General features: G+C 35.8%; 2 protein-coding genes across 3 annotated transcripts in view; both read right to left on the reverse strand.

Annotated features, from left to right (window-relative positions):
- Positions 1-9,731: 9,731 nt before the first annotated feature.
- On the reverse strand, positions 9,732-19,523 carry LOC134839458 (uncharacterized). 2 transcript variants are annotated; one of them, XM_063855010.1, is made up of 5 exons: positions 19,287-19,523; positions 19,153-19,209; positions 18,300-18,596; positions 11,984-12,632; positions 9,732-10,258 (listed from the first exon to the last, which is right to left on the reverse strand). In XM_063855010.1, exons 1-5 carry the CDS (start codon positions 19,375-19,377, stop codon positions 9,811-9,813), a joined length of 1,542 nt encoding a protein of 513 aa, XP_063711080.1. In that variant the 5' UTR covers positions 19,378-19,523; the 3' UTR covers positions 9,732-9,810. The 2 variants fall into 2 exon arrangements, with proteins under 2 accessions (XP_063711080.1, XP_063711081.1); XM_063855011.1 differs by lacking the exon at positions 9,732-10,258 and having other exon boundaries at positions 12,597-12,662.
- A 46,712-nt stretch (positions 19,524-66,235) lies between these two features.
- Positions 66,236-68,000, reverse strand: part of LOC134839080 (uncharacterized) — a gene marked incomplete in the record, with an annotated part of 14,760 nt that continues 12,995 nt past the window's right edge. Inside the window, 1 exon segment of the mRNA XM_063854498.1 lies at positions 66,236-66,529. Coding sequence (XP_063710568.1) covers positions 66,410-66,529 — 120 coding nt within the window.

Consider the following 68,000-nt stretch of genomic DNA (forward strand, 5'->3'; position numbering starts at 1 on the left):
ATTTAAAGAGACTTTCTTGAGATGTTAGACTCTCAGGTATATGAGTAATTAAGAAACAAAAACTTGAGTTTTCAAGTGATTGTTTGTGCTGATGTAACTGAAGTCAGTAATATGCGAATAACTTGTAGCAAGAACTAGTTAGTTTCGGTTGAAACTTCCAAATTTATATATATATTTTCTTGCAAAACTGCGGTAAAGGTCATCTTAAAAAACTTGAGGTAGCTTTGCAAAAAAGTACTTTGTTTCAACACAAGACATAAGATTGACCTGAGAAGAAACAAAAAAATTAACTGAGCGCAAGTTTTTGTATCATATTTAACGTCTAACTTTTTTCTAGGTCACTGTAACCGGTACTGATGTTTTCTCGAGCAAATCTATACTTATAATTTGGAGCAGAGGTATAAAAAAAACTTTGAAAAACATATGTTGAAGGACCAGAAACTGATCATTTTGCCACTAAAAAAATCTATTCGAACTGATTTTGGGTGAGTTTGGATGGATTTAGTAGCGTTTAAGTTAAATCGATCCTACAGTTTTCGGGATAAACCTATTTAATTTAATTTGAATCAATTTCATTTCTTAAGGTGTACATTTCTAATCAATTCGGATTGATTTCATTACGAAGCCAATCTGACTGTGCTTTTTATGAATTGTAAGCAGATTCCGCAACAGGCCGAAAACAGGAATTGTTGCGCAACCCGCAATATTCCTATTTTTCTTTGATCTTTTTGCTGTTTTGGATTCCACGGACAAATAGCTAAATCACTGTTTTTCTCAAAATTTCTCCAAAAAAATTGAACTTTGCGGATCCAAATCAAAGTTTGTGGAATTCGCAACAAAATTTGCGGAACCTGGAACAGTTTGTGTAATCCACAACCAAATCTTAATATATGTGTTTAGTAAACTTAAGCTGTCGTGAAATCCGCAACTGTAATGGGAATCTGCAAAATATCAGCGGAATCCGAAAATTGTAAGCGCAATACCCATAAATTAGTGGAATCCAATTACATTTGCGGAATCCGCTTTCATTCGCAGAATCCGGAACAACTACCTTTATTCTCTTGTCGTGGACTCCGCGATAAAACTAATGTGCATACAAAATTTACGCTACAGGCTTTTGACCGTGGAATTGACGGTAATTTTGCAAATGAAATCCCTTTACTTTTTGTGACTCGTTTAAAGACTTGTCTCTGGAATCCAGGAACATACAGACACAAAATTTTGCGCCTATCCAGTGCACAGTCTGGCCTCGTAATCAAAGTGGATTTAAATCAATCCAAAAGAATTTTGTCATTGCGGACTATCATTGGAAAAAGCTTAGAAAATGTTTGATCCATTTATGACGGCTGTTTTCCATATATCCTCCCCCGCATCTCATGAAATTTAAAAATGTTCAAATCGAAAACTTTATAATAAGGCGCATTTGCATGCAACAGAAATGGTTAAAATATATTCATTTCCTGATTGAGATATTTCAATAAAATTGGAGCGTTTTTCCCCCCTACCTCCTATCAGCTGTGATTAAAAGATGGAAATATATTTTGGTCGTCGATCTAAAAAAAATTCTTTTTCTTCCCAAAAAAGCCCAAATCTTAAGTTCCCTTATTAAGTCATACTCGGTTTGTGTGTATTGAAACTTACACCAGAACAGTGAAAATGAGGGACTGAAAAGAGCCAATTGAGAAATTGATACTGTTTTTGATCGAATTTTTATTAATTGGCTCACCTCTCGGTCATCAAATGAGTGTAGACCTAGTGCTTTAAGAAGGCTGTATATACACACTGGGACCAAATAGAGTCAAATCAGAACAATAAACAATGTGTTCTCGTTAGAATTAGTAGTCGGCAATAGAAGGTTCGTGACTCTTCTATTTCGGACTATTTGCAACGTTTAGCCAAAAGTCAAAGTGACTTTGAGTGATTAAATCAATTGCTGATGTTAGAAAACAGGACCGCTTCTACGGTTTTGCCCTCACATTGATCATCCATTGTACACAGTTTTTTCACATAAATCACAGTTGACCAGTAATATTAAGAAGTATTATATGAGAGAAAATTTATTTGTAATTTAGTAAATTTAGTATTGCAACCACATGCCGATATTCATGGGGACAAAATTTTGAAGAATAAAAACAAGAAAAAATGTGTCAGAAAAGAACCATAAAATTCCAGCATTGTACCAAAAAAATGTTTATTAATAATTTTAGTTTGAGTTTTCAACCTTAAGAAAAAAAGGTTTCGGGAGTTTGGTTATAACAAGTTGAAATGTTGTTTTCCAATTTTGATTCTCCAAAACTTTTGGTAAAAAACCAAAAATAACTGTAATCCTCAGGCGCACTAGAATTTCATTGATAATAATAGGTTTTGCTGGATTTTAAAAATTAGAAAGTAATCGAATATTACATTATATAATTTTAGTATTTTAAAAAGAAAAAAACCCATGCTGTCCTGCAAAAGTTCTCTAAAAGTAACATGAGTCAAAGTAGGTAAGATAACTAAAAAGGGGGACAGTCAACTGTACCAAATCCTAAATACACCATAGGAGATGAGAGATAGACAGAACTTTTCTTGGTTTTTGTCTCTAACAGCAGACATGATATTAATTACCATTCTCAAAAAAGGGTCGTTACATATAGTTTGAATTATATAAGACATTAAAGAAAAAAAGCTGAATGATTGGATCTGCTATCCAGTCTATCCATGGCTGAATATGCTTCTCCAACATGGATCTTTACATAAACATTAAAGTTCATTAAACATAAAGGGTAAAAGCTGAATGACTGGATCTACTAGCTAAGATGATTGATTTTGTCATTAAAAACTGTTAAGATTACACTTGTTATTTGGAAATTGTTTCGATCAAAAACCAATGCTTTCTGGAAAATTTTCAATTGCTATCTGAGTAATGTTATGAAGGTTTAGTGGGTCAAGTTTTTGAATCAAACTGTCGGGAAGACGACCGAGCTTATCATTAGCAGGTTGCAAATACATAAAAAATTCAGTCGTTTTCAGTTGAAATCAGGGGCGGATCTAGGATTTTCTCGAGGGGGGGGGGGGGGGGCGGATTTTCAAAAAATTTTCCAAAATTTTGACCTATTTTTTTGTTTTAGGTCGACCAAATTGATTTTTTGAGCTCTCCCAAAGCACTGTTTTGCCCCTATTTCGGCAAAATTTTCTGCGCCGCAGGCAAATTTTTGAAAAAATTAGTAAATATTGGCGCCTTTAGAAAAATTTTAGGGTCGGTCGGCCAAAATGGATTTTTTAAAACGTACCAAAGGGGGGACCCTTTGGGACGGCAGAGTGTCGAATCCCTGAGGGGGGGGGCGTCCGCCGCCCCCCCCCCCCCGTAAATCCGCCCCTGGTTGAAATAGTATTCAAAATCAAAAGTCATGTTGTCATTGATGAAAAGGCAGTTGATGGGCAGCTGGTTCCTTCAGAGTTAGTCGCCAAATATAACTACAGTTTTATAGCGGCTCTTGTGAGTCAGTCTTCTATGATTGGTCTAAAGTGCGGAGAACCCGTCCCCGGATCCGAGGGACGCGAGGAGGGAGGTCTTTGAGTATCCAGACAAGTTTTCCTGGTTGCAAGTTATCGGCGGGCTTCATCCATTTTCGTTGCTGACTGAGTGTAGGCAGATATTATCGAAGAAGGCATTTCAAGAATTGCTGGGTCAAAATTTGTGTGTGTTTCAATGAAGTCGAGTTTGTCGCAGCTGAAACAAACCATTACAGATTCACAATTTTTGCACGCAACACGCACCATCAACATCGAAACTTAATATACTTTCGCCAGCTAAGTAGAAGCAGTCATGAATTCACGTCCTGAAAAACGTGGTAGCTGACCCGACAGATTTGTCTTACCAGGAAAGTATTTCGAAAGTATAACGGTGGTTCAGAATCTGTTGGGTCAGATGAAACATTTGTCAGAGGTTGAAATACACGACTTCTTCTGTTTAGCAGGCGAAAATAGACAAAGTTTCCTCGTTGAGATGGGGCAATTCAATTACTTTGTAGAAGTAATCCTTGAAAACTTTCACCAGTCCTCCCCAAGAGATCCAAAGTGTGTTGAATTTGGGTTCGTTGAGTTTCCATCTCAATCCGAGAAGTTCGTTCTCTTCTTTGAACTGTTCAGTTACTTGAATTTGTTGGAAAAGCTACTGGAGTTCGTTGTTTATTCCAACAAACTACTTCCTGTTGTCCAATAGTTTCTGGCTGAGTTTTCCAGGTCGGACGATAAAGCGTCGGTCAATTTTAAAGACTACAGTCGGCAATGATGAAGTTACAGATTTCAGTGCGTACTGCTCGAGTAACAAGAAAAATGAAGATGAAAACAGAAATTTTGGAAAAAACTTGCGGTCCTTCGTTGCGAAGGGTGCAATGAAGCCAGCTCCTGTTGTGAGGAAAAGACTGGTTTTGAATGGTACTGCCAATCTGAGAAGAAGAAAGCTGACCATTGAAGGCTTAATTGGTTCTTGGCGTAGTGGCCGCATCGTTATAGCGGTCGAAAAGATGTTTTTAACGTTTTTCCATAAATATGCTGCAGTAAGAGGTTAATGGGTTGTTCTTCTGCGTTCAGTATTACCGGGTGGCGGCTGTAATAAATCCGTATTGAGGCTAGCTGTAAGCTGAAACTTGAGGTGGGCCGAGATTGTTTTCCAGTAAATAGAAAATCGGTCGAAGGATGTACTTTTATGTGAGCTGGCCAATCTGATAAAGGTCCTCCAGCCCAGGCCAGTCGTTTTATACAAGGAGAACCTGTTGTAATGTTGCATGCTTTGTATCCACGTGCTCCATCGTCAGGGTTATTTTCGCTAGGTACATATCTCAATCTTGTTGCGACGTCGAGTCCAAGGTTAATTTAGACTGTTGGCAAGGCAGATCCGATGACGGCAACTTACAGCATTGATCTACTGTGAACCCCGTTCGGTCGTGCTTAAGCTGTCTGTACAGTGTTTTGCTGTCAAATTTGATGCCGCGCTGTCTTTTGACCAATTGGGCAAATTTGTCTCCATTTTTCGCGACGTGTCGCTCCACATTTGGTATTGTTAGGCTCTTGAGGCGGCTACTCGTGCTTTTTTGATGATGAAGCTTACCTCCACTCTGTCGTCGGCAAAGGCGATCCAGAAGTAAGCAACTGACGCGAGGGCAAGCTCCGAGGCTTCGTTAAGGACATGAAGTTGTATGTCGAGAACGTTCTTTACTATTCTGAACTATTTCAGTGGTAGGCGACAAGTCGCCCATATCCGATGGCGGTAATTTGCAGAATTGATCCACGGTAAAAGGACCGTGCTCGCATTTTCTGTCCAGTGTGTTGTGCCGTCAACCTTGATGTCGTGCTTTCTTTTGACAAAATGTGAAACCTTGACTATATTTTTTGCGGCTTGTCGCTCCGGCTTTGGCACTGTCATGATTTTGAGGGGGCTACTCGTGTTTTTTTGATGATGAAGTTAACTTCAACTGTGTCGTCGGCAAAGGTGATCATGAAGTAGGCAACTGATGCGAGGGCAAGCTCCGAGGCGTCGTTATAGTCATGAAGTTGTATGTCAAAATTGTTTTTTCCTGATCTGAACTGTTTTCGTGGTAAGCAACTTTGTTGAGCTGATTTCGTTCGTCAATCCATTCGCTGAGATCCGTCATAGATTTTAGGATAGAGTTTTTGTACATTTAGTTCGAGTCCTTGAAGCAATTTAAAGATATTTCTGACGTCGTAACATCAAAGACTCTTGCTTCCGTTCTTGCTTCCATATTTGCGCATTCTTGCTTCCACTTGACTCTTAGAACTCAATAAAGAAAGCTATCGTCTGATGTGAGACTATGTCCTATATCGATCTCATTGACCGTCCATATAAACTGTTTAGAGTTAAATATCCACTTTGTCAAGTTGAAACCTTAAATGCTGAACTTTTCGGTGGGTATTTGACCCATCTGGTGGCTTGGCTATGTCCTATATCAATCTCCTTGACCGTCCATAGAAACTGTTTAGAGTTAAATCTCCACTTTGTCAAGTTGAAACCTTAAAGGCTGAACTTTTTGGTGGGTATTTGACCCATCTGGGGGCTTCGGCAGGCTTTAATACGACTTTGTAGAGGTCGTCCATGCAGATGTTTTTTTTCTCTATTTGGCACCAAACTGGGAAAACTGTCTGCGCTGTTGATGGAAGGTTGTTGAGTAGCGTAGCAGGCAACAGAAGGTGATACTGTTGCAACGAAGATGTGGCAAGTATACCGGTAGATTATAGGCTTTTGTTGGTTGTCATTCCATAGTACGCACAGGTAGCGCTAATCTTGGGGCTTAACAAAGACTTGGAAAAACATAGCCTCGAAGCCTGGTGAAATGGCAATCTGGTCATTGCGAAGTCTCATGAAAATCCTTGTGAGGTTAACGAGTAGGCCCGGTCAAGTGATAAGAGTACTATTGAGAGAAACTCCTTTGAAGATGTTTGAGGCGTTCAGTTCATTGCTTAATTTTCCAGATTTGTTGATAAATGTTACTGTGTGTTGAAGCAAATATCATTTACCTGTCACATTGTCTGGAGGGTAATCTAATTCGATAGTAAATCCTCTTCAAGAACCGTGTTGACGGTTTCCTGGTACTCTGTTTCCATATCGGGGTTTTTCGTGTGATAGTTGGTCTATGAGATTCATTGCTATGAAGTATTGGCACTTTTCCCGCAAGAATCCTTTCATGGTTTCTTGTGTCCAGTCTGATGTTGCTCTGGTTAGCGTTGAGCGTTTGGGCTGTTGGTCTGATTGTTCAGTTGTTGGTTGTTGCTGAGCAGCTCGCTGCAGGCTTCAGCGTAGCTTAGGCTTAGAGTCATATGTTGAAGTTGATGAGTGAAGGTTTTGTTGAAGAATGTAGCGATTCCAAAACTGTCTGAACGATTCTTTTAGAGTGGAGGTCCTGATGGAATCCAAACATTGTGAAGGTGTCAAGCAATGTCTGCAGGAAGTTTGCGAGGTCCATGAAGCTTCTGTTGTGTCATAAAGTCGAGCTTCTACTGCTGTCGAATCTTCGAATGACGGCTGTCACTATTTTGTCGCGTTTTCAAAGTCGTTTCCCAGGAGTTGGACTGCTGAAACTTATATTAAACCGTTGCATCCATGAGAGCTTTTGCACCACCAAAAAAAATCGTTGTAGATGAAACAGCATCTCGGAATGGGACATGATTGTAGTGCCGATTGTGGCGTTGAAATATCCAGTCTAACCATTATTGCGGATTTCCGTCGAGTGGAAAAAGCTGGACATTTGAAACTGATTCACTGAACTGAAAAACCATGAAAAGTTCTGCTGATTGCTGAAATTTTGCTATACCTTTTCTTGATTGTGTTTCACGTTTTGCGGAGCAATGAATTCTGGTAGGTTCTGATATGCTGTCTATTGATATCCATGCTGAGGTGAGAGTTGTTGAGTGTGTGCCGAGTTTTGTGGAAATGTCTCAAATGGGAGGCGCTTGGAGTTGTTGATATGTATGAGTTTTTTAGGTTTGCTTTCTGCTGTCCAGCCAACGCCACGCAGAGAGGCAATTGATGGCCATTGAACGCAATCAACTCCATCTCGAACTGTTTATACAAACGCACACACACACACACACACACACACACACACACACACACACGCACACATACACACACACTCACATAACTCACACACACACGCATACACACACGCACACACGCATACGCACACATATACACACACTCAAACATGTAGAAAGAAATCGGAGAAGATTCGAAAAAGTATCAATATAAATACAAATTATCGATAATTATGTTTATATTGATTATTTTAACATGCCTGGGAGAAAGAGACTCCCACACCGGAATCGTCAACCTAATCGGCACTCACAATAATAAAAGACGACCCGATCTAGTTATCAGTACCCAATTGACGACTAATATCAGCAAGCAACAACATGCCAGATTTTTATGACTATGTCAACTTGATGGAGACTTTTTCGTTGATCTTTTCGTGACTTCAAAATTAAATAAGAGTAATATTTAATAAATCACTGAAGTAATCGTTATAAATAACTCTTCACCTAGACCTCAGAACCCCCCTCCTCGATTTAGAAGGAATCAGCTGCGCCTCTTTCGCCCCTCCCCCTCTTCCACTTTGATAAGAAACTGGAAAAAGACTGGTTTGGTCTGATTTTATAGAGTAACTAGAAGGGGGTGATTTTATTATACTAAATCAGAAAAAAGAACCTCGCGCTTGGGTAGTATGTTTTGTATACATATCAGTCTTCATCCTATAAATGACAAATTTTTTGTTTTAGTTTTAAATTTGGTCTTCGACCAAATCATAAATTTGGTCTTTGACTATTTTAAGCCAATCAACTTTTCAGCTGCTCTGCAGGTAAAAAAAGTGCAAGAAAACCGAATTTTATATTAGTTTTTAGAGAATATTTAATTTTCGCCACAAACCTAGGCATCATTTCAAGCATTACATAATCAAAAGCTCAAAGCTAATTTTGAAGGGAGAGTGCACGCCGAAAAAAACGCATTTTTTTTATCAAACTTTTCGAAAAAGTGCCTGAATAGCCTTTTTTGGCCGGTTTTGTTTTTCAAAAATTTGCCTGCCACGCACAAAGTTTTGTCAAAATAAGGCCTTTATGCTGATTTGGGAGAGCTCAGAAAATCAATTTGGTGGACCTAAAAAAAGGTCGACAAAATTTTTGAATTTTTCTTTGAAAATCCCCCCCCCCTAGATCAGCCCCAAAAAAAATCCTAGATCCGCCCCTGGATGAAAAGCTGAAAATTGTGAGCGTTAAAGTTTCATCCCAAATTGGTCAATTGGCAATCATCAAACCTCATATTTAAAAAAAAGATCGCACATCAAATTTTTTTAAGCTTGAGCTCTTGCTTTAAGTTTGAGGCCTTGTGATACGGTCAAAGGGCAAAGAGATAAGAAATTTCAGCCAGTAGTTTGAGCTAACGCATGTTTGTGGCTTTGTTTCAGCAGCAAGAGATCGCCAGGATATTTTTTGAACCATGAACAACAATATTTTGAATGAAATTTTTTTTTTACAAATTAGATTTAATTAATTCTTTCGTTATATAGAAAAATTAATTTTTGACTTTAAATTATAATTTTACAAAGAAGTACAGTTCTGATATATGTTTTGTCATGGTTTAACAGTTGTGATCCAAAGTTTTTTTTAACCTGACAATCTTTTTGATTGAAATAAAACGGCAAACCTGCAGAAACTGGGAAAGAAAACAACAATTTTAGAACTAGTAGGTTAATTTTTGAATGTTTGTTGACTAACTTCGAAATATATATTGGGTTGAAATTTTGAGAGCATAAAAGAAATATTATACTCTCAACGAAATTTTCCAGGATCTTGTTAATCAAGCCTTCATGTTACAAATCGAGAGAATAATTTTTTATGATCAATTAATGAACTAGTTCAATTTGGGGGTATGATTCTGTGGTACAGTAAGGGAACGAAATCATCAGCATGATTTAAATTTATGTGCAACAACTATCAAATTAACAATTTATTCGCTTAACTTTTGTTATCGAAAGAACTCTATTGAAACTGATTTTTTATGCAGTCAAATTTCATATAGCACTCTCTTCTAGACTTTTTTCTTGCATACGCTGGATGCTGGTTTCACTCTAAATGGAGCTGAAAATCGTGATTATCAAGATTGCTTTTTAAAAGTCCGACAAAGATGTCCGAGTTGGGAAAAACTAACCCCCAAATATCAATCTTTTAAGGAAAACATCTCAGAAATATGATTTTATTAAACTTAAATGATTTGCTATTAATTTTACTTTACAATTGATATATTAAGCTAAGTAAAGTTTATACAAAGGTTTGGTTTGTGTGATTGTAAGTACTATTTTTAATTTTTTCGGCGAATTTTTGTTTCCGTTTCTCTCGTTTCTGCCGAATAATTTTGATCCATTTTACGACTAGAAGCTCCTCATTTAACGGACTTCTCAGATCATCCCACTTGAAATCCCTGAAGAGCGGTTGTTGTTGAATGCTTTGGATCCCGCCTAGTTCTGGACTCCCGAGACGTTTATGTGGATCCGAATTTAGTAACCCAGCCAAGAGTTGCCGAATCTCTTGTGGAGCATGGCGAGGAATATCTGGCGACATAAGTCTACGTCTGATTTCTTTGATAGCAGTTTGGTTGTCAGATTTCAACATTGCTCTGTTGAATGGCTCAAATGGAAGCTTTCCAAAGCAGAATTCGAAAACCATAACTCCGATGGACCAATAGTCTGCACTGTTACCATATGGTACCCTTTTGGGAAATAGTTTAGCATATTTGTTTTATAATCAAACAACTTGCCTTAATTCAATTATGAATGCTATCATAGAGTGCAAAATAGAAACCAGACTGCTCGTATCAGGGCGAAGTCCTGAATGTTCCGACTGCCTTTTGATGTTTATGGAGCAGTAATAACAAAAAATAATAATTAATAAAACGAAAAAAAAATATTGTGAAAATAAACAAAGTACAAAGTGATGAACTTCGCTCCTGGTAACGAATCAATTATTGCAAATAAGCTTCCTTCAACCAACTTGGAACATTTTCTAAGACGGATTAAATCTCCGCTTACGCGTCAATAGCGCGAAATATATCGCGCGTTAATTGTCCCAAATTGGCCAAAATGGCAATCTTTAAAACCCCGCAACTATACGAAAAATGATCACAGGTGATATATCTTTTCAAATTTAAGCATAGAACAACCAATACATTTTGAATGATGTAAAAAACCATCGTCAAAATGGCTAGTTAAAAAGTCGAAATTTGTCTGCAGAAAAAAAACCCACACCGAGCACAAATATTCCGTTACTTTCGTTACGAAAGTCGGAACAATAAATTGCATAGTTTTAATTGTGCTTACTTTTTTTTGCACTAGCTTCCCTTCGAAACTGAGTTGAGGCAAGCTGTTTGCTTATATAAATTCCATATACGATGCAAAGGTATAGCTCCTTGAGGCAAAAAAATGTCGTTAAAAATTGTTCATTTGATTGCCAAAATTAGCCATATGAAAAAACAACCCCATCCATGCATAATCAGTTCATACCTTTACAAAAAAGGGAACAATGAGCATCTTATCTCAGTAAGCACTTAATATAGTGCTGATTTAAATTAACTGAACAACATAGGAAAAATCAAACGCGTTTTTCGCAAATTGGGTAAGATTAGACAACAACTGAAGAATACAAAAACTGCTTTAAATTGCACCAAAATTAGTGTAGTGCAATTCAATTTTCGAAATTTTCAGTAAAAGACGTACCCCAAAAATGCGTCATTTTGGAGCATTTAATTTATCAAGCATTCGGCTGAACTTACCGTGTTAATTAATCAAAAATATACATCAGAAGCCGCCTCTTACAAAATACAGCAAATATATAGAAGAATAGAGTTCTAAATTCAATGTGGAACCATTATGAGTGCAGGTATTATGCCACGCGTAAATATTTTGCGTATTGAATCTATAAAAATGTTAATTGAGCAGCCACGCCATCAGAAGTTTAGTCTATTGCAAAAATACTCGTTTAGCAATCCAAAGATTTCCGGGTTGATACCCATTTGCTGTTAAATTGGTCTGAATAAAAAACCACCCCAGGCATTTATAATCCTCACTTTCTTCAAAAGTCGGACCAAAAACTTGAATGAAAAAAAATCAAAATTCCGATTAAGCTTTATCACTTTTCGACAAACAACAAATTTTATCAGCAACTTAAACGGTAGTCGGGTTAATCAGGGCTTCGCCCCCGTACGAGCAGTCTTGTTTACAGTTCGCGATTGCAATTCTCGAGCTTTCATTGGCTTTTGATATTGATTTTAATTTACTCTGTTGAGATAAATTCAAAGGATTTCTAGTTAGCTTGAAAAACAAAACCATCCCCAAAAAAACTACAAAAAGCAGCAGCTTCGAGAAACTCAAAGGGTGCCATCGTTTTTTGCTATCATTTTTGTAACTGATACAATATTAGGCTAAACTATTGATTATACTTTAGAAACATTTCAGGTGAAACTGCGTAGGGCGGAGTTCCCGCAATCACCCTTGGTTTGATCAAACTCGTCTCGATACATGTACCCAAATCTCCTATAGTCACGTGACCATTCATATCGAGAAAAAAGTTTCCAGCTTTTAAGTCGCGGTGAACGAATCCATTTTGGTGCATGAAGTCTACAATTTGACACGACTCAGCAATCAGAGGCCGAAGAATTTGAACTCTAACCGGCCAATCCGCTATTTGGCTTGAAAGACGTATCAAATCTCTAACAGTTAGGCCGTCTATGAAATCGGTTATAAGATACACAAAATCTTCATCTTCCTGTGATAATGCAAGTCGAAGAATTCCAGGTTTGGGGTGCTTTTGGAAGAATTCAAGTGCGTGTCTTTCGAACTCATTTGAAGTTGTGTTACGTATATTTTCAATTATTTTCACTGCGTATTGATGTTTGCTAATTCTGTCTTCGGTTAGGTGAACTTCACCTTGGCCTCCCATTGCAATAAATCGAATATAACGCAAGTTAAGAGTATCAAAAATTCTGAGATCAACATAACTTCGGTGTAGTTTGGGAGATTTCAGATAAATTCGACTGTCATTTGCTGGTTGTTCTTGCAAGTTCATAAACTTCGGTAGTTTGCTGGTTTCTAAATAGGCTACAGAATCCTAAATGGTTCCTAAACAGACTTTGTTCGTAGTCATTATACTAGTAGCATGATTTTTAATAGTCATTATGATAGCAGTCTAAAAAAAGGTTGATGAGCTTTCTCGCAATGTTCCATCTTTCTTCTTAATTCCTTGTTACTAGCATCGGACCTGCAGCCAATCTTTTGCTTGTTTCCAAAAAAGAATCAAAGACGGAGTTGGCTTTAGTTCGGCAGACGATGTTTTGAATTATACGGACAGAGCGGATTTTAGCGACAGATGCAAAGGCATATTTAGTTTAGAAAAAAGTGGCAATCGATTTCTTGTTAATATCGTGGATTTCAAATTTTCATTGAAGTTTGTCACTGAAGTTTCACTGAAATTTTCACTGAAGTTTATCTTTCTATTTCTGCAAAAAAAACGCGGAAGCAAGGGATGGAAATAAAATTGACGGTGAAGAAGGATCTGGTCTTTTTACTTATTCTGCCTGAAAATTAAAATTTAAACATCTTGAAATGAAACTACTTTGCTTCAATATGATTGGCTAGAGTAAGCCAATTATAATTCAAAACAATTTCAAAATGTTTTGTTCATATTTATATGGGTTCCCCCCTTTTTTTTTTATCTCTAAACAACTTAACGCCATACAATTTCACTCCCTATTTTTTGTTGCCTTAGCAATTTAACATCGCTACATGTTAAAATCATTTCGATAAATTAACAGGGTTTTAATCCAAAATGAAAAGAAAACATCAAAAAAGGACTTCGGTAAACATCAAAAATTGAACGAGAGAAATTTTAGCCATTTAAAGCGAGACAGTTTCGCGCTACTTAATTCGCGTAAGTCTTGAACAGAATTGACTTTGCCAATAATTTCAATGATTCATTCCAAAATGAACCAAAAACAAGCAATAGTTCAATGAATTTCAAAAGCCCGCAAATAATTAGACAACCTTTGGCAAAAACGACCTAATTTTCTAGACAGTTTCAGCCGGTATAGAAATTGAAACAAGACTGCTCATATATCAGGGGAAAGCCCTGAAAGTTCTGACTATCCCTTAATTCATATCGAATAGTTTTTAGGAAAAGAAAATTTTGAAAACTTATAAATTTTGGGCAATACCAAAGTTTCAAATGTTGACTCGTACGAAATTAACAGGACCGATCTGATTAACTAGCCTAAATTCAATTCGGCACATTTTTGTTGAGCGGGATAATTTGCCACGGATAATTAATTTGCATTACGCTATCAGCAATATGAATAAACTCTTCAAAGCGCATAATTAACTCCAGAACATGGTAATTTATGATTATTTCAAACCCCCAAAATTTTCCAAAAAATAATCGAAGTTTAAATTTCTTTTTACATTTGAATTCAGGCAGTCGATATCTTCAATGCGCTATTAGTAAGATTTGTCGTAAACTATAAAATCGATCGGCAAAAATTGACTGCACAAAAAAACCACACCGAGCGTAAATATTCAGTTTTCATCGAAAGTCGGAGAAAAAGCTTTAACCAATTCCAAAAGACTAAAAAATCATTTTTTATAAGACTCATTTTCGAACTTTAACTTTTAAATTGATCGTTTTGTCAGCTTTTTTTGAACTGTTGGCATGTAAACGCAAAGCTATAGGGTTTGCCAGCCACTTGTCTCAACCTAGCTTCTCAGAAGTAAGGGCGGTTGTCGCGGGATTAAATTGCTAAGGCACGAGTCTAGTTTTTGCGATTAGTTACCTTTCGGGGAGTCTGCAAGGACACGTCTTTTTTAAAACGCTGACAAATTTTTAGTTATCATTAAAATTTGAATTTTGTTAAAACGAAAGAATAAACAAAATTGAGACAAAATTTAATATGGTTTAACACAAACTAGATAACGCTCTGAAAAAGTACAAATCAGTTTTGTCTTCCTAAACGGACATAAGCCGTTCGGATCAGTTTGTCTTTAGTTGGGAGGGCAAATTGAGTGGCCAAATCATTTGTAAATGGCAAAACTGCTCGGGCAATTGCAACAGTCGGGGTAAATTTCTCGTGGAGACCTTTAAAATGCTTTGAGACATTTCGGGCATCTAATTTTACCCGCTAAAATGTCATGGTTATGCTCTCCACGCGTTTCGACCAATTCGTTTTTTTTTCTGTAATGGCAGTTGCTTGACATTTGCGTGTTTGATATTTTTCGGTAAACATATTTTTTTGCATGAAACAAAATTCTTCGCCTAAGAAATGGCTTAATTTTAGATGAAACTGTGAATTCGAAATATGACTCAATCATTATTTGGTTACTGTGCTTGCGTTTGTTTTTCGCTTAAGTACAGTATAAATTGACTGTCAGAACAGTATATTTGTGAGAAATTTTACGACAGACTGGTATGAATTGGCACAAACAGGTTTTATAGTATATACAATGGTTTAATCTAATTGAAAACAAATTAAGAACTTGTCGATCAGAGCCTTCAGTAATTTAGGAAGCCTCATTTTAGCATATATAATTAAGATAAACCAGTATTTTTTTTATGGTGCGTGCATTAATTCCAGGATTTACTTTGGTCTGATAAGACTTAAGATAAGGAAGTCATACAGCATTATGTTTAATAGTGAAATGACAAGGTGTTAAAATGTACGTTTTTAAACTGGAAAAAAGGTGTTAAATTGTTGTGGGTTTCAATTGTTTATTAGTGAAAAGACTAGGTGTTAAAAATTACGGTGTTGAATTGTACAGTATTAATTTGTAGGACACCATTTTTATGTTGACTTATAAATACGCCAAGTTAGTTTTGACAAATTATTTGGGAAACTAATCGAGTTTGTTTCAAACAACCTGCAGAGATATACCCAGAAAAAAACACAGAAAAAAACTCCAGAAAAAACTTAAACAATGAATTTTATCTGCACTTAAACAATGAATACTACGAAATTGCAAAATTCAGAAGTTTGGATGAAAAAAAAAAAATCCGGAGCAAATTTCCCCCTAAATAAATATAGGGGGAAATTATTCTTTTGTTTACAAGTAACAATTTTAAGCAAATCATTTCAGCATAGTACTAGCAGACCTTTGGGATAGAAATTGCAATTTAATTTTGGGGACGGAAACGGTTCAATTGGTCTATTAAGTGTGTAGACTGTTCAAATGGGTCAAAAAAACTGATGAATCTTGCAACAAAATTCAGGTTTCAGAAACCAAGCCTATACTGACAAGAAAGAAATTGCAATCTGTTTTACACTGGTAGGTTGCAGAGACCTAATACAAACGATTTAGTTTGATACTAAAATATAGCTTAAAAGTCAATTTTAACCGATTCTTGATCGATTTAGATCCTATTTTGTCCACTTTTTAAGCTATTTTTCTAAGAAGTTTCAGTGGCATTAAAATCAATATAATTCAATTCAAATACTTTTTAAACAATTTTTTTGTCTATTCATTTTATACAGATTGTTTTTTTTACGCAGATATAACCAGATTTTCTGGACTACCAAACAATACAGAAATAATTCAAATAAAAATGACTTTTTTCATGTTGATATTTGGCCTCAATTTAAATATTGAAAATAACTAATATCTAAGTTTTCAGCTCCCAAAAAAGAATTTTTCCGATTTGATTTTTTGTTTATCTGATTTATTTGCCCTAAAAAATGAGCCTCGAGATCTGATAATGAAAAAGACTGACATTTGAAAAAAATTTTGCATCGTTCTCTTTCTCATTAGAGCCCTTAGTTTTGCACAATTTGGGAGGCATTTCCTAAACGCGTTAGTTTGGGTAGAAAAATTCTCCTCAGGTGAATTTTGCTCGCTGTAGCTTGGATGGCAATTTTCTTGAGTGCAAAAATTTTCTCAAGCTTCAAAAAAAAAATAGTTTAACTGATATTGATGATTTTCACTAACTAGCAAAGTTCACTTCAAATCGATTTAAGTCCAATGTTTATGCAATAAAATTGATTTTTTTACCGTTAAAATCTATTTAACCCTTTTTAATGGTCTATCGTAGACCGATTGCCATACAGTATTTTATCTGTATAGAAATCGTTTTAAATCACTTTCAGTCTCAAGTTTGTCAGTGAAGGAGGGAATCACAAAAAAGTGATTAATTTTTAAATACCTCAATTGCCAATAGGTTGCAGCATGGATTTCATATGATATTTTTCATTCAACTTTTGCTCAGTTAAATGGTGGTAATACACAATTCAATTCACTCCTACAAATCGATATTTGTGTAGTGTTGATGGTCACTTTATTTTTCAGTTTTTTGTGCAGTTTCAGAATCAAATGCTGAGATACAGTAAATTAGCAGGATCTACTTAACAATTGCCCCCCTTTTGCCAATTGATTGCAGCATGGATTTCATATGATATTTTTTACTCAAATTTTGCTCAATCAAATGGCGGTAATACACAAGTCAATTCACTCTTACAAATCGATATTTGTGTAGTGTTGATGGTCAATTTATCTTTCATTTTTTTGTACATTTTCAGAATCCAATGTTGAGATACAGTAAATTAGCAGGATCTACTTAACAATTGCCCCCTCCCCCTTTTAAGAAAGGGGAGCAATTACTAGGTAGATTAAAATAACGCATTTTTGACCAATCAGAAAGCAGCAAAATTCTAATTCTCAATAGAAAGCTCAGTGCTAATTTACTGCTTTTATTAATAGGGGTGGCAATTCTTAAGTAGATGCCAAAGGGGGGGGGGGGCAATTTTTAAGTAGATCCAATTAGCAAATATTGAGACTTTTTTTAGTTGATTGAAAAAGGCCCAAGAACATGAACATACAGCTGCAAAAAAATTACACAATCTTGTTATGACGAATCATTCGCGGGCAAGAAGTTTGGCTCAACATTACGAGGCCAAACTGTGCATTTTGTGAATTGTAAGCGGATTCCGCAACAAGGACGCTCCCTTGGTTCTTCTTTTGTTCTTTACTTTCCTTTGATTGTTCTGATAAAATTTTCACACGTTTAAAGACTTGTCACTGAAATCCAGGAACATACAGACACAAAATTATGCGCCTATCCAGTGTCCAGTTTGGCCTCGTAATAAAGGTAGTTTTTCTTGATACCTCCGAAAAGGTAACATGATGGTTTTTTATTTAACTTTGAAGAGTAACGTTTTAACAAAAATCCTCCCAGGCGTGATTCTAATTGCGAAAAATAATTGAGAAAGATTCTTTCAGAGAAGCAATAATTTGAATTTTTCCGGATTTCGGGCAATTTGCCTTGAAAAATGAAATCAATCTCTTTGTTGTAGTTTGTTGTTTGTTGTTCCGACTTTCGAAGAAAACGGAACATCTATGCGCGGTGTGGTTTTTTTTATTATTCAGTCAATTTTCACCGATCGAAATAATAATTATCAACGACAGAATGTATAGGTTTTTAATATTTTTTTCCATAAAAACTATTCGATATGAATTAAGGGACAATCGGAACATTCAGGGCTTTGTCCTGATATACCAGCAGTCTTGTTCTATCTACTGGCTGAAGTGTGAAGTTTAGTTTTTTTTAAGTACATTCCTCCTGCAGATGACGGACAAAAGTGAAGAAAAAAAGTTTTTAAGATTCCTTTTGTGCTAAAAACTTAAGAATTTCAAATTGATATCAAGATCAAATGAGTTTCAATTTGATGCTATTGTTATTTGCATTCGCGATCAAAGTTTTCCATTAAATGTTTTCTCACCCACCTGTCTTGTAGCTCCCCTTGAATGGATGATTGCTTCTCAGCTCTGTTCCATTTGGACATGTAACTACAGTGTGAACAAATATCTCATAGGGGTGATCTGATTTTTTCAACTCAAATTTAACAGAAGTATCCCAGTGCACTTCTGAGTTGACTACTAATTGGTCATCTTCTCCGTCTCGTACTTCTATTTCAAAGTGGTGATAATAAGGTGGAGGGGGGTTGTTGACGGTTATTGTTAGGAGGGCACCATTTCGCTTCCACTGTCCATTGATTGACACATCAGAGGGCGGAAGAGGTACTACAAAAAATTTAGAAACTACAAAAAAGTCTTTAGCAGCAGTAGTTATATCTAAAATGAATGTGAAAATCTAGTTTTTGTTTTCAACATAAAGTACTTTTGCTTATTTTGTTTGTTCACCATCAAAAAGCATATCTTGCTCATTTGCTCAAAAATGCAAAACAAATTACAGTGTAAAGTCCAATTGAACCTAAGATCACACCTGCATTTTTTGGTATAAACAGCTTTTTCAGAGCCTCAAACTCCACCTGAGTTATAAGAAAATTGGGCTATCAATGCCTGTCGGCCAAAAATTGATATCATAAAACAATAGCATAGAAGAACTCTAACGATTTCTTTAGAAAGAGAGGGCATCTCTCTAAAATCGCTACTGCGCGCCGTTATTGGTTTCAAAAGAGATAATCAAAGTTCCTCTCCTCATTTCATGTAGTCAATTATCATAACGCGGCGCTAAAACTATTTTTCAGGGCTGCCGCGACTGATTCGGAAATTAATCTGGAATAAAGTTTCCAACACTTTGAATAGGGCGAAGACAGGCTGGAAATGTATGACTAACCTTCACATAGTTTTGACTGAGTCGGATGGAGCCTGCTAGATATCGCTCGTCCAAAATCTAAATCAAAGCAGGCTCAAAATATGTGATTACCTCGTTCAAAATTGATTTATTTTTCACCATTCATTAGCACAAACCTGTTAGATGAAGCAAACAAAACGATAAAAATAAAAGAACAAGAACAAAACTACGATTAGCTGCAACTAGTTTTCGGTTCAATCTTCTCATACCGGCAGATGAAAATGTTAAAAAAAATTTTTTGAGTCACTCCAATTTAATCAGCTTTTCTTAAATCTACAATCTTCTACTTTTTCTTGAGGTGAAAAGCATCTTTCTGCAGCGTTTTGGTACGGTACCAGACGCTGATGAGCAAGAATTTTCTCATCTAAAAAATAAACAAATTCAAGTCGATCAATTAAGTAGATGAAGTTGATCATAATGTACCAAACAGTATTCCTTTTAGCAGCCTTTGGTACGTTATTAAACATACCAAGCAGTTTTTGGTATAATATCAAACATGTTTTGTACACAAGGAGTTGTGGTATCTGTTTTTCTTTTTCAGACAAATGTTCACTCGCAAAACTGCGTATGCCACCATAAAACAATACCCCCCCCCCATAATTGGTACCACATAATTATCAAGCTCAAAACGTCCGAAATTTGGCAATCGATTTTGCAAATATGTAATCTATAATGTACAGAGGCTTACATCAATGAGTTAACAGCATATAATTCATTACGAGGCCAAACTGTGCACTGGATAGGCGCACAATGTAGTGACTGTAGGTCCCTGGAATCCAGAGACAAGTATTTGAGCCTGTTCCAAAAGGTGAGTGGATTCCAATAACAAAGTTTCCGTGGGTTTTGCGCAAAATACCTTTAATGTAAATTCTGTGGGCGTATTAGCTTTGTTGAGGTTTCCAAAAAAAATGATATTCATAAGGGAGTGAAATTTTTTTTCTACTATTTTGAGATATCCATTTTTTTGTCCACCCTTTGTACTATTTTAAGCCCCCTTTGTACTATTTTGAGATATCCATATTGGTGACGGACACTAAAAACTTTCTAAAGGCACCTTCGGAGCCAATATATACTTACTTTAAGGGAGCGCGCGCCAAAAAAACGCAATTTTTTGGTCAAAATTTACTAAAAAGTGCCTAAAAACGCCTATATTGACCTGATTTTCAAAATTTTGAAAATCCGACCCCCCCTCGAGATAATCCTAGAGCCGCCCCTGATTGATAAAGTACACAAATTGACCTCGTATTGTTGAAATCAGGTCACTGACTGATTATGAGTTAGCAGACGCAACGTATTTTTTAATAATCTGTTTTGTGGCTTTTTTTTTACTTATGAAAATTATCTGATATAAAGACCATTTAAGACAATTGAAAGGCAGTCAGTATATTGAAACCAGATCTAAACTAGTATTTATCATTGGTTATTAATATGATATTTTATCTCTATAAAATTTTGAGTATCAACCAATCATACTCCATCAAACTAACAACCTATTTATTTGTAAATTGTTGAAACTATTTGTAGTTTCAACACCAGAACAATTTGAATTAAACTTAGAATACAGTTGTTCTCATTCTGGAACTAACTCGCGCAAACCGGTGTACACTAGATCTATTGAGACTAGGAGATATAAGAGTAAGATTAAGATCGGTATGAGACTAAGAAGTTGCACGAATCTATCCGGACGAAAATAAGATAGCGTGACGAGCAGACGGTGTATCCTATCTGAAATTACTCTATGAGTACAGTACATAGTATATAACTCATCTGGTGCGACCAAAAGTCTCAAACAGACCTTAACTAACCTAGAGTTAGACAAAAATTAGATTAGAATTAGACAAATAAGACATTTTATAGAAATGTTACATGATAAGAACTTAATAGATATGTCTCTACATTTCATTAGATCAGATCCAATATTCAGAACAATACGAGAACTACCCGGTTTTGGAAGAAGAGGTCGAACAAGAAACGACAAAAGACTAGGAAGAAATCTAATAATCGATTTCATGATAGAACGACAAAAACGAGATCGAACTTTCGTATTTAGAATACTTTGAGCAGTAAGTTTAAATTTTCATTTACTGACATAATATTTGAAGAATAATCTTCAATAACTTTTCATGACGCTAAATCTATTAATTGTACAACAACAACTGATAAAAACAACGCTTGCCGTTTTCCTTAAGTTAGCTGTAAAATTAATAACATCTTGAAAAAATATTTATTAAACATAAAAATACAAAAATTAGTTAGTATGAATTATAAATTGTTAGTATTTTTAAATTATCTCATCATCTCAGCTTTATCACTTAAAACATAACAGCAAATTTCAAAAAACTAGCAATCATCAAAAATAAAACCCTCTAATTTAAAACTATCAAGGCTTATCCTTGCTTTCACTCAAATTAATTTCAGATCATCAAGGCTTTCTTGGATCTTTAAATTAATCTAAATCTAAATTTTCAAATTTCTAATTATTTAAAGTCTCTGATAATTAAGGCCTATCCTTAAATCGAATAGAACAATTTTGTTCTCTCCCTCCCAATTGAATCGGTGTCTAATGACCTCAAACGTCGTTTCACTACCCAACCCTTATCAAAGACCCAGAACTAACAGAAAGTTTTCAACAAACTAACCATTTTAATTAGGATAAACAGTGAAGAACTTCGGTTACTCATCCTTCACTTGATCCCCCTCTTCTTAGTTGACCCAGGCTAAAACACTTAAACTTAGTAAGTCATAAAATAGTATCTAACGAACTACTCGTTTTCTAATCATACTTGAACCTTGTGGATCGATTTACTATTCTCTAACCCTTGATCACAAATCACAACCCCTAAGTAAGATTAGGTAGGTCAATCTTAGCTTAGAATTAGTCACGAGACAAAACAAGTCATTCTTCGGAATCGATATACGCTAAAATACTACCCAAATATACTACCCAAGTTAAGCTAACCACAAAAAATCGAAAGAACTAACAGATTTAGGCATTAAAATTACTAATCCAAATTTTGCACCCATCATACTAAACCTTATGTCATGAGACCATTTAGGAAACAAACAAACAATAATATTACACAATTGTTCAATTAACGATGACAAATTTGACCTCGTAATCACACCACACAGACAATCATTAGGATAAATAAGAACAAAAAGACAAACACTAAGAAAGAAAATAATTAACAAATGAAAACAATTTATTAGGAAAAGTGTTTCAAAACAAAGAAACGCAGTCTCAGAATCAGAAACAACCGCAGTACGAAAACTTCAAACAATTTAAAAGACTCAATAAACAAATTGACGGTCAACTATAATTCACTGATTCAGAAACCACGTCAACAGCATCAGTAAAAGGAAAACGAAAAATAAAAATTTGCTACACAAACAAACCAATACGTTTGTACAATTAGATTCAACAAAATGACACATTGAAAATTACACATTAACAGTAAGACAACACGCAAATGATTCAAACTGAAGATAACCCAGACAATTCAGTACTTCTATTTTTAAAGCCCATTAACTGAACCTCGAGGACAGATAGAATTTTGTCAAATTTTAATTGCAAACTTATTCGAAATGGGAGAAAGTCCGTGCACAAAAGAATTTCCAGATATAAAAATTAAAAAAACTTCTTAACCACTATCTCAAAGGTATATGTAGTCTCACATCACAATATGGAATCTTTTTAAACAAGCAAGAAAAATTTTTTTACCACAAACTACAGATGACGAAACTGTAATAGCAGAACAATCAGATTCTGTTTGGGACCCTGAATGGTCTCATGAATCATTTATTAACATCCCAACATATATATCAAGTCAAGCAATTAACACAATGTCTATTCACAACGACTATGTTAGAGTATATCCACTTACAGTTGACGCAACACCTTTAAATTATATTTCAATCTTCCCTGAAAGAACAGGAAATAATAGCTTAATTTCTACATTTATAAATAATGATAACTTGAATGGAACAAGAAGTCTTACACAACATGATATACAAACGCCATCACATTTTGTAAACGAAGAAATTGTTGAAACATTAACAACAGCAGAAACACAACGAAGAGTTTCACCTATTCAACTAAATTTTACAACTCCAAAATTAAAAAATTCAACATTACAACAAACAATCATACAATCAACAGTAAAAATTTCTGTTGCAAGAAATGTTCACACATGGATTACCAAACGTTTCGACCAGTAACCAAACCATCATACAAACAACAAACATCGCATAGAATTAATTTTCTAGAACATAATTACAATTATGTAAATTGACCAAAAACAACAAAACCTCAGACAAATACTCAAATATTTGCACAAAGTCAAAATATACCATAAACAATTTCAAACATAGCAAATTTTCATAATCAACCACAATCCTCACAAGAAAAAAGTGGAAATTACCCATTTTTTCAACAAAATAAAAAAATTACAAATAAATAATGAACCAAAAAAAGAACCTCATTATTATGCACAAAATTATTTTCCATCAGATGATGAAGAATATTATAACCAAAATCATCAAAGATTTTACTGAAACCAAAGACCTGGTTCTTACAGTATTGAGCAACCAGATATTTTTGAACCATATACACGAAATGAACAAATACGACAACATAGAAAAAACCCAACATCTCACAACAAAAATTTTCATCAACAAAATCCCGTCATCACACAATCATACCAACCAACTCAAATGCAAAACGAAATCCCACTGCCATATTATTTACAACAACACAAAATAACAAAAAGCCAACTAACAAATTTTTCTCAAATGCCACATGCCGCCGAATCACTACAAATGACTATGAATCCATACCTAATGGGTGGATCATCAATAACATCAAATAAACCACTAATGGTATTCACAGGCACAGATCCTCAATGCTCTGTAGAAGATTATCTAAACGCAGTCACAGCAAACCTAATTTAAATATAGGACCTGAACCAAAAAAACACGCGACTTCATCAAAATTGGATACATAGACGAACAGCTTTAATCCAAACTACACTTGACGGCGCAGCCCAAAAATTGTTTTCAGTTTTACCTATTGAAAAAAATCAGATTGGAAAAGATTCGCACAAGAATTCTCAAAAATGTTTCATTCAGAAAGAAACAAACAACATCAAAGAGTTTTATGCAATGAAATTCGTAGACTACAAAATGAAACAATTAAAGAATTAGCAGTTCGATTCGAAACACTAGTTCGAAAAGCATATTCACTCAATACACATGGTTACAAAAACACAAAAATGACAGAAATCCTAATGATGACTCTAACACCTCAATTACAAAAAAAGTAATTAAAAAGAGAAATCACATCCCTCCTCAATCCGAGAACCAGATTTAGAATTTAGAAAATTATTAGATAAACTAGAGCAAGCAGCAATCACTATGAAATTAAAGAAACAGAGAACCTAAAGCTACAATATGTAAACAACATCCAAACAACTACTTCACAGATAAACAATATCAACGACCCTGATACAGAATTACCCAAAAAAATCACTGAAATTTCGAACATCAACGAGAAAAACCCAAATTTTAAAGGCAAACTATCATTCAAAAAATGGTGTAATTTTTGTCGACGAGTCGGACACAGCATTGCTGGATGCAGACAAAAACAAAAAGATAACCAAATTAAACCACAAAAAAAACAGAGAACCTAACAAATCCTTTCATCAATACATGAAAAAAGACCAAAATTTACCCAACAAAAACATTCATAGTAATAATAGTTCAGGAAAACCACTTCCAAATATTTCCAATTACTCTAGACAACAATCATCCTATAATAAAAATTATAGAGGACGATCACCCTACCAAAGAAATTCACGAGTTTTCTCACAAAATAGATATAGTCGATCACATAGTCGAAATAGTCAATATCAAAACAACTATTCAAGATCAAATTCAAACCAACTATCCAGGAATAGAAATTATTCAAACAATCGATCTAGAAACTCTTCATACAATCGATATAGAAATTACTCCAACAATAGGAATGGAAACTATTCAAACGATCGAAATCCTAGATATCAAAATAATCGATCACGCGATTATTCTACCAACAGATCAAAATATAATAGTTACCAAAATAGATCACGCGACAATTCGCAGAACAAAAATTCAAGCTATAACAATAGACAAAGGAACTACTCTCAATCACCACATAGAAATAACACAAGTTATCAAAATTCACTACAAAATTATAGGAGTAGTACACTTAAACATCAAAGACAATTAAATCAAGTACAATCAACTGCAGACACTCAACCAGACCTCCCTGGTATTGAAAACAACGAAAGCCCAGAATTGCAATTAAATCAAATAAATTGCGAATCCACAGACAGCGAAAGTGACAGAGAAAACACAATTTCAATTAATATGATTAACGTTGAAAATGACTATGAACCTATTATATATGAACAACCAATATTTTCTCACATTAATCAAAACCATGACCAATATCTATTGAACTATTATACAAGACCAGTATCAAATAGCACAACAAAAAAAAAGAAAAAATTGTAGAAGAAATAACAGAAGAAAACACCATAGAATGCTTAAGCAAGAACAACATTTATCAAAACATACCTAAAGAACCACAGGTACAAAAGGAAAAATATGGACAATCCCACTTCTTTTAGAAAGTCCAAAGTTCAAACAATTGCAAACACCAGACCTTGAAATAGATTTATTAATAGATTCTGGATCAGAATCAAATAATAAAAATATTCCCACTTGGAATGAAACAAGAATTCTACACCCAAAATTAATACCTTTCAAAACAACAAGCAGACTAGCAACCGCAAAAGGATCAACCTTAACAAATTATTGAAAAATCCAACTTTTCCTTGTTCCCACTCGAACAATGGAACAAAACAAACTCATGAGGAAACCATTTAAATAAACCTTCCACATCACTGATATAAAACATAATATCATTGGAATCCGATTTATCACTAAATATATACCAACAATATTTATCTTAAATAGTAGAATTCATATAAAAGACAAATAAACAAGAATGAAAAACGCAGCTTTGACATTTTTTCAAAGAATAAACAAACAACCACCATTTTTCTCTGAATTTTACACAATATACAATATATTAACGAAAACACCTGAAACAACAATCAAGAAATGTGTATAACTTTTCAATCAAACAAGTTCACCAATATGATGAAGAACAAAATAAGCAACATACATTTATGTCTGACCTTGACTTCAGACCAATTCACAAATTTTTCCGAGTAATAATATCATCTATCAAATACATGAAAAACTCAAACTCCGATATGATTTCTCTACACATCTATAAAAATTCTCCATATAAAAAAAACCTTACCTCTAGGACTCTTAGGTTATTGTGAAACTAACGCAACAATTTCTCCCACAAAAGAAATAGCGTATAAGGAAACAATATTTTACAACTATTAGATACATGTCAATCAACAAATCTTGACGAAGAATTGTCAATTAAAAATTTTTTAACCAATGAAAAACGAAATATCGGTTATTTTACAAAGACCCTTCATTTTAAACCGACACTTCAAATATCAAAACACACGGAAGAACAACAAAAATTTTTAACAATGTTTAATTTTCAGCCCTCTTAGACAACACAAAACGAGTTCGAACAATCATTACGTCGCCAATCCGTGTTATTTGGTTTTTGCGGAATCGGTGCCAAAAAGCTAGAAATCGTGTGTCCCGGATTCCGGAACACATGCATTTTCTTTGATAATTTTAGATTCCGTGGATTCCTAATTCAAACCAGTTTGTATGTGACCAGCTTTTGTCATGGATTCCGGGACAGCTAAAACCACCGATTTTGTGGCCAATCCCGGAATCCATGACAAAAACCATGGAATCCGATACCATATTAAAACGCATTAAAAAACGGTTTTACCATGGATTCCTGGGCTTTTGGCTTCTGCGTGTTCTGGAATTCGGGACTTTACCAAGATGAAAGGGACCAAATTCCATGACAATTTACAACAATTATCAATACACAAAATTAGAAATGTTTAGTGTTTTGCCATGGATTCCATGATTAACACAACTGTTAATGATACCATGATTAACAAAAGAAATCTTTTAGTGACTTAAGTGACTTCTTTCGAAAAGAAAGAGGTTAAAAAACTATTGTATACTCTATACTGTTCAACTGTATCACTCTATACTGTATACTATATACTCTATACTGTATACTGTATATACAGATTTTTCAATTAGTTTAGTTTCACTAGTTTTACATGTATTTGATGTTCATGTTGTAGAACAACAATATCCATTCTTCTAGAACATTTAAAATGTACAGGATTTCGGCATGCATTTTTTCAAAACAGGTAATTGTAACCGTTACCGTAACGTGACAATGGGGACCATTTGTCATTTACAGGATTTCAGCATTCTAGCAAATTTTATAATTAGTTTAGTTTAACTAGTTTCATTTGATGTTCAACATTTGAAGTTCAGAAAAACAGCCTGTGAGTTGAATATGAATACTACTCATGATTATTCAACACTAAAACTTGAGTCTCATAAACTATTCAACACTTAAGCTTGAGTCTCATAATAGGATAAGTTAGTAATTTGTTGTCAGAAAAAGTTTGCACGCGCGTGCGCACAACTCAGTGTCAAGATTCACACTATATTATATAGTAACTATGATAGTTACTTTAAATCACCATTGCATAAATTCAATTCCTCATTGTTTTGAAAAAAGTCCTTCATCGAAAGATTCAACAAAAGTTACTCACAATTGTCAACAATGGAATTATGGAATAAATTTTTAATTTCTGGCGCCGACTCGGACATTAACCGTCATTTTGTTGACTGTAACATTCTGGATGCAATTGCCGAAAAGTTTATCCAAAAAAAGTACGACAAGTTATCAAAGATTCTTGAAGAGATGCTCGCAGGGACGGATAAGTGGATCGTTTCTGATGTTCTTCGTCAGATATCTGTGCGGGGACAATCAAAAAAAGCTACAATTTTAGCAGTAAGTAACTCTTCACAAATTTATCGTTTTCAGTCACCAAACATTCTTTACGTTGATTAATTCAACTTCAATTACGTTCAATTACGTTCATCTTTACGTTCAATTAAAATTCAACTTTCAATAAAATTTATATCCAATTGGGACAACACAACACTGTTTAGGCTCGCGTAATGCAACTCGTAATTCTTCGTGGTTCAAGAGAAATGCCTTGGACCAAGACTCGGAAGGAGCTAGTAAAATGCTCAACTGCAAGCCTTGTAAATCCTTTTTTGGCCTTGTGCAAACCACAGAAGTCGTTCTGTGGATTCAGAACGGACTTGGTTGCATGTATACAACTAGCTGTTTTTCTATTGTTTAAAACAGAAAACATCAACAACGTTAAAGTCGATATTTGGGGTGACGGTTGTGCAATTGGTGGCACAGAAGTTACGAGAATGGCTTTTAGACTACTTTCTGAAGATATTAGCGCCCAATCTGCTACGAGCGTCTTCTGCTTCGCAGGTACTCCTTTTTCTAAAATCATTTTAAAATCATTTCTTCACAAGTTTTTTTCTCAACTTGAGACTAAAATGATTTTTTTAGCTTATCGAGGAAAAGACTCAAGGTTTGCGATGGAGTTGAACTTGGGACCGAGTGTTGTCGGATGTCAAGAGTCAGGGTGGTTATTCCAGCAAACAAATCAGTTGAAAAATTTGGGAGCAAAATTGACGTACAGTGGAGATACCCCGTTTCTCCATCGACTGATACTGGGCTCCGGAAACGACCTGTCTACAGATTACCCTTCTAAGATGGCACTTCATGTAAAAGACGAACGTTTTCTACCTTCCTTCCCTTTGCGACAAAATAACTGGTCGAAGAACGGATGTAAAGATTCCATTTCGCACGAATATTCCTGAAATTTCTCTAGTTTTCCTTAATGACGTGAGATGCATTTGCCCAGATGCCACGCACATGCTCACTCGATGCGTTGAAAGTGACCTGAGAAAAATGGCTCAAAAAATTATCAACGACAAAAGTCCGTTCGAAATGGAGTTTCTTCACCGCTTTGAACAGAATCTGTCAAGTCGTGATGCCAAGAGACGCGTCCTCCAATTTACAAGAACTGCGAAAAATATGCAACAAGTTGGAACTGTTGGAGCGGTATCGTTACCTGGAAGTAGTGCCTTAACTGTTATCGCGGACAAAGAGGAGTTGAAGGTATGCTAAATTACCATTTTAATGTATCCTCATAATTTCATCAAATGTTACAATTTAGGATGCCAAGTTTGGAACAATAACCGACCTATATGATGGAGTGTGGTGCGATGAAATAGTTAACGGTACCTCAGATAAAACCGTCGCAAATTCCATTGATGTCCTCAAAGTATTGCATCCAAATTTGTTCACGAAAGAGGACCCTAAAGCGAAAGGAAAACTTTCTATAACGACTCTGGATGCAAGCGAACTTTTGAGAAAAAGCTTGAACCGTTGTATTACTATCTTGAGAAGTTCTAAGGAGAGTTTTAACGTAATTGATTTCAATTTTTGGGCGGAAACCTACTATCAAACTTGTTTACTATTATTCGCAGAACACGGACTGACGCCATACAAACTATTCCGCAAATTGTTGAAGGAAATTTCGTGGTGTCCCCGTGGAACCACATTTGCGAAGGTCTAGAAAAATCTAACCATCACGCCAGCAAAGATTTTCATACAAGAACAATGCGTGGAGGCGGAAAAATGTGTAATCATGATCCACTTTTTCTTGAAAGTTTTTTCTCTTTTTGCAAGCTCCTTCAACGTACTAAAGCAGAAAAAGAAGTGCCTGACATTTTAGCGAATCTTACGAGTATTTTCAACGTGTCATTAGGACAAACTTATCTGGAAATATGCATCGACGCAGTACCGAACCCTCGTATTTCTGTCGGAGAAGTGCGTGGGAAGAATAAGATGTTAACTGGGATGAGATTTTACATACTGGGCTCGTTTGCTGGAACCCCTGCAGTTGATGGAGGAAACAGACACGTGCCTCGTCTAACAGCCCAACTTATGATGGAAAAGTGGATCAAGGAAAATGGGGGTTCTGTTTACCGAAAAGACACAGCAGAGACTCTCTTATATTCACACTCCAAAACCCCGCATTGTTACATAGATTTGAGGGACGAAACCGATCTTTCAATTGGAACTATGACAACGGAAAAAGTTGATGAATTCTACACGACGCTTAGAAAGGGCCAAACAAAAAAGAAAAAGATTCAAAGTGAAAGTGGAACTTCTGATTGTAACAGTGAAAATGGAGAGCGAAGAAACTCGAAAGGAATACGAAAAAAAATCACAGGCAGCTTTAATTTGTGAGCTTTTTGCTGGAGGCGATTTTCAGTTCCTCAAAGCTCAATTTATTTTGATACAATCAAATCTGATTGTGTTCTTGATCCTGAAAACTATATTTTACAGCCAGGATCAAGTTTCAGAAAGATAAGCGTCAATGATGTCCGCCCATTGTTAATGGATCAATGTAGAGGCAAAAAAACTGAAGAAAATGTTTCGGCCATTAGTTCACTGCGAAAATTTAGAAAATCCAAATGCGAAGAATCCGCTTTATAACTTTTTCATTTGTCTTTCAATTTTGTTATTATCTTAATTTCCACTAAAACTGTTTTCAAAAGTTGACAGTGACGTGCAATTTAGTTTTGTCCTTCCTAGTTTTGTCCATCAATAAAGATTAATTACATCATATACATATTAATATATATCATACTATGATAGTATAATAGTTATAGTATCAATATTAGTATATATTAGTAATATTAATATAGTATTATAGTATAATAGTATTAATTTTAATCATATAATATATTATATACTCAGTCCAGTCTACAGTGGACTTCAAGTCCATGTAAGGTACTTCAAGTATGATATATATATAAATTATATATATATAAGTTTATGTAATTGCTACATGATGTACTAGTAGTACAGTGCTACTAGTTGGTAACTGTTAAAAAAGCTTTGTCCCGGATTCCGGGCCAGAAAAAAATTCAGTCCTCGGATTTCGGCACACAACTTTTTTGAGATTACACAAAAAAAGTTATTGCAAAAAAACGGCCTATATCAAAATCAGTAGTTTACAGTAATTTAGCACACTTGTCCAATGCTTTCCCTGTTACCATAGCAATAAATCCGTTTCTCTGAGAAAGTTTCTCTGAAACACGTGGCAGTGCATTGTTATTCACACACACCGTGCAGCGCAGTCGTTTAATTAGTTACATGAGCTTTGAAACGGCAGGATTAGTATATAACTTTCTCGTGTCTTTTCTCGTAACTTTCTTGTCGGCGAAAAGTTATTGATAACATTGTTTCAATTATTTTTCATTTATTCGTTTGTCGCAGCGAAGATTATAATCCCCCTTCAAACTTTCAAAGTTGAAATTAAATTCAACAATTGTTACAAGTTAAATTTCTTATTTTCAGTAAGAAATGCCAAATCGTCAGAGAAGAGAAACTGACAAAACCTGCAATGGTAAGTAATTATAATAATTAAGTGTAAATTAGAATGGTTAAACCATCATGATGATACATGAACTTCAGTTGAACTACAGTTATGATTGGTCTTAAACAAAATACACTTTGTGTTTTTGAGTGAATTTAAAGTTCATTTGATTGATTTTTTGATTGACAAAAACCTCTAGATTGCATTATAAAGAAAAATAAATTATTTAAATACTGAAATATTGACCGTCAAGTGTGACAATCATTGTCATGATACAGCCCGTATAACCGGGTTATACTAAATTACTGAAACCGTTTCGTGACCGTCACGAATCATTCGTGAATGAATTCGTAATTCACGAATTCGTGACGAATCACTGAAATCAACCATATTAGAACAACCGATAATTATAGGAAAATGGCATGCATGTAACCTGGTAATCAACAAAACTTTTATTGGTTTTTCCAGAAGCCAGTACTGTAATTAAATTACATCATGTTATTAATCAATAATCATTCACATATTAGAATTTCGCTTCCATCATCCCATGATATATCAGTGATAAACTATAACTTTTTTAGAATGTCGTAAAGTCTTTCAATCTACCGGCACGCTCAACGGCCACAGAAGACTAAACGTTTGCCGAGCTAAGCAGGTCAAACGGGAGAGCATGCTCCGATGCATGTTTTGCGGTGTGCCCGAATCTTCTTGGTTCGCGGATATCTATGCAGTTGCTGAACATGCATTGAGTCCCTACTGCTGGAACAAAATCAGGAGCAATCGTGTACGAGGAGTCGAAGCAAATTTTCTGGCGCCAACACGAACAAACTTTGATGCAGTCGTGAGAACATGGAAAGGCTGCAAAAAAGCGTTTTCCCTGGCTGATAGACGTCGAAGCAAGCAGTTTGAAGACGAAGAGTTTCGGTTTGTTAAGGTTTTGTTAGCCCTCAGGCCCTGGGTTGCTTTTGGCCAACTGAAAAAAATAATTTTGCAATAAAAAATAACCGTTATTTTAGTGACTGAAAAAAAATAAAATAATAAAATAATCAATTGCAACTTGAATGTTGAACATGATTTTCAACCAATTTTTTTTGTTATGTAAGATTTTGGACTCCAAACTTCAGAAGTCATAGTCAATATAGACAAATTGTGTTTAGACATGGACGCAGTTGACTCCCAGGTGTTTTATTTGCCCAGTCAACTTCAACAAGCCAAAAAAAAATCAACGAGTTCTCCACTGGCAGGAACAGCACAAATGTTGCCAACAACATCCTGTTCAGTGAACCAAGAAAATGCTGAGCTTCCACTGGAAGAGGAAGAAGAACCTTCAACGACTTCTCCACAGGCAGGAACAGCACAAATGTTGCCAACAACATCCTGTTCAGTGAACCAAGAAAATGCTGAACTTCCACTGGAAGAGGAAATAGAACCTTCAACGAGTTCTACGAAAAGTCCGGGAACTGCACAGGAAAAGCTTCCTCTTGAAGAAGAAGAACTGTTTGAAACAGCTGAAGTTGACTCTGAAGTTGGGGATGTCTTTAAGTTCAACTTGAATCTTCTTGATACAGAAGAACAGCAAAGTTCAACTGCAAACAAGGTAACATTGTTAATCATTAATCTCGAAAAATTCACAAATTTTTTCGAGCTTTTGAGAACGATAAAAAAATTGTAGGCCTGTGAAATGTGAAAAAATGAACTCCATTCTTCATTCAAGAAAAATTATTCTCACTAAACGTGCCAAAATCCAGTACTTTTGAACAAATTTTTTCGAGCTTTTGAGAACGATAAAAAAGTTGTAGGCATTGGCCTGTGATAAAAATTGGCAATGTTTTGTCATTTGACACTGAATTCCGGGCCTCATGGCTAAAGGTTTGAACATGAATTCCGAGATCAATTCCTTGCCTAGTTGACAGCATTCGAAAGTGCCATGGATTCCGGAGAGATATTCATTAGGCCCGGAATCCATGGCACTTTCGAATGCTGTCAACTATGCAAAAAGTTGATCTCGGAATTCATGTTCAAACCTTTAGCCATAAGGCCCGGAATTCAGTGTCAAATGACAAAACATTGCCAATTTTTATCACAGGCCAATGCCTACAACTTTTTTATCGTTCTCAAAAGCTCGAAAAAATTTGTTCAAAAGTACTACTTTTGTTGTAGTACATCCTGTAGTACAGGATTTTGGCACGTTTAGTGAAAATAATCATTATTTGTGATAGAAATAGACATATGATATTTCTTGAATGAAGAATGGAGTTAATTTTTTTAAATGAAGTCACAACGCTGGTTCTTTGGGTTTTTTCAAATGGGTTTGACTCACCCGGACAAACTACCCACTTACTTCCTTTTTTCAGCAAGCAAAACAGACTAGAGTGGATTCTAAGGCCGCTTCCATCTGGCCTTCTGTAAAGATAGTCTTGCCGAGAGACTCGCGCATATTGCATTTGAGGCAACTGGAGAGCTTCACGACTATCCAAGATTTACGAAGAGTGTTATCCTGCGTGAGTTTTTTCGTAAAAAATGAAAACTGTTTCACAGAGAAAAAAATTATGTTCACAGGTAAAAATCGCGAAATCGTTGGTAAGGACAGTTGAAGCGCGACATATCGAAAGTGCCCTTCAGGAAGCAGAGTTTTTGAACTCAGAATATGCTGTTTTTGTTCCTGACGCCTTTCGATTCAACGGCATCACGTCAAAAGTGTCACAATCAGTCCTGGACAACCCAAACGTCGTGAAGCTTCTATTGGAAGGTTACAAAAACCATTAACCCTCCGCTCGTACGACTCGAATTTCAGGGTTAGTACTACTAACGCTTTAGTACGCTTTCTTTTCAAAAGATTTGCCAACAAAGGTTGCCAGTATAAAATTTTTATCATGACCGTCATTCATTCATTCACTGAAAGTTGGGGTTGAAATGTCTCTGGATGATTTTCCGAAATTTTTTCAATTCAATTTCTAATTTCTTACTAAGTTATAGTATTGAACCATTCCAGGAACAAACAAGGATAATTGATGGAAAAGAGGTGGATCAGTTGTTCAGAAAAACACCTCCCATGTTTTACAACATTATTGACGCTGATGCCGCACATCAAAAAATCACAAAATTTACACAACCGTCATTGCTATCGAGTACCTCGCTGGGACACATTCATTCAAAAAGTTTGCCCGCAGCATGTCGGCCCAATAAAGAGTCCAACTTTCTTCTCATTTCTCAAGATGGCGCTGTGACAATGTTCCACCAAGATTTTTCCAGCACATCAGTCCTCTATATTCTACTGAAAGGATGTAAGACGTTCTTCTTGATAGCCCCGACGAGCATCAACCAGGATCTCTTCAACCAGTTCCTGCAGCAGTACCGAAGGAAATTTTTCTTCGGTTCCCATGAAGGCTTGAATATGGGAGGGTGCCAAGCTATCACGCTGAAAGCGCGACAAGGTTTAATCAGCGAATATGATTCATATGGTGGAGACGACAGGCGTTTTTGTCGCCTATGGAGTTAACTTCATTTTCAAGAATCATCTTCGTCTGGCCGCTGATACCTTCAAGACAGAACGCGTTCAGAAAACAAAGTTCACTGAATGCTACCCTTCTTTCTCGTTCCTTGCGCTTACTCATATTGTGTCTCGAGTACAGTGAGTCGTTTAACATCTTTGAAAGTTTAACATCATGTTAAAGAGTCAACTGTGAAAATCTGTGGTTGAAGTTTATAATAATGTAACCTCAAAATCAATAACTGGAATAATATGACAAAATCTATTTTTTTTTGAAATTTTTGAATTTGTTTACAGAGATGGATCCGACGCAAATGTCGATGAGCTCGCGGCAATTTTTGACGTGTTTCAAATTCTGAAAAAACACGACTCATCGTTTGCACAACATGTTTCCCTAGTAAAAGACAACGTACGTACAAATTATGCTCAAGTTGAAATATTGAATATTTTTCACACAATTTTATTCATAACGTTTTGGTAAAATTTCTCTTAGTTTCTTACAAAATTAATTTAATATTACTCAGTAATATTACTCATCAAGGCTTGATGTAACTTACATATATATTCAATGTATATCAAGTATATATCAATATATACTATATATAGTATACTATTTTTATAGTATAAAGTTGAATATATTTTTTGATGTTATCCAGTATTGTTTTCGAGGATAAATTACTTGCAACTGGAAACTCTTCGAACCTGGGTAACAACTTCTCTAAAGTTGAACTTTTGGAAAAGCGAATCGAACTCATGATGATGCTGAGGCAACATGATTGTGTCCTAGTCAGTCCAGCCCCAAGTCCAAACAAAAAGTTAAAGGCAAATCCTTCAACCTGACAGCCGTTTATGCCAACCACTGTAAATTGCTCAAAAAAATCTTCTGCTCCCTAGCGACCGCATTTAACGTGTTATTTTTCTCTCGATTATTCGAACATCAAACAATAACATTCGATGTGGAGTCCACTTTCTTCCAAATTCTGTGTAAATACGCCTTTTCAACTCCTTCGCGGCGCGCAGTTATCACTGTGAGTGACCGTCAAAGTGACTTTATGATGATAATTTATAACTTACGTCATTGAATGACGTTATGATGATGATTATGATTATACTGTAATGTTTTTTCAGTACTGCTTGTACTGACACTGTCAAAAAAACATAGCTTAAAGCTCTTACTATGAGCCTCATGAGAAACATTTCTAATTGAAGTGTTTGCAAACAATTTGTTTTCTTTTCATTTAATAGAGAGAAAAAATTGATTGCCAATTTTCGGATTTGAAAAAAGTTACATTGTCAAGGTTTGAAGTTTATGAAACTTTAATTGATCACATTCACGCGAAAACACTGAAACTTTGAACTAGTTGAACTAATAAAAATAATGGGGTTTTGACTGTTCTAAGTGAAAAAAGAGTCCGGTAGTCTTCTTCACTTGCGTAGTGGCCTGTGCACGTTTGAACGTTGCATCGTAAGTTGAAACTTGTGAATTCACGGTGTTCTGTAATCCTTAAATACTTTATAAGTGTATCATGACCATTGTCTTTTTGTGCGGGCAATACATCCCACCTGCTACCCAACACAGAATCCCAAGATTTGTGGCAGCCTCGAATTCCTTCGGATATTGCTGCACTAAACTTGACCACTTCCTTTTGGGATTCTGTCGAAAAACCCATTATTTGTCTTGTTAGTTTGGTCACGGGTCCAAGATTGAAAGTGATGGAGTTTTTGTCCCTAGCCAGTCCAACAGCACGTTTCAAGGCGGAAAACACCGCAAACGATAAATTGATTGGATGTTCAATTGCATTGAAGTCACACGTTTCATGCTGAAATGTTACAAAATTAGTCACGTGCCAAAATCCTGTACTTTTGAATAAAAGTATTTGAGTTTTGGAAAACGATAAAAATTGTAGGCATTAGCCTGTGTTTTCACGTGCCAAAATCCTGTACTTTTGAACAAAAGTATTTCAGTTTTTGAAAACGATAAAAAAAATTGTAGGCATTAGCCTGTGATAAAAATTGGCAATGTTTTGTCATTTGACACTGGATTCCGGGCCTTATGGCTAAAGGTTTGAACATGAATTCCTAGTTCGTTTCTCAATCGTAAGCATTGTAAAATTGCATGGAATCCGGGACGTGACAAATTCGGAATGTTTCAAATGAAAATTGTAGGCCTTAGCTTGTGATAAAAATTGGCAATGTTTTGTCATTTGACACTGGATTCCGGGCCTTATGGCTAAAGGTTTGAACATGAATTTCTAGTTTTATTTCTCAGTCGTAAGCATTGTTAAATTTCATGGAATCGGGGACAAAAAAAATTCGGAATGTTTCATTAAAAAAACTTTACCTTGAGGTAGTCTTCACAAGCTAGCTGAACCAAGAGTGCAGGCATCCTTATAGAAATGTCCTCGTTATTTATGCATGTCAACTGTGCAAAGGCCTTTTTTGTCCTTCCTTCAATTCCAAGCTGTCTACTCTGCAATTTTCCCCTCCATAGAAAGCAGTTGATCCAACCTGAGAAACAAAGAATTGAAATTTTATACAAAATATTTTGATCGGGCGCTGAGACATGTATTCCTAACTTTATGACATCTGAAAAAAACGCGGCACACACTTCCAATGCTTGTAATTATTTTGTTAACAAACCTTGAGGACACCGTTGGAACAAGGGACAAATGTCAAAGGCACTATGTCTTCTGTGGCTTCGAGAAGTGTCAGCATGTCAATTTCTTTTTCGTCTTTTTTAGCTCTTTTTGTAGGATTACGTTGATGATCCTGAACCTCACATGGCTCCAAAACTAAAGTAGCCGTGTCACAAAAAGATGTCTGAAACAATTCACGATTTCAAACAGATTATGAATGAAGTTAAAATATGTTTTTCAATTTCAGCTATTCAAAAAAACTTCTTTTGAAGTTGAACTTCTTTCCGAGTGATGTTTTGAAAGATGTTTTTCAAAGCGAATAAGTACCTCAGATGTAAGCGTATCTTCAAAGAGCCCTTGATTTCGAAGTTGATTGTATTTTACAACCAATATGTTAGCCTCTGGTTCTTCTCGGGGGTTTTCATCGTGCTCCGAGTCCAAAATTCTCAATGTACATTCCCGTTTGAAAGGATCGTTGTACAGTACAACCCCTGTCATCAGAATGCATTTGTCAACGCAATCTGTTTCACAAGCAGCACAGAAAAAAACATCTGTATTGCGAGTTAAGCGTCTTGGGTTGAACAGAAGTGGATCTTTTTTGTTTCTTCTTTTAGCCCTATCTGGCTCTTCAACAACTTTGATTGTCTTTCTTATTTTCCAATGTTTCATCCTCCGATTGTCGCGAAGGTCTTCTGGAATTGTTATCTGTACGGGTGGACCCTTCCATTCAGTCCATTTGACACTCACACCCCAGTTACTAATGAAACCCAGTATTCTAGCGGCTTCCCAAATGTACGTCACTTCATCAAGAACTTGCACTTCTTCTTTTTCCTTGAACAATGATGGAAGCATCTTGTAGGAGCGATTTTATCTAAATGAATAATATTTAGTACAATCATTGTACTCATGATGAGTAATTGTCATGATGAGTATATTTTTTAACAACCAATTTAAACCTTTATGTTTAACCGCATAAAACGACTATTGAAACGATAATTGAAGTTCAATTGGTGTTCAATTGGTACTCAAATTGGTTGTGATAATATGCCATATTATACTATATTATTTTATTGCAGTAATTCAGCAATTAAGAGTCAATTATACACTGTATAATATAATATAGTATAATATGGCATATTATCACAATCAATTTGAGTACCAATTGAACACCAATTGAACTTCAATTATTGAAAAATACTATTATTAGTAAATTGTTAGTAACACCCTCCGAGGGTGATTCATTCGATTCTGCAATCCTTTCTAGTCACTTCTAATTTCATTCCAAGTTTCGTTAACCTGAACTATGGACTCCGAACTTCCTGCTGTGAATACTGCGCAACTTGAAACTCCTGTTTTCCATAGAGATCATAATGAACCTCCATCTAGTCAACAGTCTGTTACTAACAGATGTAGTACATCTCGGAGTTTCGACCAAAATTTTGCACAGCTCCCATCTGTGGAAGTTCCTTTAGGAACCCCCATCCGATCACAGCCCTATGCTGAACCTTGTACAATTATTACAGATGTTAATCATAATGACAATACTTACCACACATTGGAGACTTCGCAGCAAGTGTCTTCTCGAAGTGAAGGGTATTCAAACTTCATTAGCCCAATGCCAGTGGTGTACCCACACTTTGATCCCGCGTTTTTTCATAGAAATCAAATTGCCAGCCAGCCCACTGATCATCATGATGATTACACTGCCAATGGAACAGAACTCAGTCGTTTTTTTTTCTCAACCTTCAGAATCAACTCCTTCAAACCAGCATTCATCAACTTTGTCATGGGAAATACCTCTGTTCACGCCGCAGTCGGCGACTGCCACCAGGCTGGCATTTCAAGTACAGAGCCTCCGACTGAGTCTTCATCTGAGAATATGGCAAAACGAGTTATTCCAGCGAACAATGACTCGCAAACCGAGGTAAGATTCCTTTTGTTTTGAAACAAAAAGCATTTTTGCTGCTCAAACCGTGAAGAGTTGGAAACTTTCAGCTAATGTTTTTTTTCACTTTTGTAGTTCAACTAAAAGTTTTTGTTTCGAGTTTAGATAGCTGCAAAACTTGCACGCGTTCAAGAACAACTTGAAGCTGCTTCGTCCAAAGACGACCAAAATGAACATTGCGAGAGGCAAGAAATCGAAACACTTGTTAAAGAGCACTTGGATGTTTTCCAAGAATCGGGTTTTTTAACCCATAAACAACGTGTTTCGTTATTTCAACTTGTGACAGCCTTCTTATACTGTTATGTCGTACCATCAATGCTAGAAAAAACCATAAGCTGCATGTCTGTTCATGCAGTTGCACAAGCGTTTGTGGCATTGTCAGATGAGGACGATACTTGTATAACGGTTTCAATTGAACCAAGTGAAAGTGAGTCATCTTGAATTTCTTCCGTATAACTTTTTTTCAAAATTGTGAAACTGTTTGCTTAGTGTCTACTGAACGTTCGAATCACATTTTGCCGCGATGGCTCGTACAGGGTTTGAAACTTTATCACACTGAAGTTCGACCACATTTCTTACCTCAGAGTTCCCCGGAAGAAAAGATTTCTTTCACCCGATCTTTCCCTGAGCAACCAATCCAAGTCAAAACAGAACTTTTTTTGTGAACTCCAGTGGAAACACCAAGTTTCGTGTGAATAGAATTGCCGCCACAGTTTCTGACATGGTACGTTTCAACTTTTAACTTATAAGTCTGTGGAAGTTGAACTTCCTAATATGATTTGAACACAACGGCGAATATTCGTTGTAGAAGGATCTGTTTAGGTTTCTGCTCAAATGGAGCCTGCTAAGCGACCCAAGACATTGCTCGATCGTCAAGTGGCAAAATGCATGCCTTTGTCAAAAAATCCTGCATTTCAACTGGTGAAACACAAAATGTAGGAAATTCACAAGGTACTACTTTGATTTTCCAAGAATTTTTTTAATTTAAAAAACGTTTCGACTCGAAAATTTTCGGAAAGTTTCGACTGTTTCAGCTGATTTGTACTTCACAGTTTTTTTATACAGTATCACAATTTATCAATTGGATGTATGAAACAATACGCTCACGCTTTTCCAGATTGTCAATCACACCTACAAAGATGTTGAAAAAGCTGTGCGATGTAGACAAGATCAACAAAGATACATTAGACAGACAATTAGAGCACAAGCTTTTGTGAAACAGTATCCAAACTTTGTTGTATCGGAGACGCGCGTGTCGGGTTTTTTCCAGCGAAACAAATGGGAAACTCATCACGACCTAAAGAAAGTCATGTCCCAAATCGCCATGCTGCAGAAAGAGAAAAGCAAGCGACAACAAAAGCCGCTTTCTGATTCCAGCGGCATTAGTTATAAAGGCACTGGAAACTTTCTTTCATTGGAAGCACAAACGCTTCTGGCCCACAGATGTGATACGCAAGAATGGGTTGGCATTTGTGATGTTGTTTTCCCTACCTTCTTTTTTGATTCAAACGTTATAGTTTAAAGTTTTAAAAAGTCATAAAGTTTTCAACCAGTACAGTTTTTTGAATTCCATTCAAAAATGCCATGTAACAGTGATACATAATATAGAGTAAACTTTAAATGTTGAACATTTTCTGATTCAGGCGTTGTCAGCACACAGGCCTTCCAGAAGGATGATATTATCATGACTACCATGGGGTTGCTGTGACAGATAAAACATATCAAGATTTGATAAGTAACCATTCTAAGCGTTTCATCGATGCTTCTTCAGAAGTGTGTGTTGAGCATCCAACCAACCGCTGTCTTGGTCGACTGGCTAATCACAGCACGCTAAACTCCAAGAAGAATTTGGATGCGAATATGAAGATCATAGAAGTTGTTCTTAATGCCTTCGATGCGCCAAAGCGATTAGCTGTATTCAAAGCCCGAAGAAACATTGAGCCTTTCGAACAGCTACGATACGATTATGGCGATAAAATTGCTCGATACATGTTCAAAATGTGAAGTTCACAAGCTCAGCTTTTTTACCTTAGAAACTTTTCAAGTTGTGTTACACCCATTCAATGGAAGTTCCATATATTTTATGTTCAACATACTGTATGTTACCTTAGAAACTTTTCAAGTTGTGTTACACCCATTCAATGGAAGTTCCATATATTTTATGTTCAACATACTGTATGTTACATACGTGTAGTTACTACTTTTCGCTAAACTCCAAGAAGAATTTGGATGCGAATATGAAGATCATAGAAGTTGTTCTTAATGCCTTCGATGCGCCAAAGCGATTAGCTGTATTCAAAGCCCGAAGAAACATTGAGCCTTTCGAACAGCTACGATATGATTATGGCGATAAAGTTGCTCGATACATGTTCAACATGTGAAGTTCACAAGCTCAGCTTTTTTACCTTAGAAACTTTTCAAGTTGTGTTACACCCATTCAATGGAAGTTCCATATATTTTATGTTCAACATACTGTATGTTACATACGTGTAGTTACTACTAGTAGTAGTTCAAACATTTGCACCCACAACTTTTTTCATCGAAGTACATGTACAGTATTTCGGCACGCTCGAAATTACTAATTACTTAGTAACTAATTAGTTAGTAGTTGCAACTACAAGTAGCCTACTTATAACTAAGTTTGATCAAACAAGTTCAGACACTGGCAGTGTCTTAACCTCAGTAAAGTATTTTGGCACGCTCGAAATTAACTAATTAGTTAGTAGTTGCAACTACAAGTAGTTATAACTAAGTTTGATCAAACGATTGTACCCACAACTTTTTTTTCATCGGAATACAGTATTTTAGCACGTAAGTTAATAGTTGCAGTTATAATAACTTGTAGGACAAACTAAACAAAAAAGATGGAATATAATTGCTTAAGAACTGTAAACTTCTGCCATATAAATTCAAAAATATAAAAGTCTTGGATTCCATGCCTTTTTCTCACTGGATTCCAACGTCTTGGATTCCATGGTTATAGTGTATTGAATTTATCAACTATTTGTTTAGCAACTATTTGTTTAGTGGTTGAGTAAAAATGGCTCGGATTCCGGGACCATGTCCTGGATTCCGAATTCAAGTAATTGTTCGCTATACCATGGATTCCGGGATTTTGCCAATTTTCGGTGGTTTAATTGATTGTCCCGGATTCCGGGATTTTGCGTATATGCCTGTTTGTGCCGCCATGCGAGTATTTGAACGCGGAATCCATGACATGTGCATGTTATATCATTTGAGTTCGGAATCCATGTACACTAATAGTCAAATCTGACTATTGAAATAACACGGATTGGCGACGTAATGATTAGCTGAATTATAATTAAAATACCCAAAAGCTTATGCAACATCAAAATTTGATGTTGGAAAAGAAAATTCACCCTTACATTTACCCCTTAAACCTGACGCAGTTTTCAAAAAACAACGAGCAAGTAAAGTCCCAATTCATTTGCAAGATAAAGTTAACCGAGTACTTGAAATACTAGAACAATATGAAATCATCTCTCCAGTAAATAAAGAGAAGCAAGCAAAAGGTAACACATTCATAAAAAATGTTATCATTTTAGCAAAAGGAGAATCATTAAAAATTGTTCAAGATGCAAGATATCTCAATTCGCTATTTGATGAATCTAAATGTAATTGGCCTATTGAACCAATTCAAGTAATTCTCACAAAAATAAACGGTAAATACTTCACAACAGCAGACAAGAATAGTGCATATAATCAAATGCTACTAGATGAACAATCACGACGATTAACACAACTCTTTATTGGAAATCAACAATACGAATTCAACAGATTATTCTATGGAATTTCCATAGGACCAGCAGCATTTTCAGCATTTATGAGTAAAATTTTCAGACCACTAATACTCAATAAGAATGCAATCGCATGTTTAGACGATGTTTTTATGCAATCACAAACATAAAACGAAATGTTCTTTGTCTTAGAAAAATATCATTAAATTTTACTACAAGAAAACATGAAAGCAGCCCCAGATGAATCACACTTTTTTTTTAAATGAGTAAAATTCCTCGGATATATTATAGAAAGAAACAATATAACTCCGTTAAAATCTCGAACAGATGCAATCCAAAAACTCCAACCACCTTCAAATAAAAAAAAATCAAGAATTTTTTGGAATCTTAAACTTCTTAAGCAAATACGTATACAAAATGCAGTTATACTTAGGACCAATCCATAACATCTTAGACAACAAAATAATTTCGATTGGACAACTGAACACCAAAAATGATTTGAAGAAATAAAAACTCTTCTCACTGAACAATTATCAAACGTTATTCCAGATCCCAATCAACCATTCTATGCCATGTGCGACGCCTTAAACTTTGGCATCGGCGCAGCATTATTACAATCTCACAATGGAACGAAAAAAATGAACCTCATTTCCGCAAACTCTAGGTTATTCAAACAAGCTGAACTTAGACTCTCCACACTTATGAGAGAATGCGCAGCCACAATATATACACTCACAGAATATGAATTGTTGATACTTGGATCATAAACCAATAACCTTTCTTTTTTCACAAAAATCAAAACCAAACAAGATATTTTACAGATTTCAACTAATTTTAATGAAATTTCCAAACTTGCATATAGTTTGGACAGCAGGGAAAAAACCTCGCATTACCCGATACTCTCAGTAGAAATACACCACCTGATTTATTAACACGAAAAACAACAGTAGAAATACCACAGAATATTAAGTTTTTTCTTGCAAAAGACGAAATATCACCATAATTAGAATGCAAACAATTTTGCAATAAAAAACCAAACATTGATCAGGCACAAATAAATAATTTACAACACTTTCCATAATATTTAGATTGCAAAAATAGTTTCTACGAAGTAGACCTATTAGGAAACTCTACGTTTAAACCGACACCATATTCATCATAGATAAAAAAAACACAATATAAACCACTCAGACAAAAGATATAGCGGACAGACCTATTTCCTTGCAAAAGATGAAACATCATCAAGATTACAATGCAAATATGCAGTAAAAACTGATGTAGACAAATCACAAATAAATAATCTACATCAATTTCCACTATATCTAGATTGTCAAAACAATCATTATGAAATAAATTTATTAGGAAAATCTACCTTCAAACCAATAACATACTCCTCATGGATAAAAAAACAACACACAGCAAAAATCAGTCAAACAAAAATTATATCAAAAAGATCTATTCGCTTTAATAGAAAAAGAAAATCTCACTGATAATATCAACTTACCAGGCCCACCAAATAATGATTCCAAATATACAATCAACCATGTTTTTAACCTTAATGACACACTAGATACAATACCTCTATCAAAAATAGAAATTGAAAACATTTTTCTACCAATAACAGAAAAAATAACACTAGAAATATTAGAAAAACATCAAAACCTTGACTCAGTCATCAGACAACTAAAATCTTGGCACAAGTATGAAACCAAGCGACTTAAAGCCGATACTACCATACTAGTCACAAAATCCTTCGTAGATATTTCAGAAAATTTAACAACACCACTATCAATGAAAACACAGATATCCTAGAACACCAATCAACTGATATCAAAGTACCCTGCTTACCCTAAAGGACACTCAGGAGCAGAAAAAACATCTTCAAACTTTATACAAAATTTTTATTTCCCAAATGCACCAAATTGGATAAAAGTATTATGCAACGATTGCATAACATGTCAATTAAACAAACCATACCCAAGCTAAAAAAATAAATCGCAGAAAAACAAGAATTTAAGGCACAAAGTTTATATTTTAATCACAGAACTTTTTTTGATACAAAAGGACCAATATCACCATACTCAGAAGGAAACTCATATATAATGGTAATAGTAGATGCATTCACACACTACGTAGCACTAACACCAAGTACCTCATTGTTATGCTTATTATGCGTATACAACACTTTATGAACACTGGATAGCAAAGTTCGGTTAACCCGAAATCCTTGTCACAGACAATGGCACTGAATTTATAAAAATCGAAATCATTACACTTTGCCACTCTTATAACAATAAACACAAACCGCTTACATCTCACGAAACTTAGACTAATGGTTTAGTCGAAGGCATGAATCATTCACTACAAGAATATCTTAGATGTATCATTAACAGAAATGACACACGATATACTGAATGGTCAACAGATGTAAAACTATTCCCACTATCCTATAATTCACAAATAACAACAACCTTAGGACTATCACCCTACAAAATGGTTTTCAACACTTACTCAATTATACTTTTTTACAGGACTTAAAGTTATTCAAAATCAAAGTCAAAGCACTGATATGCACCCCATCTAAAAACAATTAGATAAAAAGGACAAAGAACTTCCCAAACAAAAGAAAAAAAAAGATAAACAAGAAAAAGATACCTCCCACAGAAAAAAAAATGAAAATTGGAAGAAAAATTTATACCCAAGATTGAAAAGAAAAATCTCCACATAGACAATCATCACGACTCCTTAATCAGCCACGAAAAAAATACAAAACATTCATCCCACAATCTAAAATATTAAAGAAAGTTGAATTTCAAAAACCACCTTAATTTGATTAACATTTTCACCTTTTGAAGATATTTTCATGGAACAAACATTTTCTCAAACTTCATGATGAAAAAGCACTTGAACAAACTAGTTCAAACTCAGCCAATCAGAAGCTTTTCCGAATTATCACCTCATTTTTAACACGACTTCTCTAGCCGACAAATAACCACCCTCAAGCCAATCTCTACCTATAACTAAAAGACCTCCAGGTCAAAAATAAGCAAACCGATGAACATTGACACCTGAAATAAACAAAGTTTCAATATTACAACTCTTCCCTATCAAGTAGTACAAAGATCAACAATATTGTCCCAACTTAGACCTCAAAAGCCTCTCATGCAAAAAAATTAAATTAGCCTAAAGAAGAAAATGAACATCATGATCAATTAGCCTAATGTACGAAAATCTCTCAGATACCTCCAATCATCCACTAAATAGCAACAAAACCAAGAAGACACTTAGGAGCCCTCCAAACTTCCCCTTTTCAAAAATTGCCAAAATCCAATCCACTTGTGAAAAAATCAAAAAAAATTCGACCACACCTAATTTTTGCCTCGAAAAATAAAAAATAATTCGACGAAGAAATCACTTCGTCAAATATTCTTTTCTCAAACAATTTGCAATTTTCATAACATACTTTCAAATCTTTTTTCAATTCTTTCCAATTTTTTCAAATCTGGTTTAATTTTTATATCCGACATTTCATATCCGACATTTTCTGCAACTTTGTCATCATTTACTATTCCCTAGCCCAAATCTACGAAAATTTTTTCAAAATCATTGACCACCTCATCAGGTACAATATTTCAAATCACTATCTAAATGTTCAAATATCTATTCAGTAGAACAGATGTTTTTCTTCTTTTTATAATATTTCTCACATATCTGATATCCCTGATAATGACAATATGGAAATGCAAAAAAAAGATATCGTAACCTCCGCATTAGCAACGATATTTTTAATAATTTTTTTTGAAGAATTTTCCAATAAACATAAAATTTCTTCTTAAATAAAAAATTTTCGAAAATTTTTCCAAAATTGCTAATCAACAACCCCCACGTCAGTCCCCACCAACAACGTCTCAAGAACCTCCAACCACACCATCGAACACACAAACAAATAATCCTCATTCTTCAACACGCATCTCCTTTCAAGACAATCCATATGCATTTGATGAAAGACACGCACCATTATCCAAACTATTAGAGCCAGTACTTCGCCAAGCATCACTGAGCGAACCACAATACGAACCAGTATATAAAATATACCTCCCTCTCCAACAAAATCTTAATAGAGCAAGACATCAAAGTCAAAACCAAAACACACCTAGAATTAAATCGACAAACTATTCATCCAAGACGAAATAGAAACTTACAAAACCCCAGAGTTCAATTCAACATACCTCATTCATCAACAACAAATCCCGTAAACCTTTCTAGCAGTACAATTCAAAGTACCCCACATACTCCACAAAATACATCAAATATCCCAGCAGATTATTTAGGTTCAACTCTTACATCTGAACAAATCAGAGAAAACCCTTTTAATCCCCCAGCCACTACAGAACAACTCCCTTATTGTGTAACACATGTTCTTCCTCAAGGCGAACGAAACTTAGTGAATGATCCAATAGACGTTTCATCTGACACATCTTTATCACTGCCTCAAACTCTTTCACTCCCTTCAACATCTTCTTTAACTCCAATTTCACAAAGCCCTTTCCCTTCAAATTTTCCTACAAATCTCGATGCCAGATATAGAGAAAACTCAACAAATAACATACAACTACGATAAGATTGGAATAGATTCGTAGCATTCCCTCTATTATTTGGACAACATCACGAAAGTCACAGATTACACAACTGGACACTGAACAGATTACAATACCGACAAGACATTCACAAAAATATTCAAGAGCATAATATACAAATACTTACACAAGACAATTTCACGCTACATTTTGAAATCACATTAAAACTAAATGATATAATTCATCATCCCTTACCCCTACCCCCCCCCCCCCCTCGAATATAACAGCTCAACCTTTACGTCCCCCATTCATAACCACAGAAATCATCTACAAGTACGGTAGATACACAAAAAAGACAATTGGATATATCACTTTTTATAATCCATACTCAGGACTATCATACACATGTATCTTCTAAAGATACTAATTTTTCAGACTGTTTTCTTTTTGAATTTTTCAAAACCAGATCACAACAATCCTTCTCCCCGAACAGAACCCCAGGGTTTACTAGTCACACACTATGACTGTGAAGAAAATGAACAAAAAAACATTACACAAATATGCAATAAATCAAGTCACTCAATTGTGAATCCGAACCACAATCAATCGAAACAACAAATGTAATAGCAACATTTTACTCAAAAGCACGAGCTACAACACTAACAGGATACAAAATCACAGCAACTTTTCCGAAAAGAAAGTACATTGTTCCCAAGTTTCAAACGGAAACAAAAAGATATTAGACCATGAATCTTTCTACCAAAGTAACATCGAAAGACTATTGCACCTCAGCCCTATAGAAAAAATAGAAAACCAGTACACTTCCAAGTTTTTCCAGACTCCGCACATCAAGCTGAACTTGAAAAATACCAAGGTCATATAAGACTAGATAACGAATTCCCATTTCACGGAGCACATGGAAGAGTAACTTACAATCTCCATGATAAAAATTGGATACCACACATTGAAATAAAAAACCCCTCAAATTGTAAAGCAGATAAAAAAATAAATTTTACCAAGAAATAACGTTTGTTGATTGGAAAGTACAACTTGAAAAGGTTTAACTCACACGCGATTTAAAAGATGACACTATAATTTATCAAGGAATCAGACTCCCTTGCAAAAACGACCAAGTATATTGCAATCCTACTACCCGCACACAAGCAACAATCGTTTGGTTCCCCGAAGATAGCTGTACCACATTTCAAGTAGCATAAATACTCGCTAGAATGATAAAATTTCACCAAAAACTTTTTATTGAATCAATCCTGTTTGAAGATGTAAGCCCTGATCAACTTAGACATAGTAATTAAAAATTTAGAAACATCCATAATATCGAAATAAAATTGACACGTTTCCAAATATACCCAGAAACGGAACTTGCGCGTAAATACAACAAACCACTTTACAAAACACAATATTCAGAAATTCTTGTCGAATACGAAGACAATTTCGACATGAATACAGGAAAATAATAATACATCCAATGTCTACATCTCACTCAACCACTGACAAAAACTCATATGTCTCAGTAAAAGTTCAAAAGAACACAGGAAGAGTTGGCGGAAATTTAAAACCACAAGACACAGACAGTACACGTTTACAAGAACTATCATTTATGAACAACACTCATTTTGGCGCAATCCAATATGACATACATTTACACATGAAATTAGACCACACAATAAGTAGAATTTTTCAAGAAATGTCTTTGACAGAACTTGAAACACTTTATCAATTATGCGAATTTGAACGCACGCAGATTTTACAATCACTTGCACTAGCAGTACTTATAATCCACCACGTTTGTCAATCATCCACTTCATACTAATACCAAAGAATTCCTCCAAATATGTCTACCTTTTTTCCCTCAATATACGTATTTCCATTCAGACCTCAATGATGAAAAACCCAATTATGGACATCCCAACACTTACATGGACATCTTATTACCACTTTACTAATCCACTATCATTGCCATTTTATAACACTCCTTAAGATAATGAAGTATGCAGCACCCAACTCTATCTCCTAACAACAGCACTGACCCCAAATCAATTTACGCAAATAGGCTACAGACAATCACTAACCAAATTCACTGCACCTAGAGCTAACAATTTTTCTATAGATTATTACGATCATAACATCATTCGACCTAAAGAAGACCTCTTTCTAAATAACGATCCATTTGATAACCCCCAACTAACTGAAAAGTTTTTCATCAAGACCCATACATCTTCACTTTCAACATCTTAAATAAAAAGTATGACAACGATATCTCAGCAGCACTACGAAATTTTCATGCTTATGATTCTTAATTTAACCACTTTTCACTAACCTTTCATTTCCTCACACCCAAAGAACGTGATTTGCACTGTTCACACGAAATCATGTTACGAACTAATCAAACACACACATACACTTACTACAAGTTCATTCAACACCATTACACTCTCAATACACCAGCACGACAACCTCGCCATCGAAATCATTTTTTTAACTCTAAATACACATCACCACTTTTTCTTAACTTCACCTATTGTATTAAAGACACTAACTTACAAGGCACCCTCCGAAATTATGACCCCATCACCTAGATGTATATCTTCTGTCCCATAATCAAACTCCTAAATAAAGACGAATCCCGCCCACAATTTGTCCCTCACGAATTCCTCCAGCTCGTTGAAGTCCCAATCCTAGAATTTAAATATAACACTCGCTATAACCACAAATTATATAACCTCTTTCAAAATACACCGTAAGAACAATCACCTCACACTGAAGAGCACGAAATCATTAAAGGACTCGAATTGCTTTGGCCACTTCTACAAACTAAACACATCATTCGTTTGCTAGCTGAACTACTAACCTCATCTGATATCATCCACGATGTTTTTCCCCATGGTTTCTTCAACGACGATTAGGTAATTTGAAATCAATATTAAACTAATAAATTCAAACAACACTAACCATTATTATTCAAGGTTTTCTTCTTTCTTCATAGGCATTATCATCAATCATCTACAAAACAAAAAGCAAAATAAAAAACAGAAACTTTTTATTAACTCATAAATTTCTATTAACCTATCCAACAATTGAACCAATAAAATTTTCCCATACAAAGCAGTAAATAAATATATAGATTTTTTCCCCAACGCAGTAAATATTCATACAATTGAAAATAAAATAATAATTTCAACCCCCAAATTAAGCAGTAAACTTCATAATTTTCAAGTATTAAATGAATACAAATTGTTCATAAATTGCAAATGGCAGTACTAACCTTTTTACAGACGCTTCTTTGTATACTCTCGCCCATAAATTTTATCCAAGTTCGCATTGCTCGCCCACAAAGAATTGTTTAAAATAATGAATTTAAGTTTCAACTTTCACTGATAACAACTCTAACGAGCTTTAACACGTTTTAAATTTTCCTCTAACCCGGTTGGAAAGGAATTATATAACAATCCAAACTAACGAACGCAAGCTTACTAAACACCATAAACCACATACTAACAGCATTACCAAGAAAAGAAAACCCACAATACTCAAATTCTATTAACACCAGCTTAGAATTAGATAAATTACTCTTTTGAAGACTACTTTTAAGGCTGAACACAAAAAAACAAAATACCAAAAAGTCGAAAGACAAATCCAAAACAAATATTTTGATTTTTGAAGAAAAGACAAAACTAAGACAACAAAAGAAAACAGTAGTAATAAAAAAAGGCCAGAAAGGTTGAACACAAACAGGACCCTCCAAAAAAGAGAGCACGAATTTTTACTCCCACGTCTAGCCTAACCCACCAGAAGAGGACGTCTTGAGCATGCTTTATAGCCGGCCTCACCCACCGTGCTACATCCACGCTTTGTGACACCCACGACACTATTTTTGCGGGAGTTACTCAAGTGTGAGCAGCTCTTAAAAACAACCGAACTAAATAATAACGCTTTTGCGATAAAAACTAGTGCAAGATCATGACTAAAAAACAAGATAAACGAAGATTTATGAATGTAAATAATACAATGCAATATATAGATATTATACAGCCCAAAGACGAGCAGCAAGGAACTTGACAACCCAATCACACTCCAACAACGGAATGGCAAACCCACCTGACTAGCTGTCTACAATCACTACACTCAATGGATTTGAAGTACGACAGCAAACGAAACCCATTGCAATCAGAACAATGAAGATCTCGATGTTCAAGTATACGTACAGATCCAAGTCACCAGGCACTGCATCCAAAGCCGGACTACATGCCGTTTTCAGACGAGATTGAGAATAGCAATGTTCCTATCTACCAGGTCAACACTCATAACAACTGATCAGAATCATGATACGATCTCCCAAAACGACCGTGATGATAAATCTTCTTCCAAACCAGAAAAAAGATTATGCTCGCAACCTCTAAAGAAAATCACCACCATCCATCCTCCACTGGAAAAAAGAACATTGAAAAACTAAAACTGTCTAAACCCCGGATGGGTGGAACCAGATCTTAACTAGTATTTATCATTGGTTATTATGATGATATTTTATCTCTATAAAATATTAAATACTAACCAATCATACTCCATCAAACTAACAACCTATTTATTTGTAAAGTGTTGAAACTCTTTGTAGTTTCAACACCAGAACAATTTGAATTAAACTTAGAATACAGTTGTTCTCATTCTGGAACTAACTCGCGCAAACCGGAGTACACTAAATCTATTGATACTAGGAGATATAAGAGTAAGATTAAGATTGGTATTAGACTAAGAAGTTGCACGAATCTATCCGGCCGAAAATAAGATAGCGTGACGAGCAGACGGTGTACACTATCTGAAATTACTCTATGAGTACAGTTCATAGTATATATTTCAAATTCCGGGTTGACTTCATTTCGTTATTGCAACTAATTTATTTGTTGCTTAGCAAATAGCTTCTTGCAACCTGTTGCGATGCTAGACTTTTCATTTTTTCTTCTTGTTTTTCTATGAAAGCTACTTTTGTTTTGAAGTTTTTAAATGTTTGTGCCTATTTTTGCTATTTGCAAGAATTGAGCAAAGAAAAAATTGTTATTTACATTTTAACTTTTTCATTTTAATTCATTTCTGAAAAAAGTATTAAAGTCGTTAATTCTATGATTTCAAAGACCATTTAATTAGTAATTTTTGATAAAGTTTTTATATACACCATTTGAAAGATATCAATGTCCTGCGCACAAGAACAAAAAAAAATTACGTGCCATCAATTTAACAGAGCTCTGGTGATTCGCAAAGTGCCATTGTGCATTTGATTTTGTTCTCTAAAGGCAAAACTTTTGATGATGTCAGGATTCATTAATTCGACCATTGAAAGTGGGAAGCAACTTTGTGTTTGGGTGTGTCTTAGCTTTTTTCTTTTCTACCCTTTGTTTTCCAGGCAAAATCATGCACCACAAAATAATAGTCGAAAGGAGTCGAGTGATATATCGTATGAAAGCCATCTCAGTCGTGATTTGAATCTTATTAGGAACCTACCAAAAAATGTCCGCTGTGCAGAAAAAATCGCCTTAAAAAATCTTCTTTTGATCAAATTTTGACCAAATTAAGTAGGTGAGCAGATTTTTATCACGCAAAGAATACATGAAAACAGTTTTCTCGACTACTATCTTGTTTTGAAGCTTCTTTTACCATATTACAGAGAAAAAATGTCCTTAAACAACAAAAATATAAAAGAAAAACATTTGAACAAAAAAAATATATTGATTATTTTTTCAGGTTTGTTTTTCAATTATCTTTGGATAAAAACCGTTGTCAGATATCCGTTTTTTACTCTATGCATCGACCTTTTTTTATGCTTTCGATCAGATCCTCTCATAGCCGAACGAAAAAAATGCATAGCAATTAGCAAAAAAGTTTGCTACAAAAACAATTTGTCCGAACTTTGCGTGCTACTTGCACAGCAACCGGCTACCCTTGTTTCTTTCAAATTGCATCAAAATGCTGGGCCAGAAATTTATAAGATTGGCCAAACCTTTTTGTGTTTTAGATACCATGCGGGGCGATGATCTCCCAATATATCTGAAAAAAGAAGGAGCTGGCCTAACGCTGGCTAAATTTTTAAATTTTTTTAACTCAAAAGATACCTATATTGAACTGAAGCAAGGTACGAAAGGTATCTTTAACTATTCCCCCACCCTTTTGCAAAAAGGGGGAAATTTGTCACTGAATACATATTTCTCAAATGCCTAACCATTTAAACATTTTTTTTATAGGGCTGGAAGTTCGTTAGAAGTTACCAACTGGGGAAAAAAGAGACTCGGTAATAGGTCTGCTAGTCCCTAAAATCTCAAATTGCTTCGTTTTTAATAACAGCTGTAAAAAGTGGGGCATAAAACAATGAAAAGAATCAATAATTCAAATTTTGATCAATTTTTTTTCACCATTAAAATATCTGGGAGAAGCTAAAAAGGGTCGTTCATTCTTTTAATGGCAAATCATCAATATCTTCATTGTCTTTCATCCAAGGTTGCCATATAACCACCAATGAAAACCTCATCAAAAATTTTTATAAGATATTCTCAAATATTGTGGGAGAAAATATTACTCATTCAATTTCCATAGATGCAAGTTGTATGACAAGAGGTTTTTGAGTAAAACAGTGAAATTTCAAATTGAGTACAAATACTTGTTCCGATGATTTCACTAACTGAAGAAAAAATTCCAAAGGGTAGGTTGTGTTTCTTCCTCCTTAATTGATGTCTCGAGAAAGTGAGACGGGTACCTCAAGTGGGGTATGAGACTAAATCCTTTTCAGCCGAAATTTGAAATCTGCGGAAAACTGGTCGGTATTTAGATTGAATGGAAGTGTCCGGTTTTTGACTGATTGGAAAAAGGTCGGTTTTCAGACTTAATGCAAAAGTTCGGCTTTCAGACAGAAAGGAACTCATTGATCATGAAATCAGTTTGGAATGTGTCTTACTGAACTAATTCTTGAATAATTCTTGGACTTAGTGTGGTACTGTGTAGTACTGTTGCCACAGTGACCTTGGAGAATAAGTGGTATTAATATTCTGTTATGTATTGTTATTATTACTCAAGGCCATTTATGCAGGCCGAACGCAACAGTCATTTGGACGGTTGCTATCTAGAGAGACATATAAAAAGATAAACATGTTCTCTAAACAAAAACCAAGTTTCACAAAGAGTTAAATTACAATCTATTACTCTTCTGTTTTATCACTAACTAACACCCATAGCATAGGAGTATCACACTTAGGTAGCTATTTTAGCTTTTACTGTCACTCATTTGTGCAGATTTCACCTAATTCACTCACCCTCAGCAAAAACTCAAAAAATGCCAGAAACTTAGAGTTTGACTTTGGTTTTGATCTTTTTTAATGCATCAGTGTGGTTGGAACTGCTGTCCTATTTGCTCAGCAACCGGCAACTTAATTCTAAAATTTAATTTGGAAAACAAATTCAAGAACATTCCAGAAGCACAAAATGTTTCAAAAATATAATAATTCATCCTAGGTTGTTTGCGTTCAGCGGGAAGCCTAAGCTGCGAGCTTCAGAGAAAAAAATCTGCGAAAGCTGAAAATAATACAAAAACCCACATTGTTGGAACCGTTACCTAGGCCGGAGACTCCACGAGAAAATGAGAATGCACAGGCGATTACTGAGAGAGAGGCCAGAACCCAACTCGCACGGGACAGAATTATTCTGGAAAACGATGAAGAAGAGCTAGAGGACCAAAGGTTGGACACAACGTATATTATAATGAAGTACAAAAAAGGGTAGCCTCTAGATTATTTCTAGCGTTGGCAACAGAATGGAAAAAGAAATTTGTACAAAAAAATCCGCATGTGGAAGTTTCAAAGTTAGAATTTTGAGAGATGGTTGCATTGGCAAAGATTGCATTTGACAAAACACAAAGCGTTACGTATGAGCGTTATAAACTGTTTAATAGAGCTCAAGAAACAGGCGAAACATTAGAGGCCTTTCATGCAACATTAACTGCCCAAGCAGTCACAGCGGAGTTAGGAACACTCGAACTAGTGCGTGATTTATTCATATCGAAAATGAAAAATGTGGTATTGCAGGACACATTAACATTTGAAACATTCTCACCAGAGGAAGTACTGCAGAGGGCATTGAAGTTTGAACAGAGTAAACAGACAACTCAGGCATTTCAAAAAGTGAACTCACTGAATGCAAAAGCAGGTCAAGTTCACGGAACAATGAAAACAAAGCAAGAACCAATCATGAATATTGGTAAAAAGAATGACAATTACAGGAGACAATCGAGCAATACGTACAAAAAGAAATCATACTCGGATAAAAGAGAGGGGAGAAATCCTATAGATTCGAAAACGTGTACTCGATGTGGTCGTTTATTTGGAGAAGGACATCTGAAGAAATGTCCCGCCATGGGAAAAAAATGTAAAAATTGTTCTAAACCAAATCATTTTGCAAAAATGTGTAAGTCGCAACAAGTAAACGAGATTGCGGAAAAAATCATCTAGCTCAGATGAAGAGTGTAATTTGATTCAATCATTTGACTCGTGTGATGAGTTTGAAATAATGGCTATCGAATCTGAGTTGTCGTCGTTGGAACAGATAGACGAATACATAAAACAGCAAGCGAATAGAAAACAAGAAACCAGGGACAGCGGTAAAGACATACAGAAGGTCGATATTCGCAGGAACACCCGATCGCAACAAATAAGGTCATTGAAAGCTTTGGTGAGAATAGATAATCAAATCATAAATATGACTATTGATACCGGAAGTCCAGTATCGTTTCTTAATTGGGCAACCGCAAAGCAAATCTTAGAGACTTCGAAATATACGAAGTTCACTCCAAGGGAGAATCTAAATTTGACTGCTCATTTTGTGGACTACAATAAACAGCCAATTAATATACTGGGCTCAATCACCACAACCATCCGTTCGGCAGGGTGGGAAGTAGTGGGAGCATCGTTCTTGATCACAGAAAGACGCACGAGATGTATATTGGGGCTGGATTTACAGAGCAAAGTGGGGATTCACACAACACAGAAGTTGGCACCTAAAGACAAGACGAGGTTTGATGTACTACTGTGCGAACAGTCAGAAGGTTGGAAAAATAAAATTTTATAGTAAATTTAAAAACCTTTTTGATCGTCAGGGGTGTTCGAAGAATCATGTTTTCAGTACAAAGTTCAAGTATTCACTTTGTCCATTACAAGAAAAAGGGAGAAGAATTCCAATGCACATACAGGAGAAGGTGTATGAGGAAATGGAAAAGCTGTTAAAAGAAGGGCATATAAAACGTCTGGACAAATGTACTAGTGATTGTTTTATAGCGCCTATTGTAATAACAGTGAAAAAAGATGATTCCATAAAATTGGTCCTGGATGCAAAACCCATAAACAGACAATTATTCAAAAATAAATATCAAATGCCTAATGTTGATGAATTACTGGATGGGGTAAGCCAAATAGTCACAGCAAATACGAACGGCACGCTGTCGTTCTCAGTACTAGATTTGAAGTACGCGTACAGTCAACGCAAACTGACTGCAGAGACAGCTAAACAATGTAATTTTAATATCATAGGAGGACAAGCTACTGGAACATACAGATTTCTGACCGGATTCTATGGCCTGGCAGACATGCCGGCGGAGTTTCAAAAGGCTATGGATAGAACGTAAATCATGCCGAAAATACATTCTGTTTCCTGGATGACATACTCGTTGTGTCTAAAGGAAGTGAAAAAGAACATGAAAAGTTGATTATGAACGTACTGGAAAAATTAGACATAGAAAACTTGGCACTAATTTGATCGAAATGTGAATTCTTTCAAAATGAAGTAAATTGGCTGGGACATAAGTTATCGCTGGATGGTATTTCACCAAAAATAACAAAAACTGAAGCGATATTGAAGCTTAGTCCGCCAACATCTTTGAAACAACTCAGGTCAATTCTGGGTAGCATAAATCATTTGGCCAAATTCATACCCAACGCGGCTAATTTGACTGATAAATTGAGACCTCTACTGCGAGAAGAGAATGAGAAGAAAAAACTCAAAAGTTTGAAAATTCAGGTTAAAAAATTCGAATGGGAGGAAAAACATTCGGAGATATTCGAAGCGATAAAAGCAGCGGTTGCGATCATAACCAACATCCACTATTACGATCCTAAGTTGGCTACTAGGGTAAAATGTGACGCCAGCCACAGTGGGCTAGGTGCATCGTTGGAACAACAAAAAGTGGAGGGGGAGTGGATATCGATCGCATTCGCGTCGAGATATTTAAACACACAAGAAAAAAAATACTCCACAAATGAGTTGGAACTGCTAGCAGTAGTATGGTCGGTTGACCGATTTAAACACTATTTGTTAGGAAAAGAACTTGTGATAGCCACAGACCATAAAGCACTTGTTTCTGCCCTGGATGAAAATAGTTCAAATAAAACCTACCAATCTAGGCTAACCAGATGGGTAGACAGACTATTACCCTATCAATTTAAGGTTATTCATATACCAGGGAAAGATATAAAGATAGTAGATTATTTGTCTAGAGATCCGAAGGGTGAACCGTAGCCGGAATCAGTATTGGATGAAAAATTTGTAGTCACATCGATTGAAAGCTTTCATAAAGCTCTCGACTGTTTACACAGTCGACTGAGTGATCACGATAGACTCGACTGGAACGAAAACGTTCTAGAATATTCTAGAATTGATCAAAATGTATCAAATCAGAACATGTCATCCAACAGTTGCCATGGCAACCAAAACGATTTAAAATGGACAAGGCACGACCGGAACGAAAGAAAAACGAATTCGCGTTCGCTGCAACGAGAAATGTGCAAAAATTCAAAAATCAACTCAAAAATCAGTTTATCTCAAAAGTGTCAGCAAATACAGTCGGTTGAATCACTTAAATTGAAAAAAATTTTAGCAAATTGCGAGAATACAGAAATGAACCCAGTAGAAACATCGAAGATTGGAAAAGGAAAGAAGATGGTCAGGATACAGGATCGGAATGATACTTTGAAGGAAGAGGTAACAGAAACGGCATTTCAAAGAACCAGGACGATACAGCGGACCCCAAATAGATCAGATTCAGAAGATTCGGACAAAGAAGTATTACCACAGGTGGAATGGAATTCAATGAATAGACAAATCTGGACAAACACTGAAAACAACGGTCAGTCAGCATCAACTGCTGAAACAGCTCAACCATCGATAGTCTCGTTTTGGGAACTCATGGGATCGGAGAAAAGTGATGATCGCAGATCAGTAATAGAACTAGAAGCTAATTCGTTAATGCAAAGCCCGAAATCACCGAGGCAGAATGCATCAGGAGAGGAAACGAAAACAGGACAAATCATTGAAGTGGATTTAACTGTAGACAGCATTGACGATAGGGACGGTTCCGAGGTTAGCGTGGTCACGCCGCAACAGACAAAAAGGGTTAGCCACAGATCCAGGAAACACGAGCATCAAATGGCGAGAATGGCCCATTATCACTCACAAAATTATTTGATAAAAGTCTACTGGCGGAATTGGTATCAGAAGATACTTGGATGGATCGGCTCAGGCGAGCGGTGGAGAGGAATGAGAGACAAGGATTCGAGATGATGGGTCCCTACACCAACCCGCTATGGCATCAAATGTCTGTAGTGGATGACTGCCTCCTAGTGGATAATCGCTTAGCAGTACCAGAGAAGTTGAGACAAGCTGTGCTTCGGCGACTTCACCAAGGACATCCAGGACAAGAAGCAATGCTAGAAGTTTCCAACTACCTATTGTGGCCACATATGCATAAAGACCTAGTTAACATGGCCGAAGAGTGTAGGAGTTGCACTCGTTACGATAAAGAACATTTGGAAAGATCGGCGCTAACAGCTTCGCAGTTGAAGAGACGCATTGACCAATCGAGGGACAATGTCAAAATTATCCGAAAAGGTCAAAATAGTCGGGACGTCAGCCCACTATTTTTGCGTAATACTGCGGCAGCTAAAGAAAGGGCCAGAGCAAAAGAACTGAAGCAGCTACTAGAGGCCAATGCGCGTTGGAATGCCACGCGTAGGGACATTTCAGACAGCGAGTTACGAAGAGTCGTAGACGAGACCAGCACGATAAATCCAGAACTGAGAAAGGAGCTATTATACTCATGGGAGCGAGGATTTATTGAGGATAAACAGCCTACAGTGACTGAAAATTTGTCGGGTAGCTTCCTTCGCAAACACGCACAGAGAAAAATTGGAAAAGCACTAACAATACCTCTAAAACGGAAAGTTGTATCGGAGACACCATCGACAATAAAAACGGCTGCTGGTGCAAATTATCGGAAGAGCGACATAGCGAGATCAAAACTGCCTGTACAGTCCAGAATAGAAGGTTCGGAGAAAAAGAGAAGTCCAACAGGGGAAGAACCAAGGAGTAAACAACAAAAAACAGTAACACAGGATGAAGACGGTGACAGTGAGTCGGCCGAAGAACATGACGTAAAAGATCAGGGGCCAAGAGACCAGGATATAGAAGATAGTTGGATGGTGGACAAGTTTCAAAATTCGCCTAGCATAGTAACGTCGAAAGATAAAAAGACGGGCGGGGGCATTAACCTAGGAGGGAAAAGCAATAAGCCAAACCGAGCGGGACCGTTCGTACATAACCCGAGAAGCTATCAGAGTAAGTCCACAACGCATAAACCGAGGAAATCAAAAGCTGCCAAAACAGCAACAAAAGAATCTAAAAAGCGGGATACAAGCAATGAAGAAGTCTACATTGAGTCGTCTGCTCCTAAGGAAGCATCAGTGAGTAAACCCATTACTCGACAAACCGACGAAAAAGAAATCCTGGACACATTCCAGTATAAGAACATGACAGCAAAAGAATGGGAGACACTCACAAATCAGGTTTTGACCAGAGGGGTGCAAAAAGAAGCGGAAAAATTACTAACTCAGCAAGCAGGACCAGTCGATACTTGTTCCCCACCAGGGTTTTCTGACGAATCGGACAAAGCAGAGGAGGAAACTACAGTAAGGAGGAGTAATAGGCAAACGAAGAACCAGGGGCCAAAAAGTTATGGTAGCCCAGTATCCCATTCGGTCAAACTTATTAGTTGTGAGGACGACGTCATGGAAATAAATTTGGCAGCACTAGAGGCCTACAGAACGAGATTAGCGAATTTAAATCTCAACAACAAAGAAACAACGCCGGAAAACAACACCTTCAACCTATTAGAGAGACACCTATTCAATCGGAAATTTGGTGCGACATCGTTGGACGATTCTGGGTCGTGGAATGCTGCGAGAAACAAAGCGGAAGTAAAGAAAAATAACAAAGGAAACTGAGTCAAACTCTAAACAATTTAGTAAACTGAGATACAAACTCATATATTGATTATAAAATTTTATAAGGTATTATATAAAATTTTGTTGTCCTCAGGGGAATGTGGTACTGCGTAGTACTGTTGCCACAGTAACCTTGGAGAATAAGTGGTATTAATATTCTGTTATGTATTGTTATTATTATTCAAGGCCATTTATGCAGGCCGAACGCAACAGTCATTTGGACGGTTGCTATCTAGAGAGACTTATAAAAAGATAAACATGTTCTCTAAACAAAAACCAAGTTTCACAAAGAGTTAAATTACAATCTATTACTCTTCTGTTTTATCACTAACTAACACCCATAGCATAGGAGTATCACACTTAGGTAGCTATTTTAGCTTTTACTGTCACTCATTTGTGCAGATTTCACCTAATTCACTCACCCTCAGCAAAAACTCAAAAAATGCCAGAAACTTAGATTTTGACTTTGGTTTTGATCTTTTTTTATGCATCAGTGTGGTCGGAACTGCTGTCCTATTTGCTCAGCAACCGGCAACTTATTTCTAAAATTTAATTTGGAAAACAAATTCAATAACATTCCAGAAGCACAAAATGTTTCAAAAATATAATAATTCATCCTAGGTTGTTTGCGTTCAGCGGGAAGCCTAAGCTGCGAGCTTCAGAGAAAAAAATCTGCGAAAGCTGAAAATAATACAAAAACCCAGATTTTCAGCTACAAATTAAAATTTATTTGTTTTTGTCCTGTTGCTGCTAGCGTACTTCTTATCAAAGTACAGTTATTCGGCATTGAATGGTTATTATCTAGATCTGATGTGTTTGACAGAAAACGAAGACTCGCAGAAGAACTAAGACAGATAAGATAAGCTTTGTTTGTACCGACTTTCAAAGAAAACGGAAAATTTATGCTTAGGGTGGTTTTTTAAATCAGTCAATTTTCGATTATCGAAATAATAGTTCTTATTTATTTAGATATACCTTATTGAAAAGTTTGATAGCCTGAAATCAAATGTGAAGAGATATGTTTAACCCGGATCAGTTTTGTAAAGTTATCGAAGGTTGAAAATTGCTAATTTAGCCAGGCTCTGGACTAATTCATGAGCGCTTTGAAAACTTTTATTCCGATTTTTGAAGAAAGTAAGGAATGGATATGCTCGGGGTGGTTTTTCTTATTCAGACCATTTCCCAAAATAATTCACTTGTAGGTTCGATCCTTCGCAGACCCAGAACGGGCGCGCTAACCACTAGACTAATCTGACCTAAAGCAATTGCTCAGTAATATACTAATGTTGTGATATTTTGATGCTGAATCATTTCGCACCAACAAGTTTTTCAAATCCAATTGAGGAAAATTAATTGGTCTTATTAGTTCCGTACACGATTCTCAATATTCAGCTTAAAATTCATAGTCTGTCAGTATTTCATTAACCAAAAATTTTTCGAGACCAGTTTATGGACATTCGAAACGTTCAGGGATTTGCCCTGATACGAGCCGTCTTGTATTTCTAATGTTGAAAGCGTAACATCAGTTATATAGGCGTGGCGAGTTATACAAGAAAATTGTTCTAAATTGAATTGAGGCTAGCTAACCGGTTGCATTAATTTCGTACGACTCAAAATTTCACAATTGATCTTTGATATTGTCCAAGATTTATTTTTCTTTGATTTTGTTTTTCATTATTCTGTTTTCGCAAAAACTATTTCATATGAATTAAGGGCAGTCGGAACCTTTAGGGCCTTGTTTTTTTGCGAGTAGTCTTGTTATTATTTTATGGCAGAATGATAATTCATTTATAGAAGAAACCTTGTCAAACAACTCTACGCAGAGGCAAATTTAGGGGGATTTGACCCCTCAACAACCAAAAGGTCCCCCTTTGGTTTTTTTATGACATCAATTTTTTATTTCCACCGTCCTAAAATTTTTCTAAAGGCGCTTTCGGCGCCAACCTATACTAATTTCGAAGATGAGCGCGCGCCGAAAATTCGCAATTTTCTATTGAAAATTTTCCAAAATTGCCCAAAATTGCTTTTTGACCTGTTTTTTGGTTGTAATTTTGCCCCCCCCCCTTTCTTCGAGGAAATCTTAGATCAACCCCTGATTGCACACTGCGTAAAAATGCTAGTATTACAGTTTTTTTAATGTACGACGTTTATGTACGGTATCTTAGAAAAGATGGTACCAAAAATTTTTATCTGCATGTGTGTCGTACTTATTGGTGAATTTATTAGTTCTGGCAGTGAGCAGTACTACTCCGATTAATCCAAATACTTCGGCTGCACAATATTTGCCGGAAAATGGGGCTTAGTTTTCATTTTTGCGTGAAAGAGACGCAAACAACTGAAAAACAGAAACTTTTCTGTGCAACTGGCCTTCAAAATGCTACACAATTTGTGCCAAGTGGGCAGAATAAGTCTTATCAGATATGAGAAATGTAGAATATGAACGTCTAGGCTTACCTAAGCAGCTCTTGGCCTCATTCCTGTGATAAGGGCAGAATAACCTTCACCCCGCTGAGTTCCCTCGGTTTGGGTATGGTAATAAAATTAAAGAGCTTCGGAGCCAACCTGACTTTGGTTATTTCCCGCTATATATAGCCATCTGAGGCGGGGGGCTGTTCAGCGCAATATTCGTAAAAATGAACCCCTCGCAACTGGGCGAGCACATGTAGGTCGGTTTCAAATTACCGTTGCTGCTTGATTAATTCGGCCTGGAAACGGGTAGATTTATGGGGCTTAACTGTCAGTAAAAAAAGAATACAATCAAGAAAACAACTTGATTTAGGACGGGCACTCTTGAGGGTGACTGGTTCGCGGGTTATTAATTTTTTGGTGGAGATGTCCTACGTTGGTAACGGGTTGCATCCCACTTTAAAATTGAATTTCCGGCACAATTTTCCCTCGTACTAAAACTAGGGTGCCTCATCGGTCCGTCGTCAATCATAATCGGACCAAGAACTTGGCAACCGTTGCAAGCTCTGCTGACAGCGCGAGCGTGGTTTTGTAGCGACGTTTATTTAAATCTCAATGATGCGACTCACTCTAGACGTCCCGAAGCATCCTGGTGAACTAGTTCGTTTTCCTGCTAATCTTGCAGGAGGGATGCATTGTTTCCGCCATGTAACGCTATTCTCCCGAAGCGATAGTGTGTTTGACTACAAAGATAAAGGGATAAGGCCTTGCGGCGGAAGGTATTACTATTTTTTCGGGATAAATCAATGAGCATGGCTTTACGGTCCTTAGATCCGTTCCCAAAAAAAGCTACATTTTTAAAATAATCGGAATCTTAAAGTAATGTCGGTTTGCACACAATATTACAATTCGAAACTCAACCAGGTGGTTTTTCGATCAGAAGATAGGTAAACATGAGTGAGTCACGCTTAGACTAGAACAAGTTTGGCAGACTTCGTCACCCCATGCCAAAAAATAAAACACAATAAAATCGTCGATCAACCCCCCCGCCGCCCCCAAATCGGAAATAACCAAGCTAATGTTATGAAATTCAGTGGAGCGATATAGAGATGATTCGACCCGGGCATACGAAAAATGGGACCCCTCAGTTCCTTGGGGGGGGGGGGGGTGAATGATAACGTGATAACGGTCCCCGGAAGTGTAAATGGTCCCACCAGAACTCGGAAACTAGCGGCGTTAATGAGCTCAATTTTTTTTACGTTGTAGGCCTAGCTGAGGTAGGCTTAAGTTTGGAACTCCAGAAACCTAGGACTCCCAATTCCAGTCTTATGCTCTAAGTAAACAAATCCACCCCTACTTTCCGGAAGTCGTTTCTCGGTTTCCAACGAACACGGGGAGCTGAAACTTGGAGGAATGATAGGTAATGGCAAAATACACCTTGTCAATGTTTTCAGAAAAGATGATCTGTGAGTTTTAAAAAAGCGAATATAAATTTATGACGCAACCATTGTTACCACTTGTAACAATGGTTACTTGAAAAATATTGTTTATTCGCCAAAATTGATCTTTCCGAGATAGCAATATTAAAGAGAAGTCCCTCGTAATATTTTTTCAAACTCACAATGTTATTCCATCTTTACAAAATGTGACGGAGAATGGGTGCTAGGGTTGTTTTTTTTCTCAAGGCAAAATTCGCCTTTTTAACTTTCGACTTTTCAAATTTTGAAAAACTTCTACAAAACTTCAAAACTCATTCGAAAAGCATTGTTGTCATGACCTTTTAATTTGAAAGACATTTTACCTTTAATCAGTTTTTGTAAAGCTATGGGGGGTTAAGGATTGCCAGTTTGGCCAATATGAGTCAATTAACGCGCGATATTTTTTGACTTTTAATGAGTAAACAGAGCTGTAATCCGTTTAAGGAATCGCCCAAAACAAATTGAGGCACGTTAATTGGCTTATTGAATACATTTCTATATGCGAAATCTATCAGTTTGCCCTTTACATAGCGCGTGGGAAGATGGTTTTTAAGTAAAATTTGCAATTTTTTGTTCCGACCTCCAATAGGGGTGGTTTTTCTACATTTCAGACCAGTTTTTAAAAAAAGTGTAAGAAATATAAATCGAACCAGGAGTTTTGGATTGTCAAGCAAGTGTTCTTGACACTAGCTTAAATGCGGTTGGAATTGGTCGATTGGTAGTTAATATTTTTGATGCGCAAATTATCTGCGAATTTTCCCACCCTCATTATAGCTCCAAACTGAATTAAGTCAAGATAATTGGTCAAGTGGCAGTCCAAAATTTACAATTATAGAAAATTTTGCTAAATAAAAATTTCTCGAGACCACTCAAGGGCTAGTCAGAACATTCAGGGCTTACGAGCAGTCTTGTTTTTATAAATATACAATATGCAGCATGAGAACTTCATTAAAACCTAATTGTAGTTTAAGCATGATTTGATTAGCTCGTAAAAGTATAAAGGCTGGAATTATAACATATTAAGAGTTATTAGACGATAGTTGCTAGTTTTTTTCCAAATTGTGCATGTTTTTTGTGTGGAGTCAATTGTTGTCAATGTTGCATGTCGTAAAAATATTTCCGGGGAGTAGAATCTAGTTGACGTATTCTGTGTTATGTCGCAGCTCTTCTGGTATGTATTCGTCGTATACGTTTGTTCCAATGTATTCTGTGTTGATACGAAGCTCTTCTGGTATGTACTTGTCGTACCCGTTAGCTTCGCTGGAATAGATCAAAAACTACTTTTTAAGAAAATAACCTAAATTTTGCAGATTATGAACGGATCAGTTGGCTGCATTTAATTTTTCTGTTCAAGATCCAATCAAAAGGTCAAAGTGTTGATGACCTCTAGAAGATAAATACATTGACTTAGTTATGAAATTTCTTTACAAAAAAATGTATAACTAGAGCATTTTGAGTTTTCTCATCATTATATGATTGACACTTGGGTCTGTGCTGATATAAGTTCTCCGGAAAATTACCAATTTTCTAAAATCTGAAAACAGCCATCTCAAACTGGCCATACTATGGACAAAAAATGACGAAAACTAAATTTTATTAGAAAGTGCCAGCTTTAAATTGATGCATTGATGTTTTGAGAAACTCAGATCTATACCTTTGCCCAAAATTGGGTCCTTTTTGGCTCGATTTGATCAATCAGAGCCTGAAAAAACTATCGGGTCATTTTTAAGTAAATAATGAAATTAAGCGTTTATGCTAGATAACGTAGCAAACCAAACACCTTAAAAAAATCAAATTCAATCGATTTAAAACTGTCTTGAAGAAAAAATGTAGCTTAAGAATCAGTTTTAACGAGTTCTAAATAAGTTGACTCTAAGCCGGTTCAAATGGAGTGTTGGGCAGTTTTTGTACGGTTATAATTTCATACAGATTATAGCAGTAATAAAGTTGGTTTCAATAGATTTGAATAGCTTTTTATCCACTTTTATGCATGTGCATTTTTTACAGAGTATTCAGATTTTCTATCAAACAAAAAAGAAAATTACAAATACAACACAGTCAAAAGAAAGTTGGAAAAAGTCAAGGAAGACAAGGAAACAAAAAAAATACTGCCTTTTTTGCGGAGAACACTTCAGTTTTTAAAATTCAAATAAAAATTGGCCCTGAAGCTCTCTGATTTTCAACAACAATTTATGATTGACACGTTTTTGACGAAATTATCCCAATTTGATAAGACTGGATCAATGGGTAAATTTTATATTCCGCCAGGAAACCTTAAAATAAACTCATCTTTCGAAACTCGAGGTATTTCACATTTTTTCCGTTTTTGGTTTCGTATTTCAACAGCGCATTTTGTCTAGCTTTTAGCAAAAGGAATTGAATTGAGCTTAAAAAGTGCACATATACCCAAAGGCATACTTAAATGGAGAATGTGTACGGATGCTCTTCTGAATTTTTGAAGCTTTTTAAGACTTTTCCTGAAAAAACAACAGATAAAAAAATCACCAAGACATAACTAAGAGACTTCATTAAGTTCATCGACCCCTGTTTATAAGTTTTGATTGATTGATGTTTGGCCTGAAAAGAAAACTTTAAAAAAACTTTCTGCAGCAAAATTGATTTTTTGTTCCGAATTTCGATACAAAAAAGTTGGAATATTTGGGCTCGGGTGGTTTTTTTTCTTGAAAACTCGACTTTTTAACTAGCCATTTTTGACGGTATTTT

This window comes from Symsagittifera roscoffensis, chromosome 2, assembly GCF_963678635.1.
Source record: "Symsagittifera roscoffensis chromosome 2, txSymRosc1.1, whole genome shotgun sequence".
NCBI lineage: Eukaryota > Metazoa > Xenacoelomorpha > Acoela > Convolutidae > Symsagittifera > Symsagittifera roscoffensis.

Coding starts and splice junctions, on each gene's coding strand:
- LOC134839458 (XM_063855010.1), bottom strand. CDS start 19,377: ATGAGAAGATTGAACCGAAAACTAGTTGCAGCTAATCGTAGTTTTGTT. Junction 12,633..18,299: donor CAAGGGGAGCTACAAGACAG/GTGGGTGAGAAA, acceptor TAGCCTATTTAG/AAACCAGCAAACTACCGAAG. Junction 10,259..11,983: donor TCACCTGAAATGTTTCTAAA/GTATAATCAATA, acceptor ATTTCCCAAAAG/GGTACCATATGGTAACAGTG.